Here is a 61,717-nt window from a genome sequence, read left to right on the forward strand (position 1 = left end):
TTATAGTTATTTGTTATAAATCTGAGATAAACCAGAAAGAACCTGTGGCGTCAATATGAAGAAGTGGTCGTCAAAGGCAACTTCCTGTTTTTAATCGCGTCAAACAACTAAAACCAAACTTCTCATAAAAACAGACTCTTGAACAAACATTAGTGTCAAGCAGCTGTTTTATTTAGAAAATCAGTCAGTCACAGTAAAAGAGATCTTCAGTCCTGGGGGAGAAAGAGGGGGGAGGATGGAGGAGGGGGGTGTTTGTTTCATGTCTCGGTGCGTCCCTTCAGCAGCAGGTCCATGTAAGCTCCGGTCACCAGACTCTCCTGTGTCACCCCCAGCTGCTCCATCAGACCCTCGGCCACCTGAAAGAACCAACGATCGGTTTATATCCAACAAACCCAGAGACGTCGACGTTAAACCGGATCCGTTAAAAACCGACCTGCTGTCCGTCCTCAACCGTCTGATCCGGTCTCATCACCACCTCCAGCTCCATGTAGTGTCCCAGTCCCTCCACTGTGTCCAGGTGAACTCTGGTCTGACCAATCAGAAACAGCCGTCGCTCCTTCCGCACCTCGCCTTTAACCCCGAGGGCGTCCGCCAGCACCGCCTGCACAAGCGCCATTATTACTGTTAGAACAGCTGTTAGTGGTGATTACAGTGAGGACGGAGGTGGTGGTGGTACGACCTGGAGGCTCTGTGGGTCCTTGGTGTGACTGATGGAGTAACGGGACAGTTTGGGTCCGTCTGTGTCGGGACGCTCGTAGAAGATCAGCTGACCTGACCCGTCCTGAAAAACAAACAAACATTTTATTTTTGTCTCAGATCCATCTGTAACCCGTGTATGTCTCCGTGTCCCTCAACCAGCTTTCTATTCAGTGCTGGAGTCAACAGTCCAGTCTGATGCATCCAGGACATGGGGTCCAGACCTCTAACGGGACATGGGGTCCAGACCTCTAACGGGACATGGTGTCCAGACCTCTAATGGGACATGGGGTCCAGACCTTTAACAGGACACCTGAGTCCAGACCTTTAACGGGACATGGGGTCCAGACCTTTAATGGGACATGGGGTCCAGACCTTTAACAGGACACCTGAGTCCAGACCTCTAATGGGACATGGGGTCCAGACCTTTAACAGGACACCTGAGTCCAGACCTTTAACAGGACACCTGAGTCCAGACCTTTAATGGGACATGGGGTCCAGACCTTTAATGGGACATGGGGTCCAGACCTCTAATGGGACATGGGGTCCAGACCTTTAACAGGACACCTGAGTCCAGACCTTTAACGGGACATGGGGTCCAGACCTTTAATGGGACATGGGGTCCAGACCTTTAACAGGACACCTGAGTCCAGACCTCTAACAGGACATGGGGTCCAGACCTCTAACGGGACATGGGGTCCAGACCTTTAACGGGACATGGGGTCCAGACCTCTAACGGGACATGGGGTCCAGCCCGTTTCGTACCATAAAGTCTCTGAGCTTCAGTCGTCCTTGGCCGGAGACGAAGAAGGTGTCGTGCTGCCTGATGATCGTGCCCTCTGATTGGCTGAGCTCGGCGGCCTTCTGGGCGAACTGTGCGTGGTCGCTCACTTTGGCCTTGATCTCCACGTTGGACGGCATGGCGCCACTGAGCATGTGCAGAACAGACAGAGACAACAGGTCATTAATAACAAGACGACACCAGTGATCACATTCATTCATTAAATAAACAAAGAAGATACAAAACCAGACATGACACATATTCTTTAATAAATATATTCTATATATAAATAATTATTAGAAAGGGATTCATTCTGATTTTCACAATAAACTGAAACGTTTAAGGTTTTGATGCATTTTCCAAACAAACCCAAACATGTGACTGATAATAACAGATAATATTATATGATATTATCTATCAATCAAATATAAAGATCTGAGAGCTTCCGTTATTATTATATTATTTAAACCCATAAACAGAGATAATGTAAAGCTCTTTTACACATTTATAGCTTCTTCAGTTCATAATCACCTCACATGAGGCTAACGTTAGCCTGCTAACCAGACACACACTGTAAATAATGTGTTAGCATCATTAGCATACACCCACGGAGCCGTTAGCTCTGAGAGCCGATGCTAATACAGTGAGAGAAACCAGATACAAACAAACTGCCCGACGCTAGCTAACTGTAGCTGCTAACTGTAGCTGCTAACTGTAGCTGCTAACTGTAGCTGCTAACTGTAGCTGCTAACTGTAGCTGCTAACCGGTGTATTGACCCCGGCAGATAACTCGCTCACGACACAAACGGCGATATAAACTTTATCTTTTTACATTTTAATGTGTTTATGCTGCTGGTTCACAGAGAAGACGCTTAATTTTGCCGCAAAAATCCTCCCTCGGGGGCGGAGCGATCACTCTACGTCACTTCCTGGAGCGGTTTGTAAAAAACTTTATTTAAACTGTAGAGAAACAACTTGGGATGCTGCGTTCACTGGGAGCAGGACGTCAGGGTTTCATCGTTAACATTTCATCAACACGGCGTCGTTGATCAAATGATGAATTCAATGATGCTCTGCTATCCGATTTCCCTTGAAAGTAACACAAACCACCCTTTTATATTATATTATATTATATTATATTATATTATATTATATTATATTATATTTCTAAGAGGTCAGAGACCCAACCACAGATGCAACAACTGATTGAAAGGTCTTCATTTTTCTCAGTCATTGCACCATGACACATGCTTTTTCACAGTCATTGCCAAACGAGGTAGTGTTAGAGGTAGTGTCGTTCTGACAGACAGAAAGTTTGACACCTTCTTCTGCATGACAGTAAACTGAATCTTTCACCTTCATCTTCTATAACTGCTTGTCCAGTGAAAGGTCGTGGAGGGGGGACTCTCATTGGGTGAGAGGCGGGGTACACCCCTGGACAGATCACCTAAACTGAATATTTCTTTTTTAAAGTTCTGTCTGATTAAAACATCCAAATGTGTTGAAATTCACTATTTTATGACGTTTAAAAGGAAAAAACATCTCTACATCAACTGGATGGTCCTCCAACCAATCAATCAATCTGTTACTCTTCTGTTCACCATTCTAACATCCACTCTGAGGACAAAATATTCAACTTGCTGCACGATACCTGTTAGAATGGTGAACAAATGGCGAACAGAAGAGTAACAGTAATAAATGAATGGAGCCATGGAGTGGAATTAATTTACAACAAAATGTCTCTGATTGGTTGGAGGACCATCCAGTTGATGTAGATGTTTTGTCCTTTTAAACGTCATAAAATAGTGAATTTCAACACATTTGGATGTTTTAATCAGCCAGAATTTAAAAAAAGAAAGATTCAGTTTAGGTGATCTGTCCAAGGTGTACCCCGTCTCTCACCCAATGAGAGGGTTAGGGTTAGGCACTAACTAGACAGTCAGTGGTCATAATGTTATGACTAATCAGAGTAAATCACTAATCAGACTGATTAATATAGTTGTAGTAATCAGCAGAAGTATTCAACATTAGTGGCGCAGCTTTAAATTCCAGATCTAAACATGAAGAGTCAAGTTTTTCTCTGTGCATATCATTTTTTTTACTCTGCAAACAGAAGAAGAGAGAAGTGACAGAAAGAAGTGCTTGTTCATCCTCTTCCTGTCACAGTTAACTCATTTTACTGCATCATGACCTCAATTTAAAATTGAGGTGAGAAAGGACTTTGTTGGGTCAGTCAGAGCATCAAACCCAAACCAACTTGTCAAGACATTAACATAAATTTTATATTTAGTTTTGTAGTTTATGGTACAACACACCTAATTTACAAAAAAGTACAACTCGTTTTTGAGTAAAAAAAAAAAGCTGAAATTCTGAATTATTTTCACTAAGCTTGTGATCAGAGGCATATGTGTTGATCATTATCACAGGCTGGTATATGTCAATGTTCAGGCAGGATATTGTTTTGAAACCTTTTTGATTTTTTGAATGGCAGCAAATAGTCCCACCTGTTGTCCTCCCGGGTCAATTTGACCCGGCCTTTTTCAATTGGTTTCACTGTAAATGTGTAAAATGATTCCACCATTCTGTGTTACTTATTTTTTGGCCTACTTCATGACAAGTCATTGCCAGACATTTTAAACTTCTTTTAGACATGTTTTATGAAAATAAACCTAATATAGAAGATATTATTAGTTATTTGGCATAACCACTGATTAGTTTATGTAAAGCATTAGTCAGGATACCCTAAGGTCAAAATTTACTGATGCACTTGTTTTCATATATAAGAGAGTAAAGAAATATAATTTGCAAAGTTCAGCATTTCTTTTAAAAACTCTTTCTTTGACCTTCTTCATAAAATAATAAACACAGAAATACAGTGCAATTATAGTGTATTTATAATCTCAGTTTGTTGTTTATGGTCATCTTGTCCAGAATTGGAGAAAGACAAATCACAGGTGTGAAATTAATGTTCACAAATGTTTAGCTTTGACATTTTGTGTTGTCTGGAGGCTGAATGGACATCAGAGACTGGAATATTACACTGCATGTGTGTGTGTGCATCAAACCCAAACCAACTTGTCCTTTAAATAATTTAATAGTTTATTATGGGCTAAAAGAAGTAAGTTCATGGTAAAAAGGTTAAATATGGTAAAACAAGACACCCCATACATATTTTTTTATTTCATTTTATTGTGTCTCAGAATGGGATTTCAGTGCCTACTTCATTGTACTGTTATTGTTTTTGGTGTTAGCGCAACGCTCTCAAATGTTAGAAGGGGAACACAGAACCCCTTAGAGGCAGATCCTTCAGAATAAATCAAACATGTAACCCACCAGCAGTCATACTGTTACCTCTGCACCAACTCTTAGCTCCACTACATAGTAGCTCTGTATTAACTGTGACATAATGGAATCAGCAGCGCATTAGATACCACCATCTATCCAGAACATCATCGTGGAGCTTGTGACAAAGTATTAGTTTGTATTATTTACAATTAAATTTGATTTAAGAAAGGAAGAGAGAAGTAACAGAACGCTTCACCACTCTCTTCCTGTAACAGTTAACACTTATTTCACCTCATTATGATCTGAGTCAATGTGTGATCAGGGCAACACAATCCAAACTACGCAGTTTAAAAGTTTCACAAACCAACATGTAAAAGCTTCTAAAGACAATAAAAGCTTGAAACACACGGAAAATTAATTATTGTTACATGAAAAAACTATTAACTATTATTATTGACGCTATATAAATAAAATTGAAAATTGAAATTGAAATTGAATTAAATCCCAAATAACAGACTTGACTTACCACAACAGTTACTAAATTCCTATATTTTTATATTCTTAATGTCTTATATTAAATGTACACCATTCATAATCTTATATTAAATAACGTAAATTTGACGAAAGGATTATTTAATTTAACTCTTCGCTGCCTTTACTTCAGCAGGACCTTCAGGGCGTTAACTTGTGGTTAAGGTCATATAAAAGGGTCAGAGTCTCTGGAAATTCACCAGAAGACTGAGCAGCTGTCTGATTTTCTTCTCTACAATCTTCTGTTTCGAGTCATGAAGCTTTACGGAGCTCTGGTCCTGTTCTTGATGGTGTCCTCAGGTAAAAGCAGCTTCATTCATTCATTCATTCACCTGAACGTTGTCTCAATGTTATGTGAACGTTGAGACAAGTCACTCTGACTGGATCTTCCTTCTTCTCCTTCCATTCTTCTTTTATGCAGCAGCAGATCTTTTGGTCAATAATCAGGTTTTCTCCAGCGGTAGTTGGACATTAAGACTAAACCTCTCTGTAGTTTGACCTTTCATTAGCTCATTTAGCATTTTCAGATTTTCTTATTGTGAAATCTCCTGAGCCGCAACGAGGACCAGAACATTTAAAATCACCATTTAACTGTTTTCTGTGTCAATGTTCATGTCTCAGCTCATATTTCTTTATTTCTTTACAGTGTGTGGATTAAAATGTTACTCCTGTGTGGGCTTCAACAGTGAAGACTGCACCAAGACTGAAACCTGTCCTGATGGAGTCAAGCAGTGCTTCTCCCAAGATTTGAGCGGTAGGTTGTTCGTCAGCAGCTGTTCATCAGATGAGTTGATATATGTCTCTGAACTGATTGTTGACTGTCATTGTTGCTGTAGCTGAGGTTTTTCCATCATGTCTTAAAGGTCTAATCACTAAAGGCTGTGCAAGCATTTGTGGACACCCTGTGAGATGTTGTGAGGGGAACTTGTGCAACAACGCAATACCAACTGGTTCCAGCGTCCTCCTCCTGCTGGTGTCCTCATCCATCATCACCATCTTCCTCTGAACAATAAGAAGAAGAAGATCTGATCTTATCTCGATGATTAAACCTGTAAAAGTAAAGACAACAGATTGATTTATTTTCAATAAAAGCACAATAATCTGTCAACCACTGGTTTGTTTTATTCTTTAGGTTCAGACAAGACGAGACAAGACCAGACAAAACCAGATAAGACAAGACAAGACAAGACAAGACAAGATAAGATAAGATAAGATAAGATGAGATGAGATGAGATGAGCTAAGAGAAGGCACGATAAGACAAGATAAGATAGGACAAGACAAGATAAGACAAGACGTCATGAGATGAGATGAGATGAGATGAGACACGATAAGATAAGATAAGATAAAATAAGATGAGATGAGGTGAGCTGAGCTAAGACAAGACAAGACAAGACAAGACAAGACAAGACAAGACAAGACAAGACAAGTCACGATAAGATATGATGAGATAAGATAAGATAGGACAAGATAAGCCAAGCCAAGCTAAGCTAAGCTAAGCTAAGAATAAGATAAGATAAGATAAAATGAAATGAGACCAGGCCAGACAAGACCTGACCAGATACAACAAAACAAGACAAGATTAAATCAAATGAGATGTGATATGACATGATATCCTATACAGCTACAACTGAAGGTGCATTGCACAAAACAAAATTAAAAAATTAAAAACACTTGAACAAAAACAGGATGTCAGCATGAGATGAACACCTAGCCTGTGGTTAGCTGTGAAATGTTACACGTGGTTTTGATACTTCTTGTTTTGTTTCACACAAATGCTGGCCTTAAACCCACTGATGGCCAAACGTTCTCACCACACCACAGAAAGATAAAAGTCAGAGAAGATGTGATGTGCTTTGAGTCACCTGCTGGACCTTCCAACAATATTATTCTTCTGAAAGAACAGCAGAAGACAACACAAGACCATGAGACAAGACGAGATGAGAAAACCCCGTGGCCCTTGATCTTTCAGGGTCCCACACCGTTGGCTCTATTCATCTGTGTTGAGCTCTTCCTAGCTTCCTAGCCTCACAGCTAATAGTAGCTCTTCATAGCTTCCTAGCCTCACAGCTAATAGTAGCTCCTCCTAGCTTTAAGGCTCCTAGCTAATAGCAGCTACCTAATATCGTAGCCTTTCACCTAATAATAGCTTCTTAGCCTATTAGCAATGTTGGCCTAAATCTGCTAATAGGAGACGTCGTAGCTCAACTTGCAGTTCCTCTATCGTCCACTAGATGCAGACAAACCAAACGTTGACTGAATAGAAATGAAAGAGAAAACTTCTATTTAGAAATACAAATCTTTCTTGGTCCTGTTTCTATATGATGTTTTCTACTTTGTACATTAAGTGCAACCTTAAATAAAAATGCCCGGTCACTGTTCTGACATCATGTTTCTGTTTATACATGAACTTTAATCTTTTAACCTTTTAATGTGTTTATGCTGCTGGTTCACAGAGATGACGCTTAATTTTGCAGCGAAAATCCTCCCTCCGGGGCGGAGCGATCACTCTACGTCACTTCCTGGACCGGTTTGTAAAAAACTTTATTTAAACTGTAGAGAAACAACTAGGGATGCTGCGTTCACTGGGAGCAGGACGTCAGGGTTTCATCGACAAGGCGTCGTTCATCGCTCAGCAGAGTTTAGGTTCTCTTCCTCTGATGTTCCCTGTTCCTTCCTCTTAGAGACTTTATATCTTCTAGAGGTTTCAACATAAAAGACGTGTTGTTACTGTCGTGGTGACATTTAGGATTCAAATGATGAATTCAATGATGCTCCGCTATCCGACTTCCCCTGAAAGTAACACAAACCACCCTTATATTATATTATATTATACTAGTGCAGTGCCCGTCGGAAGTATGTATTCCTATAGTGGGAGCCTACAGGTGCTGTGTATGAGGATTAGTGGAAATATTAGAGCGGAGAAAACCTATTTTACAGATATATTTTACATTTCTTATCCAAACAACGTCAAACTTAGCAGTGCACATCTTCGTGCCCGTAGCGAGACACCTGGCCAGTTTCAAATCAATCGGGCCAACGGTTCGCGAGATATGCGTGCCACAGACAGACAGACACACAGACGCTTCTTGATTTATAGATAGATTATATTATATTATATTATATTTCTAAGAGGTCAAATATGGGATTCAACTTTTTTTTTCATATTTTATCTTATTTTATTTCCTTTAATGTTCACATTTTGCACATCATTGTCTTTTATACTTCTAAGTGTGCAGGTACAGCTGTTTATCTATAGAGGCTCCCAGATTTGATATGACAGTCACTGACCCTCTTAAACCTGCCAACAGTCCATCAACAATAATCAGTAACCTCCATCCTAGGGACTATATCAGTGTGTAGCTTAGGGTGTATTCACACCTGCCTTGTTTAGTTCGATTAAAACGAACTCAAGTTCGTTTCCTTGCTTGGTTCGGACCTTTTTGACTGGTGTGAATACAATCACTCGAACTCTGGTGCGGACCAAACAGGCGGACCGAGACCCAGCTGAGGAGGTGGTCTCGGAGCGGTTCCTACCGAACCCTGGTGCGGTTCCTTTATGGTGTGAAAGCAGCCCGACCTCGATCCGACCCAAGTTGCAAAAATCTACCTTTTTGGATTTGACGAGCTCCCGTAGTTTTCGCGCATCTATCAAGAAGCGTCTGTGTGTCTGTCTGTCTGTGGCACGCATATGTCGCGAACCGTTGGCCCGATTGATTTGAAACTGGGCAGGTGTCTCGCTACGGGCACGAAGATGTGCACTGCTAAGTTTGACGTTGTTTGGATAAGAAATGTAAAATATATCGGTAAAATAGGTTTTCTCCGCTCTAATATTTCCAGTTGCCTGATGACAGTTCTAAATTATTGCGCTGGCTCAAACGCTAGATGGTAACCATGGCAACGGAGACTCAACGTTATTTTACAGTTTACAGACAAAACATGAGTGATTTGATCATCTATCTATAAATCAAGAATTTCTTTTAACTTATTTGGTGAGTTTGTGTCTGTCTGTCTGTCTGTGGCACGCTGATTTGAAACTGGGCAGGTGTCTTTGTGGGGAGGAGACATGGGTCACGACAATGGTCACAACTGAAAAATCTTCTTCAGCTCCCACTATAGGAATACATACTTCCGACGGGCACTGCACTAGTTATGGGAAATGTAGGATAGCCCAGTGACACACACAACAGAGAGAGACACGTGAAGCAAACAAACGCAGGTAGGTTAGGTAGAGATGAGCCGTGGCTTAACCGAGCTCTGAGGAGACACGCTGCCTCCTAGATATCTGGGCAGATGTCCAGATATCTCAAATGCTGGAGAAAACACATAAAAATGCAGAAGTATATAAGATTTTTAGTAAACAAATGAGAGAGAGGGGATTCCAGCGCTCAGTTTATAAACCATATTGCTAGCATAATAACAAGTAGACCTACAGTACGCAAAGTCTCCATTGTAGCCTATTTACGTGGGACATTTGGCTTCCTTCTTTACCCCGCCTATACGTTTACCAGCCAATGGCTGAACGACCTTAGCTCACATGTGTTTTTGTTTATAAATTCTGGTCCGGTTGCAATTAATCACAGTGTGAAAGCGAACCGCACTAAAAAAAAAAAAGAAAAAAAAATTGGTCCGGACCAAAGCAAGTGAACTAACGGACCTTCCTGGTGTGAATACGCCCTTAGTCTTTTGCAAAGACCCAACCACAGATGCAACAACTGATTTAAAGGTCTTCATTTTTCACAGTCATTGCAACATGACACATGCTTTTTCACAGTCATTGCCAAACGAGAGCAGAAGTAAGTAAAGTTTGACACCTTCTTCTGCATGACAGTTAACTGAATCTTTCACCTTCGTCTTCTGTAACTGCTTGTCCAGTGAAAGGTCATGTTGGGTCAGTTGATGTAGATGTTTTGTCCTTTTAAACGTCATAAAATAGTGAATTTCAACACATTTGGATGCTTTAATCAGCCAGAATTTAAAAAAAGAAAGATTCAGTTTAGGTGATCTGTCCAAGGTGTACCCCGTCTCTCACCCAATGAGAGGGTTAGGGTTAGGCACTAACTAGACAGTCAGTGGTCATAATGTTATGACTAATCAGAGTAAATCACTAATCAGACTGATTAATATAGTTGTAGTAATCAGCAGAAGTATTCAACATTAGTGGCGCAGCTTTAAATTCCAGATCTAAACATGAAGAGTCAAGTTTTTCTCTGTGCATATCATTTTTTTTACTCTGCAAACAGAAGAAGAGAGAAGTGACAGAGAGAAGTGCTTGTTCATCCTCTTCCTGTCACAGTTAACTCATTTTACTGCATCATGACCTCAATTTAAAATTGAGGTGAGAAAGGACTTTGTTGGGTCAGTCAGAGCATCAAACCCAAACCAACTTGTCCTTTAAATAATTTAATAGTTTATTATGGGCTAAAAGAAGTAAGTTCATGGTAAAAAGGTTAAATATGGTAAAACAAGACACCCCTGTACATATTTTTTTATTTCATTTTATTGTGTCTCAGAATGGGATTTCAGTGCCTACTTCATTGTACTGTTATTGTTTTTGGTGTTAGCGCAACGCTCTCAAATGTTGGAAGGGGAACACAGAACCCCTTAGAGGCAGATCCTTCAGAATAAATCAAACATGTAACCCACCAGCAGTCATACTGTTACCTCTGCACCAACTCTTAGCTCCACTACATAGTAGCTCTGTATTAACTGTGACATAATGGAATCCGCAGCGCATTAGATACCACCATCTATCCAGAACATCATCGTGGCGCTTATGACAAAGTATTAGTTTGTATTATTTACAATTAAATTTGATTTAAGAAAGGAAGAGAGAAATAACAGAACGCTTCACCACTCTCTTCCTGTAACAGTTAACACTTATTTCACCTCATCATGATCTGAGTCAGACTACGTTTACACGTGGCCGGTTATTTTCATAAACGGACATTTCACCCTCTCCGTTTTCAAAAATAACATCGTGCACACCTATCAGTTTTCAGAAAAGTTTTCGTTTACACGAACCCGTGTATATATGCCGTCAAGAGCATGCCAACCCTGTAGGTGGCAGTGTAACGAGAAGCTCAAGCCCACGTTAGCCAATTAGAATCCTGAAAATAGAAAGCAAGCGACGAATAAACATAAACATAGGTCGCACTTTTGGAGCATGCAGGTGCACATTCTGGCGCATACTGTGACGTCGGCTGCCTAAACCTTCGTTTTTGTCAGTTTCCATGCAAACGTGCAACCGAAGTTTTCCAAAATATCCACTCTGGCCGGAGTTTTTAGAAAGCATCGTTTTCAGAGGCGAATTCTCCGTTTGCGTGTAAACGAAGGGCTCAAACGAAGGTAAATGTCTCCGTTTTTCAAAATAACCATGTACGTGTAAACGGGGCCTCAATGTGTGATCAGTGCAACACATTCCTGTGGAGGGGGCGTGGTGCATCAGCTGCAGGAGAGAGGTGTGGAGAGGGCTCAGAAGAGCAGCACCAGGTGAGAGTGATTGGCACACCTGCATCCTGTTAGACTAATCACTCTCTCCTTTTAACACAGTAGCGTGTTGGACCGGGGAGGAAGTCCAGTCACAACCAAGAGACACACGCACACACGGATGTCGGCAGCGAAAGAACTTGAGAGAGGACGCCTGCGAACGACAGTGAAATGTGTGTATAGGGTTGTGACATAAAATAAAGAAAGTAAAAGTCATCGCTGTCCGAGTATCTGTTGAAAGAACCCACAGTGGCATCAGAGCATGCCACAATTCCAAACTAAGCAGTTTAAAGGTTTCATAAACCATTTTAAACATGTCAAAGCTGCCAAAGAATAAAAGCTTGAAACACACAGGGAAAATGAATTATTGTTTTTATTACATGAAAAAGCTGTTAAATCCCAAATAACAGACTTGACTTACCTCAACAGTTACAGTTTTTGCCCGTTGCTTGAACACTATAGACACATGCTTAAACCAAAGTAACGTAACTTGAAGTTGTTGTAACCATACCTTAAACAAAAGCGCTGCTTTGCACTTTAGTTGAAATTCTGTAACACACTTGCCCCTTTCTACAAGACAATTGCTGCTGTACACTACACGCTATTTCCTACATAAGACAATTAGTTCAAAAATGAAATCTCAGGGTACCATTGGGAAAACACATCTATTCAAAATACAACACACATTGGTTAACTGAAAGCACTTAGACACACACTTGAAAATACTTAGAAAACTGAACACCAATCAGCCAGCTACAAAAAGACCTCAGGTAAGCCATTTTGAGAACTTTGCAAGCATGGAGGCAGGGAGAGCTAGGCAGAGGAAGAGGAAGACAGAGACAGAGAGGAGGACGTGGTCCAAGAGGTCATGCAAGGAACATTATTTCAGATGACATACAGTTTTTCTCAATTGCTAAAACACTAAACCCTATTGTCTGAACCAAATGCTCAGTTGCCTGAACCCACTGATTGAATCAGTCACTCCTTTGGCAAAACCATAAGCACTTTTCACCTGTTTAGACACAACTTGCCAACACATTTTCATTGTGATGCACCTGTGTTGCATAATGGTGAGCGCAGGTGGCAAAAGTCAAACACAATTAAAACACTGGTGTCACTGGTTGAACACAACAACTCAAAACTGATCACACCTGTGGCTAATGATGTGAGGGAACATGTATACAGTAAGCCAGTTCAGAGAGCACTGGTTTGTGAGGCACTACAATGGATAGAAATCTGAGAGGAGTTCGTGTGAGAGGTGGTCGAGGTGGTCAGCGAAGACAAAGAACAGTAATATCTGATGAAATCAGAGCTACTTTGATTAACCATGTTCTCGTCCTTGGTATGAGCATGAGGGAGGCCGGACAAAGGGTACAACCAAACATCAGTAAATTCACTGTGTCCACCATAATCCGAAGATTTAGAGAAGAGAACAGGTAATTACCTTTTTTGACTTTATAGTAAAAATGTTGACAGCAATTACTGTATGACTATACTATATACTGTACCACAGTATACTGTAAGTAAATATATGTTTCAGTACATCACTGTGCCGATGTACTGTAGCATTGTAATGGAGGGTTAGTCTAACTGTTTGTAGGCCTTGTATTCCATGTATATTTTTGTAACTGCATGTTCTCTTTTTGTAGAATTGAAAGACTGCCACATGGGGGTGGGAGGACAGCTATGTTCTCCCCACACCAAGAGACCCTAATTGTCGATATGGTCCGTGAGAACAACGCCATTAAACTGCATGACATTCTACAGAAGATCATTGAGGACCATGTAAATTTTGAGGGTATCAACAGTGTCAGCCTCTCTACTGTTGATCGTGTCCTCAGGCGCAACGGACTATGCATGAAACAGCTGTACAGAGTGTCCTATGATCGCAACTCAGACAGAGTCAAAGAGCAAAGATTCCAGTATGTACAGGTTGGTATATATCCAGACACATTCAATGTTGATTACTGTAAGTAGTGATTTACTGTAGTGGCCTAAATCACTTTTTCTGTATTACTTACAAAACTATATCTATTTCTACAGAGAGTTTTTCAACTGGATGCAATGGAAAGACCCCTTGAATACATCTACATGGATGAAGCTGGGTTTACAGTAATCTCACCAAAAGGAGAAGGAGAGGCTGTAGCGTGATTGGCCAATGGGCCATTGTTGGTGTCCCTGGGCAGCGTGGTGGCAATGTCACATTGTGTGCTGCCATCAGCAATCATGGGGTTGTCCACCATCATGCCAATCTGGGGCCCTACAACACTCACCAACTCCTCATTTTCCTCAATCACATGCGAGATGCTCTGTTAGGGCAGCAGGATGAGCATCCCATCTATGTTGTTGTTTGGGACAATGTGAGTTTTCACGGAGCCCTCCAGGTTAGAGAGTGGTTCAATATGAACCAAGGTTTCACCAGTCTTTGCCTTCCACCGTACTCCCCTTTCCTGAAGCCCACTGAAGAATTCTTCTCCTCATGGCGATGGAAAGTATATGAATGCCAACCTTACACCAGGGTAAATCTCCTGCAAGCCATGGAACTAGCCTGCGGTGACATAGGTGTGGAGGCATGCCAAGCCTGGATACGGCATGCCAGGGGTTTTTTCCCCCGTTGCCTGGCCAGACAAAATGTGGCCTGTGATGTGGATGAGGTCCTGTGGCCTGACCCAGTACGGAGAAATGATGCTGTGGCTGAGTAATGCACTTCTCATTTGTATATTTTTGTACTTTATTTTTATGTAGGCTTACTGTATAAAAGTGCTAATGCACAGGTTTTTTGTTTTGCAACATGCATTTAGCCTACAGTGAACAATAAACATTTAATTCTACAGCTTCATGTCCTGAGCAATGTGTTTTCTATTTTTCTGTGTAGTGTTTAGTGACAGTAGTGTTTTTAATTTTGATTGACTCGGGGCACGATTTGACAACATAGTTCAGTTTTGAGCACAGATTAAACTGTTTTGAGGTGAAAGTTTGGTTTTGCAAGAAGAGTCTGAGGTTTTGTGAATGTAGCTTGAAAATTGGGTTTTGTGTTCACAGTTTAGAGAAAAGGAGAGCTGCTTTCGAGAAATGTGTCTTAGCAATCAAGAAAAATTGTATTTTGGATGACATAAGAGCAACTTTGGTGGACCATGTCATAAACCATGGCCTGACTATGAGGGATGCTGGGCAGAGAGTCCACCCTAATCTAAGCGGTTTCACAGTTTCATCCATAATAAGGACATTCTGACTGGAAAACAGGTATGGCTTCAACTCTCTACTCTACTCAGACTGTATCTAGAGTATTTACAGTACTGTACCATATCACGTTACCGTATCACATGTACTGTATATGCAGGGTGGCTAATGCTCCTTTTCGAACAAAAGTGGCAGTTTTGTGAAACACACCGTGATAATGTGTTGAGATGTTTCAGTACTGTTTATGGTCAATACTGTAAAGTACAGTATAGTACTGCAAAAAAAGAAGCAAACAATAACAATTTGTAGTTGCATTTTTCTACAGAATGGTTAGAAGACCTAATGGGGGTGGACGCAAACAGACGGCAGGATCCATGAGCCCACTTGTGCAGAATTGTGTTTTTCTGTGTTTACAGTAGTGTATTGTTTGTTTTATTTTTAATTTTATTTTTTGCTTTAACTGAATTTACTGTACTGAAAAATACACTACTGTAATGTAATGATTTTGAGTATTTCACTTTTTGGTTGTTGTGAAAACTTTCCTTCTGTGGAACTGAATAAAAACAGTGAAAACAAAAGACTGCAGTGTTTTATATAAAGCAGACTAGTGTGTTGCTGCTGATCTGACAATGTATTCATATGATGCAAGTGGGTATCATTTTGTCATCAGAGTGACAAAAAAAACAAAGGATTGTTAGGTTTTGAGTTTCAGTTTGACATAGATGTGAATGGTTTATTTCCCAGTGTTGTGTCTTATTCGCTTGTGTGAAGAGTTTTGACACAATGAGCCAAGTTTTGCAAAACGTGTTCAAGGAACAGGCAAAAACTTTATTAAATTCCTATATTATTATGTTCTTAACATCCTATATTAAATGTACATCATTCATAATCTTATATTAAATAATGTAAATTTGACGAAAGGATTATTTAATTGAATTCTTATTGCATGACTCTGCTGCCTTTACTTCAGCAGGACCTTCAGGGCGTTACCTTGTGGTTGTGGTCATATAAAAGGGTCAGAGTCTCTGGAAATTCACCAGATGACTGAGCAGCTGTCTGTTTTTTTCCTCTACAATCTTCTGTTTCGAGTCATGAAGCTTTACGGAGCTCTGGTCCTGTTCTTGATGGTGTCCTCAGGTAAAAGCAGCTTCATTCATTCATTCAGTCACCTGAACGTTGTCTCAATGTTATGTGAACGTTGGACAAGTTCAATTCAATTTTCAATTCAATTTTATTTATATAGAGTCAGTAACAATACAAATCGTCTCAAGACGCTTTACAAAAACCCGGCCTGACTCTGACTGGATCTTCCTTCTTCTCCTTCCATTCTTCTTTTATGCAGCAGCAGATCTTTTGGTCAATAATCAGGTTTTCTCCAGCGGTAGTTGGACATTAAGACTAAACCTCTCTGTAGTTTGACCTTTCATCAGCTCATTTAGCATTTTCAGGTTTTCTTATTGTGAAATCTCCTGAGCCACAATGAGGACCAGAACATTTAAAATCACCATTTAACTGTTTTCTGTGTCAATGTTCATGTCTCAGCTCATATTTCCATATTTCTTTACAGTGTGTGGATTAAAATGTTACTCCTGTGTGGGCTCCAGCCGTGAAAAGTGCACCAATACTATGACCTGTCCTGATGTTATCAACCTGTGCTTCTCCCTCAAAGAGAGCGGTAGGTTGTTCGTCAGCAGCTGTGCATCAGATGAGTTGATATGTTTCTGAACTGATTGTTGACTGTCAGTGTTGCTGTAGCTGAGGTTTTTCCATCATGTCTTATAGGTCTCGTCACTAAAGGCTGTGTAAACATTTGTGCACCCACTAAGAGTTGTTGTGCGAAGGACTTGTGCAACAACGCAATACCAACTGGTTCCAGCGTCCTCCTCCTGCTGGTGTCCTCATCCATCATCACCATCTTCCTCTGAACCATATGAAGAAGAAGATTTGATCTTATCTCAATGATTAAACCTATAAAAGTTGTCAAAGACAACAGATTGATTTATTTTCAATAAAAGCACAATAATCTGTCAACCACTGGTTTGTTTTATTCTTTAGGTTCAGGCAAGATAAGATAAGACCAGACCAAACGAGATGAGATGATATAAGACAGGGCAAGACGAGACGAGACGAGACAAGACAAGACAAGATGAGATACAACAAAATAAGACAAGATAAAATAAAATGAGATGTGATATGACATGATATCCTATACAGCTACAACTGAAGGTGCATTGCACAAAACAAAATTAAAAAATTAAAAACACTTGAACAAAAACAGGATGTCAGCATAAGATGCACACCTAGCTTGTGGTTAGCTGTGAAATGTTACACTCGGTTTTGATACTTCTTGTTTTGTTTCACATAAATGCTGGCCTTAAACCTAATGACAAATCACCAAACGTTCTCACCAGACAAAGATAAAAGTCAGAGAAGATGTGGTGTGCTTTGAGTCACCTGCTGGACCTTCCAACAATATTATTCTTCTGAAAGAACAGCAGAAGACAACACAAGACCATGAGACGAGACGAGATGAGAAAACCCCGTGGCCCTTGATCTTTCAGGGTCCCACACCGTTGGCTCTATTAATCTGTGTTGAGCTCTTCCTAGCTTCCTAGCCTCACAGCTAATAGTAGCTCTTCCTAGCTTCCTAGCTTTGCAGCTAATATTAGCTCCTCCTAGCTTTTAGGCTCCCAGCTAATAGCAGCTTCCTAATATCGTAGCCTTTCACCGGATAGTAGCTCTTCCTAGCTTCTTAGCCTATTAGCAATGTTGGCCTAAATCTGCTAATAGGAGACGTCGTAGCTCAACTTGCAGTTCTCCTATCGTCCACTAGATGCAGACAAACCAAACGTTGACTGAATAGAAATGAAAGAGAAAACTTCTATTTAGAAATACAAATCTTTCTTGGTCCTGTTTCTATATGGTCTTTTCTACTTTGTACATTAAGTGCAACCTTAAATAAAAATGCCCGGTCACTGTTCTGTCATCATGTTTCTGTTTATACATGTTTACCTCCAATGCTATCTACGCCAGCACACACACACACACACACAGCTGAAACATGACTACATTTAGCTCGCAGCCTCATCAATATAGCTCTGGACAGAGTGTGTGTGTCTGCTGCCTGGCATTACTGGGCAACTGGACAGCATCATGGTGGAGGGAAACAGGGAGAAAGAGAGGGAGAGAAACAGAGAGGGAGAGAGAGAGAGAGAGGGAGAGAGAGAGGCTGTGGTTGGATGGTTGGCATTTGGCAAAAACAAATCAGGAAAGGAGAAGCCAGATGAATCGCAGTGCTGAGGAATAAAGACGACGACGCTTGACGGCTTAGCTTCATAATGCCAAACTAGAGAGTAGAGGTGCTATCAGGTTGTACAGCAGTCAGGATGACCGTCACTTATTCCAGTAAAGTCGCCAACGCCACCTTCTTCAGTTTCCACCGGCTGCTGCTGCGATGGAGGGGCAGCATCTACAAGCTGCTGTACCGGGAGTTCATCCTGTTCGCTCTTCTTTACACCGTCCTCAGCATCGTGTACAGGTCATGCACTAACACTTCGGTCTTCTTGGGGAAACTCAGTCACACTTTACTTTATCCTAACCCTAGAACTTGTTGGACTTCCTGGGTTGCTTGAAGACGTTTTATCCAACCTGTTTTGATTGTGTTTCCAATGAATGTCCAAAGACTTTGGTCTCAAGGTGTGAATGGGGGTGAGATGTTTTTAGGCCAGATGTTCAGAACGTGTTGTAAATTGATGCTGTTTTCCAGTGGGACATATTTGACTCCTCTTTCAAATCCTTTTTTATTTTTTATTACCTGTTGTATTTCCTACATTGAGTTATCTGGATGTTGGCTTGCTAGCTGTGGGTTAGGGTTAGGGTAGCTTCTAGACGGCAGCAGTTTTGCTGTGTTCATGGGTGAATGGCGCCCTCCTGTGGCATTCACAATCTTGTAAATCGAAGGTTTCTGAGAGGTCCTTGTTCACGAGATGTATAATTTAGAATTATGTGGTCATTAGCTTGCTAACCGTTAGCTACTGTGGCTTCTATACGCCAACAGTTGCCTCGCAGACTTTGAGCTGATGTCAGCAACTTAAACGTGATTTCCAGTGTCGCAACCGCAGGTTAAATGTTTGCCAGAACACGAACAAGGTTTATGTCGTCATGACTGACAACAGATTTACATAAAGTACTCGTGGGAACAGCTGCAGAGCTACATTTAGAATCAGTTCATTCCATTAACAAGTGTACGAAATGATTTTCTCAAGTTTGTATTTTGAAAACTAACTAGACTAATAAGTGCTAATGCTAATTTTACAGCTAGCACACACATACAAGTCTTACTAACAACATCTACTGGCACATCTTCCATTTAACTCTTCATCTTTCCAATAGAACAATTCATCTAGGATGGGAGCAGCATCTAGTGGCCGTTAGAGGAACTACAGCTTAACGTTTAGACAGAATGCCTCGAAGCAGCTGAAGAGGAACTAGAGACAGAAGAAGAATTTCACAGTTGTTGGTTTGTAAAGACCGTGTCCTTTGTCCTCCAGGCTCGTCCTCTCCGACCATCAGAAGAGATTGTTTGAGAAACTTTCAATGTACTGTGACAAATACGCAGAGCAAATCCCCGTCACCTTCGTCCTGGGTAGGTTTACTGACAAGTCGAAAGCTTTAGTCTTCTCGTCTTTTACAATGTTCTGGTGATAAAAAAGAAAATAAAAATGTCGTAATTTCCTGTCTGACCTGATGGTGGTGCTGTTTCTCACTGTTACAATGAATAAATGTAATGATGAGCAGTTAATTATGAATTTATTATAAACACTTATTGCTTCAGTGACATTATGATGCAGCACCTGGGAGTCGGATTTAGGGCAGGACAGCATTTTCTTAGATTTTATATTAACATTTTTGTAAAATAAGGTGTAGCTGAGGCTGAGGCTGGATTCAGCCCTTACTCCACAGGTTCATCTTAGAATAAAAGTCTTTAATCCAGAATCAGCTCAACTGAACAACAACAGAAACAGCCACAAACATTTCTGTCTTGTTTGATTTAATGGACATTTACCTGTAAATCCAAGCTGAATCCAAGTTGAATTAACACATTAAAGATGAGTTAAAGCAAATTCTGTTCTTCTGCACATTCTGCCCAAGCTGTACTTTAGGGGGAATTTAAATATTTTAATCTATTGACAGCCTTAATAAAAAACAAATCAGTGTTTTCAGCTCATTTCCCACCAAAATCCCAAAGATTTACATTCTGAACGAGTGTAAAGTTACATAACAGGTTTCTAACAGTGGAAGTAACACTTCACATAACACCATCATTATCCGTCTCATTATCAGTCTAATTATCTTCCCCAGATTTCACTCCTGGTGGTTTACACATTAGAGACTTGTGAGATTCACGGGGGGTTAAAGAACACAATCAACGTGAGTGTGATTATTAATAATCACAGGAGGAGTCCGGTTAATAGTCGTCCTCTGGGAGCACGGCTTAATGCTCAAACCGCTGTCAGAGATGAGTGATGTGTTTGGAAACTACTGTACATGTAGGATTATCTTATCTTTCACACTAAAATATGACTAAACTCTACTTCCTGTCTGTGGAGAGAGCACACCGAGTGTTTGGTTGCGTCATTAGCAGGGCTGCTAATGGAAACAGATCATTAACCAGCAGAGAAAGCTAAAAGCAGGATGAGTGTTTGTGTTGCTGTTCAGTGTCCAGATTCACACACAGTACCAGGATGTTCCCAGGGTCCACAAATCTGTTATTTTAAAAAAGGTGCTAGTAATAATACAACAAATACCAAATACGATCTAAAATACAAGATAAGTGTACCTAGGGTGTCTGGGACAAATTAGGGGAACATCTGGAGGAACATCTCATCAGGAAGTCCTTGAACACTCTAGAGAAATTATACAGAATTATCTTATTTGGCCTGAGAACACTAAGATCCCTGAGGAGGAACTGGAACACGTTGCTGGGAAGAGGGACAAGTTTCCAATAAGGAATAATCCGAAGCTAAACATGTCCCATGACGCAACTGGACAGTGTCCTTCAGCAACCTTGTTGACATCACTACGATGTGACCAGGTTTACTTGTTTAATCTGTGAAAACCACAGACAGCGTACAATGAATGTTTGCTCATGTTGTGCAGTAAAGAAGTGATTATATCCTGAATTAGACTATTATTTTTATTTACCTGAACTAACGTCAGATGATAATTTTGTCGTTGTTTGTTCGTGTTCTAGGTTTTTATGTGACTCTGGTGGTGAATCGATGGTGGAATCAGTTCGTTAACCTGCCCTGGCCTGACAGACTCATGTTCCTCATCTCAAGGTAGGAACAAATGATCAATTCTGGCCTCTACTGACAGAGACAGGAACTACAGGCAGAGACAGGAAGTACTAACAGTGACAGGAACTATAGAAACACTGTCCTCTACAGGCAGAGACGAGAAATATGGAAAACACTGGCCTCTACAGGGAGAGACAGGAACTACAGGCAGAGACAGGAACTTCATAAATATTGTCCTTTTCCAAAAATTAAAGATGCTAAGCGAGCTACCTTTAGCTGCGGCCTTGTGAACTACTCTATGCCACCTTTGAAATCCTTTGAAAACCAGTGGTCGTCCTGTGTTTACTGTGAACACGACACTACATCATTCACGTCCTCTCGTCTTCCTCCAGCTGTGTTCAAGGTAAAGATGAATATGGCCGCTTGCTGCGACGGACGCTGATGCGCTACGTTAACCTGACGTCGCTGCTCATCTTCCGCTCCGTCAGCACCGCCGTCTGCAAACGATTCCCGACCATGGACCACGTGGTCGAGGCAGGTTAGAGCATAAATGAACAGCTCTAAGTCTGGTTTACGTGTGTTTGTTTTGTACGAGTGAAATGGTAAAGGTCAGTCAGAGTTCAGATCCTCCCCGGCTCTGTCTCTTCCTCTTGTAACTACTGGCTGATACGGCCCTAGGGATTAGCTTGTTATCAGCCAATTAGAGCAAGATGGTAGGGCAGCAGTGTGTCTGATTCTGGCGCCTGTTTACATGGTTTGTTTGGGTGAACAGGTGAAACCCAAGGCCGGGGTTTGTGTCTGAACAAGTCACAGTTCTGTCTGGTTTAGAGAACAAACCAGTCTGAGTTTGGGTTAAAATAGACCTGTTCACAACATCATCAGGTCCTAGAGAACAATAGCTGTCACTAGGGCTGCAACAAACAATTCTTACCAAAAGATTTTATTCAACAAAAGTCCAGAGTTATTAAGTGTAATTAATTGTGATGTATTTTCTCATTAATTAGCAAATACTAGTGTTGTAGTCAAGACCACCTAACCCGAGACCGAGTCAAAACCAAGACCAGAGTATACCAAGACCAAGACCAGACCAAGACTTTGAGGGGGCGAGACCGGTCTCGAGACCAAGACCGGTCTCGAGTACTACAACACTAGCAAATACTGAGTATGATTTAACTTCAATGACTTGTGCTGTAACGTTAAAGTCGCGTAGAGAGTCACCATTCATACTAACATGACCCTAACAGTCATGTTAGTATGAATGAACACGTAGAAAGACCCCAGCCGGCCAGCAGATTAGAACCAACAACCTTCATGCTGTGATGCTAACGACTGCTAAAGGTTGCTAACATCCACCTAGAGCAGAACGTTGATGCAAATCTACCTGGTTTCAGTTTTAGACGTCTATATGAGCAGAAACAACATGCAAGCTCCCATGCTAGCCATTAGCATCTACATTAGCATCTGCTCTGGAGTCTCCAGGAGGTTCTGACTACCAACCAATAATCAGACTGAACCTTGATCCAGATACTTCTTCTTCTTTTGGGATTGATGCAGATTTGAGTTACTGGTTGTATGACTGCCCTCTACTGGATAAAAGTAGTCAGGTCGTTGCAGCCCTGGGTGTCACAAAGCATTGTTGTCTACTGACACCTGGACACTTATCATCTACTATTCAACGATCTGTGCCTCTACCTGTAGGTTTCATGACTCCAGAGGAGAGGAAGGTGTTTGAGAACATCCGCTCTCCTCACCTGAAGTACTGGATTCCCGTCGTCTGGTTCTCCAACCTGGCGTCCAAAGCTCGGCAGGAAGGACGCATCCAAGACAGCATCGACCTGCAGAATATTCTCAGTGTATTTACACTTTGTATTTAATGTTGTGGCCGTTAGAGGGCGAAGAAATTCATATTCTATTACAGAGAAAATGGCTTTTAGGCTTCATAACTGAAGCTCTTGTTGATCTGTGACCACATTAACCAGACATTAGCAGTGAGTAATGTGAAACCCGGTTTATTCCCAGAACAGAGTCCCAGAGTCTTTTTCCAATCAGCCTCTTCGGTTACAGAAATCCAAAGCAGTTAGATGTTAAAACAACTTAAAAACAGCCTGTGTTTCATCCCTGTATTTAGGAGATGAACATGTTCAGGACTTGGTGTTCGACTCTTTTCGGCTACGACTGGGTCGGCATCCCGCTGGTTTATACCCAGGTCTGTCTCTGTCCTCCTTGTCTCATATCTGTCTCAGTAACATGTTTAAAGTGGATGTAATCTCATCAGTAAACATTACTGTAACCCAATCAGAGCTCTCTCTGTGTGGGAGGGAGTTACAGTTCATTTTTCTATCCATCTCTTTCTTCAGGTCGTCACTCTCGCTGTCTACACCTTTTTCTTCGCATGTCTCATTGGCCGACAGTTTCTCGACCCCACCAAGGGTTACCAGGGTCACGACCTCGACCTTTATGTCCCTGTCTTCACCCTGCTGCAGTTCTTCTTCTACTCCGGCTGGCTGAAGGTCAGACAACTTCTTCTTCTGGTGTCTTGACATCAACAAAATTGCTCATTAGTGTGTAGGTAGGTAGGTGGGTGGGTAGGCCGGTTGGTTGGTTGATTGGTTGGCTGAGTGGGTAATTAGATAGGTCGTTAGGTAGGTGGGTGGGTAGGTAGGTCGATTGGTTGGTTGGTTAGTTATTGACGAGTTAACGACTGTACAGTGAGTTATAGAAGTCTTGGAAAAAGAAATCCAGTTCAACCATCAATAAAACGCAGGATTCAACGTATAAGTTTATTTATTACATTCATTGTCAGTGAACTAGCTTTGTCTTCAGTTTCATTCACATCTTTTCTGCAGCTCGACTGAATTCCAGATGTGATCTCTTGTTGTCAGGTAGCAGAGCAGCTGATCAACCCGTTTGGAGAGGACGACGACGACTTTGAGGCTAATTGGATCATCGACAGGAACCTTCAGGTCAGCAGCAGCTGATATCTACAGGTTTTACAGTCCAGTCTCTGAGCTCAGACAAAACTAGATTATATTAAAAAACTTTCTAAGAACTATACGTTGTTTTTAGGCGTTTGTCGAACACAGTCTGGCTTGAATAATGGGAAAGGGCTGACAGCATGATTGTCACGAGCACAAGATGGACAGAAATATATCCTGGAACGTTTCCTGACACTTTATTTTTATCACACAGTGCATGAAGTCGCTTTAAGGTCAAGCTAAACATAAATTTGACAGCCAGTAGCAGCGGAGGGGGGAGCTGCTGATACAGCGGATTCATTTATTGTGGTTGTTACGACCCCGTGCTACAGGGGATGAGGGGAGTAACAAAGAAAATGTTCCCAGGATTGATCACGGAAAGATAAGACAAAGACAGGTTTCTGGGCAAACAAAAATAAGGCGTTTATTAGAAAATGGCAAAATCAGGGTGAATCCAAAACCGCTGGCCTGCAAAAGGAACTGCACGGTTAAACAAACTGAAAACGCTGGCCTTCCACAGGAACCAGGACAAAACAAACAAACCAAAAACACACTGCTAACAGTTTAGCACGTACCACACACACCTTTCCACTGAAGGGTAATCAAAAGACAGGAACAATCTCACCACCGCAGCCATGCCGCACTGTGTCGCAACCAGAGTGTGTCCCAACCGACCAGAGTGCTGTTCTCTTCTCCTTTTAAACTCTGGCTGCTGATTAGGGGATTGGAAACTACTGTGAACCGGGGGAGTGGCATCCACCTGGAGAGCGAGAGAGCGAGAGAGGCACCGCAGCAACACACAAATTAAATAAATCGGCCCACAGGCCGTAACACCCCCACCCATAAAACACAAGCCTTGACTTGTGAGAAAAAGAAAAGAGCTACCACCTATTAATATCAGGGTTACCACCATATTCACCAAATAGCCATACTACCTGTTGCTCTATGCACGAGAAAGGGCATCAGCTATGACGTTGTCAACACCACACTTGTGCCGCATTTCAATGGGGTAACTCTTCGCCGACAAGGCCCAGCGCATGAGGCGCTGGTTTTGATTCCAAGAGATTCCTGCCTGGCATCTCTAATAGCAAAGACCATAAATGGCAGCCCCTCATCCCACTCTTTACCCGTCTCATGACAGTACTTCTGTAGCATGGCTTTTAAAGTTTGATGCCAGCGCTCTACCGCCCCCTGAGACTCTGGGTGATACGCACTGCTCACCAAGTGAGATGCTCCCAGGGACTGCAGCATCTGTTTAAAAGCCTTGGACATGAAGTTCGTGCCTTGGTCCGTCTGTACCACACGAGGCAAACCAAAGGTGGTAAAGAACCTAATCAAAGCTTTACAAATGGCCGACGCAGTGATCTTCCTTAGTGGGATGGCTTCAGGAAAACGAGTTGCCACACACATCACTGTTAACAAGAACTGGTTTCCAGATTTTGTCTTTGGCAAAGGGCCAACACAATCCACAATAACATGCTCAAAGGGGGCACGACAGCTGGAATGGGATGCAGCGGGGCTGGAGGAACTTTCTGATTCGGCTTTCCAACCATCTGACAGGTATGACAGGTCCTGCAAAACCGCGCCACATCCGTTTTTAACCCCGGCCAAAAGAAATGCCTCAATATTCTGTCATAAGTTTTTGTCACCCCCAGATGACCCGACCAGGGATGGTCGTGCGCCAGTGTGAGTACTTGCTGCCTGCAACTAGCTGGAATCACCACCTGATGCACACAATCCCAGTCCTCGCCTGCAGCTCCCAGCCGCGGGACCCACCTACGCACCAATAGACCATCCCTAAGCAGATATACCGGTCTGCCATCCAGTGTCACGTCTCCCTCCGCCACCGCAGCAGAGAAACACCGTGCCAAAGAAGAGTCAGACTTCTGAGCTTGCATGAGCGCATCGCGGCTCAATGGCACCGCCACATCGGGCGCCATAGCCGCCTCCCCTGCCTCTCTAGGCTTCTCCGCCTCACACTCTGGCACACCAGCAGAGGGCAGCTTGTCCTCCGACAAGGCAGCTGCGAACACAGAGTCTGATAAATTTACCTCTTCACCCCGATCATGGGCCTGAGCTCGGGTGAGGACACTCACACTGAACACATCTTTATCCAACACATCCGGCTCAGAGTCAAAAATGGGTACGCTCACAACCTCCGGTGTGGGGTACACTTTCCCACCGGCCAGATCATTGCCCATAATAAAATCAATTCCCTCAACCGGAAAAGAGGAACACACAGCAACAGAGAAAAAAACAGTTACTAGTTTGGAACGCGCATGGACTCTATGGAGAGGAGCAGGCACGAAGCTCATGCCAATCCCCCTGACTACTGTGTAGCACCACACGCCGATGCATCCCCCAAAGGCAGAACTGAGGAGAGCAGAAGGGACTTTGAGCCTCCCATGTGACGTAAGATGGTGACGGGATGCTGGTCCTCCACCTTCCCCGTGAGTGACACAAATCCGCTTGAGACAAACGGTTTAAAACGTTCATCCAGCTCTGTTGGAACGGGACGCTGGTTACCTGGGGCCGTCACTGTCTTAATCAACGCCACCACACTTTTTGGCTGCTTCACTACAGCCCCCTGCTGACTACGCCTGAGCGCGTCACAGTCTGCCACCAGGTGGCCAGGCTTATGGCAGTAAAAACACTGCCTCTGCTCCTTTTGTTTCTGTGTTGGAAAGCACGGGATGGCGTGAGGCCCAGGTGAACTACCAGCCTTGGGAAAGGGGCTGTGGGTGGAAGGCGCATCCTGCCGGGCAAAGCTGGTTTTGTGTGTTAAAAGGAACTCATCAGCTAGAACGGCAGCCTGTTGCAATGTAGAGACCTTCTGTTCATTAAGGTAGGTGACCATGCGCTCTGGGAGGCAGGTCTTAAAGTCTTCCACTAAAACCAACTCCCGCATGGTGGCCATGTCCCTGACATCACATGCTGCACACCATCGGTCAAACAATAGCCCCTTCTCTCTGGCTAAGTCAGTGTAAGTCTGACCAGAGCTTTTCTTAAGCCCACGGAACCGTTGCCGGTACGCTTCGGGCACCAGCTCATATGCTCTCAGGACAGCAGACTTGAGCTTCTCATAAATGAGGCTGTCGGCCGCGGACAGGGAAGCACAGGCCTCCTGCGCCTTACCACTTAAACAACACTGAACTAAAATTGCCCACACCTCCGGCGGCCAGCCTAGTGCAGTGGCTATGCGCTCAAAGGCACCAAAGTATGTGTCAATCTCCGCCTCCCTAAAGATGGGGACCAAAGGTATATTCTTCCCAACATCAAACCCCACCGAAGTGGGCGGCGACACCATTTCGGCAGGCCTGGAACCAGCCTGCAGCTCCAACTGGCGCATCCTAATAGCTGTCTCTGCCTCGAGCTTCTTGAGTTTCAGCTCCCTGCGGAGCTGAAACTCCCGTTCTCGCTCCCCCCTCTCCAACTGGAGGCGGGCAAGGCGCACCCTCAACCGGGCGTCTAATCTGGAGCCAGGAGAGGACTCCACTGATAATGGGTCAAACTGCGGCAATGTGAATGTTTTTTCCTCCACCACTCGGCGCGAGCCCGGTGTGCCACCAGCCGGTTGCGCCTCCACTGGAGACGGTGGGGGGCTTACAACCCCAGCTGCAGTTGCGGCCGGTGAAAACCTGCTGAGGACCCCCTCAGCCACCAGAGCTTCCATCACCACGGCTTTCAGCTCAGCTTTTTTAAGGGAGCTAGCCACCGCAACCCCATACTATGCCGCAATTTCCAACAAATCACATTTACGACACTCATCAAGCTGCTCCCACGTTGGAGCAGCGCCAAAAGCCTCCAAGCTGAACATAATGCAAACACACTAACACCCAGCTGCACACCAATCAAACAAACAATCTATATCAAAGTCCACTCACCTGTGCACCACGCTTCCCTGGACCCTACCTACTAGAAGCTAGCTAGCCCTACCAACTAGTCTTCGGGGGCGTGCCGGGCTCGGGGCAGCTTTAAAGGCCAAAGCCTCAGCAGCAGGAGCTCTGAGAGGCCTACCCCCGACAGGGAATGGTCTCCCCACCCAGGGTTACCCCGAAAATAACAAAGGCAAAATAAAAAATGGGTGCCCGATGGAAGAGCTGCAAACAGCCCAGCTGAACACCCGCCTACACTTTCCAGGGATGCATTGACACACAGGGAGGGAGAGGGAAAAAAAACTAAAGAAACAAGGACCCACAGGCGTCTCTTTACCCTCTTCCACAGAGGTGATCGATCCCGGACGAGCCCCCACTTTGTTACGACCCCGTGCTACAGGGGATGAGGGGAGTAACAAAAGAAAACGTTCCCAGGATTGATCACGGAAAGATGAGAAAGAGACAGTTTTATGGGCAAACAAAAATAAGGCGTTTATTAGAAAATGGCAAAATCAGGGTGAATCCAAAACCGCTGGCCTGCAAAAGGAACTGCACGGTTAAACAAACTGAAAACGCTGGCCTTCCACAGGAACCAGGACAAAACAAACAAAACAAAAACACAATGCTAACAGTTTAGCACGTACCACACACACCTTTCCACTGAAGGGTAATCAAAAGACAGGAACAGCCAAAACAGGAACAATCTCACCACCGCAGCCATGCCGCACTGTGTCGCAACCAGAGTGTGTCCCAACCGACCAAGTGCTGTTCTCTTCTCCTTTTAAACTCTGGCTGCTGATTAGGGGATTGGAAACTACTGTGAACCGGGGGAGTGGCATCCACCTGGAGAGAGAGAGAACAGCACCGCAGCAACACACACTCAAATGAAAGAAATCGGCCCACAGGCCGTAACAGTCGTGTAAATACTAAAATGGAGACTACTGCCAGTTTTAAGACAATTTTACAAATTAATTCAAAATCAGATATTTTGAATTTCCAAAAGTATAAAATTTGTTAGCTCAGTGCTGCCGCTGGTGACATGAAGGTATATTATACTTAGAATTAATATGGTGGTTTATTTATCAAGAGTCAAGAACTGGACTAATACAGACTCTGATGAGTACATGGATTAAATATGAAAGTCATAATTAATAAAGCATTAATAAACAATTAATAAACACATTATTAAATATTTGTAGGAATGCCAAACCTAAATACTACTACATGTAAGCAAGTATAAACCGAATGTAGTCTCAGGGTGGTCTCTATGAAGCTTTCATTGAATCTTTCTCAAAAACAGAAGTCACACTAAACACCCTTTTCTTTTCACCACTTCCTGTTTACTTCCTGTTCACTTTCAGGTGTCTCTGCTGGCCGTAGACGAGATGCACATGAACATGCCTCATATGACCAAAGACATGTACTGGAACGACTGCGATGCTCGGCCGCCGTACACGCTGGCTGCTGCGGACTACTGCATCCCTTCGTTCCTCGGCTCCACCACCGACATGGGGTCAACATACAAACACATCTACGCATCACACAGAGACTGATTCCTTATAAGAAAGTTCACTGGTTGAACACTAGCTCTGATTGGTTGTTGTGAGACTCTTGGATAGGGAGGTAGAAATGAAACCGCTGCACTACAGCTATAAACCGCCAGAGGGCGCTCTCCTCCTCAACATTATTACACTGTTTTTTCAGTAGTTATGTACTTTCATTACCAAAATTAAAAACTGTTTCCTACGACTCTCTTCCAGACTCTCGGACATCCTGCAGTTTGATGATGTTGAAGTTGTCGACAGTCGTCAACGTCAACAGGACTGTACATTGACTCGGCGCCAAGAGTCGGTATAGCAACAGTTTTTATAACCTCTGCCAAAGTGTTGAGGTTAGATACCAAATCATTCATTAGACCTTTTACCAACCTGGGAAGACACAAGTACTTTTGGGTGTGAACACACTGTAGACACTAAACTGTTAATTTGTCATCCAGCAACGTTGATTTATGCTATAACAAAATTAGTTCAATAACAACGCAGATCTTTACTGATAAACCATCAGACTTTAACTGGAGATGAATCATTTGCAGGTCCTGGGTCGAGTCCGCCGGCTGCTTAGTGTTCAGGAGCCTCCTGACCTCCGACCTCCTCGGCCCATCTTCAAACGACACAGCAGTGACGCAACTGGCAGCTTCTTCCCAGACTTAAGGTTTTAAAGTGTTACCTGTACGACTGATCCGTCATGTTTTATGTCAGTTGTTTCAGAAACTTTTTTATTTTTAAATCTATGCAGGGTCAATCTAGGTCCAGAGCACATGGCTCAACCTTCTTCCTTGGCCATGCCCCCGCCTTCTGTGGACACCCTGTCCACCTTAAGGGAGGTCAGCAGCAACCCAGCCTCCCCTGAAAGCTCGCCTGTTTTCCCCCGGCTTGTCATCAGTCCACCGTTGTTTGGTGATGTCTGTCACAATCTGGACTCTTGCTGCAAACCTCAGAATGGCTTCGATCTCTCGCCCACTGAGGAGGCTCCTGGCTCAGAAACCCCGCGGTGATTAGTCAACTTCCAGCCCTTTATATTTCTACTGCCCATAATGAAATGTTATAAGATATGAATTTTACCGTTAACTTTCCATTCTGGTGTGATCCTCTTTTTTAATTCCTAGGACTGGCTACGCAGTTTGTTATTCCCCAACTCAACTGGGACCCAAAGAATTTCGTTGGACGACATGCAACATCCAGGGTCAACGCCCAACCCGACCACGGGGACGGCAGTTCTCACTCCAGTTCTCCAGACAGAACTCCAAGGCTTCGGTGCGCAGCCTGCCGAGTCCCAAGGCCCTGGGCCGGCGGAGGCGAGGCCTGGCCCGGTTCCACTCCCGGCGATCGCCAGGACCAACCCCAGACACTCTGCAGATCCCCGAGCCAGATTACAATCATGACTTCCAGGGAACAGCAGGAACTGAGGGCAATGAGAAGGAAGGAACTGACAACAGAGAAGAGATCAAAAACACCAACACCCAGCAACAGTGTTTGGAAAAGAAATGATAACAAGTCACAGTCAGACCAAACAGAACCGACCTCGAAGCTGACAACAACATCTGGGCTAAACTTCAGTGACTGAATGTTTGAAATGAATCACATAAAGAGCTGCACTGCCGCTGTTCTGTAACACCTTGTTTACCAGAATTGGTACAACAGGGTCATAGAGAGCCACGTTAGTATGACCCGATCATACATTAACAGGAAATACCGTACATCAGGACATACAGCTTTCTTATACTTTAACCCTAAAATGTCTTTAAAATGGGAAGAACAACAGCCACCGTTCAGGAATCTCAACGCACATTAGGACATGTGAAACACGCTACTGGTGCTGTATTTGTTGCAAAAATAATCTGTGTTTACTTTCTGGAGGACAGTTGTAGGATTTCCATCAGTACTTCAGTAAAATCAGGTTATTCTCCAACGCCATCTACTGGCCATCGCAGGATCTGCAGCATTCACCAAGGAACTGGTTCTCGGGGTTTGTTAAAAACAAAATCTTATGTCTTCATGTGATTTCTGTTTGTTTTTGTGAATGTAACTGAAGACATGAATGTACACTATCTGTTGCTGCTGCTGAACCTACTTTTTCAAATAAAAGGTTGACTTGGATTTGTTGCTGGGTCACAAACAATGACAAATGTTTTTACTCTGTTTAGCAGAATTTATCAGTTAGCGACGGTAGTTTAAGATCACAGACCAACACTGCTAACAAGTACTATTAGTTATCTCATCAAGAATTTAAACAAATTGCGTTTTAATTTTACATTATTTATTGACCATGCAGCTGTCAGCTAATAATAACCGATGGGTTATTGTTTAGACTGGTGTCTAGCAGGAGCAAAGCCGACCCGGTCCTGTCCTTTGTCGAACACGGTGTAGTACTCTGTCAGAAATACATCTCCCAGAATCCACAGAGGGCCTTCTGGAGAAAGGATGTCCACTGCCTGGAAACCACTGAAACACAACTCCTGGTTTCCAAGCATCTCCTGATGGCGACAAACAGAAAAAGAGGTGGCTAGTTTTTTTAAAAAAAGATCGAGACAAATCAGTATTCTTCCAAATATTTTACCACAGACACTTGCTAGTGACAAGCCAAAGAAAACAGAGCTCACCTTCCTAATGTAGTGCTCAGAAGTGAGTGTGTATTCTTTTCCACCCAGGATGAAAGTCACTTGAGGCAAACTGGACAACCTGACACAGTCGATAAGAAACTGAAACACACACCAGTAAGATTGGATGTCAACACATGAAAAAATTTCAACAAAAGTCGTAGCTGTAGAGTCAACAGAGTTGCCCCAAAAAAAGTTTGTGTTGAATCCAGCATCTAATTTGTCTGCTGGTAAAACAACGGGTGACTCAAAGATGCTAACGTGATCTCTTACTCGCTAACTGAGCCTAATTATTGTTTCACATGGTCATCTCAGTAGCCCACTGGATATGCAATCATTAATCAGCTAGTATGTGAATTATTAGATTGTGTCCAACCTCTCCGATGTTTGTGGGTGTTGCTCCAATCAGTTGCTGGAGACTAAGGATGTCACTTGTTGGACCAGCGATGAGGGACGTTCCAGTATCAATGATGGCCTGGCATCCACGAGGACAAAATGAGCTCACACCCTGCACTGCCACACTGAAACAAACCTCAACACTATTTATTAACCGCACACAACAAAGGTGTTTCACGTGGTTGCCAAAGACCACCAAAGAAATAATTACCCGTCCATCTTAATCTGCCAGTATCCCTTAGCAGAGACGGGCAACCAGTTGAGTGGTCCGGTGTACAATGCCTCGTTGCTTCCGCCTAGCGTCAGTTCTCCTTCCGGGTCGGCACTACTTGTTCTCCTGCAGGGACAAAGATTACACTCCAGTCAAGTTTGCAATCTGTTTTTTTAAGTAAATGATTCCAAACATTCCTTCACATCACTTAGGTTTCTGAATCCATCTCTGACTGGTGACATCTGGTTCGCTTGCCTGCCATTTTGAGCAACTTTGGTTTCAGTGTCTTGCCCAAGAACACTTTGAAAAGTGGAGGGGCTGGGTATTAAACAGCTAACCCTGTGATTGCTTAATGGATAACTTCCTCTACGACCTCAATCGCAGCCACGTGAAATGCCCGGAGTCAAACATTTAGACAATAAAACACTTTTGAAAACCAAAGCACAGAAGGGTCTCAAAGACAGCTCCTTCTGGATACTCTCGCCATTGACGCTTAGTGGACACCCCTAGATCCACAGAAGAAAAGCTTAAAATTTAATTCAGTATAATTGTACCTCAAAGGCTTAGGGAAAATCCGAAGCACCCTGAGAACTCAAAAGTACTCCTTCTGGACCCTTGAAATTGAAAGACACCAGGAAGACCTTTAATTGTCCTGGACACTCATGAAACATGGGGAAACCCTTTGAGACGCCCCAGGACTTGCCTCAAACCCCCTAAACTCTCATAACTCTGTCAATCTTCATAATTCATAAAGGTCTAATGGAGGATCTGGAGGATAATGTTTGGGAATAGTCCTTTGTCCAAAAGTATGAAACCGGGTCGTAACACATAATGCTCCTCCTTCCACTGCACCCCTAAGCACCTGCTCAGCACCTGCTGAGGTAGAAGGAGAACACCGGCTCGTCCACAATCTTCTGCGCCACCATGTTGTCAAACACAGGGTTCCCGAGGATCTCGGCAAGGGATCGGTAACCCATTCCCAGAACGCCGTCAAACTTGGCCATTACGAATGCTGCACCGGGTTCGTACACAGACTCCCCAAACTCTTGGTTCAAGGTGGTCAGACCCCCAATCTGGAACAAACAGTGACACTCTATTAGGACACAGAGTTCATCTTCTCTAATCACCTCTTCAACCTATAATGACACTCGTTGGACGGCATGAATGAATTTAAAACACTTTGTTGTTGAAATCTTTATCAGAATCTGGTAAAACAGTTTCAGGATTAACTCAGAATAACCCAGAATGTTGATCTTTTTAAAGATGTTGGACCTTTAATGTGTCTCTTGCCATCACTCCCAGCAGGTGTCCTGATCCATAGTGAATCCCAAACATTCGACCATCGTGATGGAACGAGCTCGACTCAAACGCCTTGAAACGCCTGTGAAGTGCTGTCAACACACACAGTCTTTAGAAGACAACACTTGGACTAACAGTCATTTTCTGGAGATTGAATCTCACCTCAAGCCTAAAGCTCATCTTATATGAACCTTAAACCAAGTCTTTATCCTAAATTTTAATTATTTACAAATGTTTTTAAGTGTGTGAACAGATTTCAGTCCAGAGACCTTGAGGTTCTTATCATTACTCGGAACAAACTAAACTAGAGTCATGCTGTCCTGACCCCACAAACACAACCCTCAAACATACACTTGTGTTGTGTAGTGTTGTGCGGTGCTGTGTGTATTGTGTGTTGGGGTACCACAGGCCTCGCTGACGCAGTAGGACGACGGCACCCAGAGGTCGGCCGATCCAGTGTCAAAAACCACCGAGAAGTTCTGCTCCGGAGACCCCAAACTGATTTCACCATAATACTGAGCCTGACACACAAAGCGTTTCAATTTATAAAAAACAACAACACGGGGTACGTCACATATTTCATGGCCACTAGCATTTAGCATGCTATAACAAAACTATAAGACTTTTGGTTGGTTTGTTTTTCACTTTTCTTGGCATATTTAGTCCAGCTGGTGTAAAATAAAAATTTAGAATTTTTGAATTTGGCGCCACCCAGTGGTGATATCATGAATTCCTACAAATGCAGTGGCACAAAACATGAATTAAAAAAAACGTAAAATAATTCCTGTTAATTAGGAAATGGTCAAAACAGCAGGTGGAACTAAATTAATAGATTAAACCTTTCAAGCAAATCTAAATGTTTGTCATCATCAAACCCTCTTATGCTAAGCTCATTTTTATTTTAGTGCCTATAAATGTTGGAATAAAAAATATTATATGTTGTCGCCATCTAGCGGTGATATCTAGTATGACACTTGATGGGTTTTTCCCCAAATGTCGCACAAATCTCTGGAAAATCTGCAAAAGAAACATTCACTACTATTTAGAGAACAGTAGGAGATAATTAGATAAGAGTTAGAGATTAAAAATGTCTTGTGTTGGCGCCATCTAGTGGTGATATGAAGAATAACAGCACCAGTGATTTTACCTCAACCCTGTGGCATGATACTTCCTTAAAATCAAATGATTATTTAACAATAACAAATTCTCCATCTGTTTATGAAGTGAGTAGAGGTCTGTTTGAGGTTGTGGTTTTTGTTTTTTTAGATGAAGCATGAACCTTCCCGAGCATCTGTGGGATTTGAGCCAGCAGCCTCTAACTCTTGCTTTTCTTACGTCCATGAAGTTGTAGATCTTCTCGCTGGTGCGTCCGAGCCTCAGCGATGGCGTGCCGGGCGGGAAGCACTGAGCGTAGCGGCGGTTGAACATGTCGGGCCGATGCACCTTCAGGAACTCCTCGAGCAGGCCGTCGGCTCGCAGCCTGGCGCGAATCGAGCGCGCCCGCCTGAGAGGGACCCTAGGGTTGTGACATTTCAGTAGCTTTGGTGACATTTAAAACACGATTACATCTGAACACTTTGAGAAATTCAGCCGTTTGATGTGTAGCTTAGCAAAGACTAGGCTAGCCTAGCGAAACAAAATACCTCTGAACAAGATTGGTTAGTCCTCCAACCAATCACAGCATGTGATGTTCTAAACAAAAACTTTAATCGTTGTTCTTAAAATTTATTTCCTATCAAGATATGTTACAACAAACAGTAGAGTACTCTAAACATCTCGATTCCTTAACAGCAGATATTTTATTGTTTACTGCTACTCCTTTGTCCATCTTCACATTAAGCTCCGCCCACAAACGATCTAATTGGTCCGTCAGATCTTTGCAGGAGCAGAATCAGTTACCAACAGAGAGACTCCAGAGCAGCTTGGTCTTGGTCTGGCGAGGAACCATAGACTGTATATAAATATGGACTATTTTCGATGCCCCGCCCACACTTCCTCCAGACTCACTCACGTTTTCATTAATTAATACTACGCTCTGTTCTACCTCCGCCAGTTACAAGGAGATGTTGGATTATACACTGGAATGATATATATTTTTTTTTCTCACAGTCTCACGGGACCACTTTATGGAGCAGTTGGCATGGCAACTGGTCGTCGCCATTATGTCACATCCCGTTTCTATAGCGTCAAATAACTAAAACAAAACTCAAAACAATTGAACATTCATCAACATTATATTACTATCTATCTATATTACTACCTAAAATGATCCTAAACACCACTAACATGGAGGGGGAGGAGCCTATGACCTATACTGCAGCCAACCACCAGGGGGAGCGTCCATCTTTATATACAGTCTATGCCTCATTAAAGTAAAAACAAATCCATATATCATGTCTTCTAAAACTTACTGACAAATAATAAAAAGTTTGAAACAAGCCCTCATTTTGGAGCCCTCTAGTGGCTGCAGCTGTAATAGATATAATTAAAGTTAATTTAACTAAGAGGTATTGATTTGTTTGTCCTACCTGACCAGTGCCGAGCTGGTCCACGCCAGAAACAACAGAAACAGGAGCCTGAACATGTCGGTACCTGGATCAAGAGCAGGACTCTGCTGGTTGGCAGGAGCTGAGGAAGTTTATTTATCAGAGTGAACTACGACTCTGATTGGACGGGTTTAAACCAAGAGTAAGTCCACCCCAACATAACAAAACTAAAATACCACAGGAAAAGATTATTTTAATCAACCGAGGGCGACGCATTAAATCCATTTTATTTCAAAGGTTAAAAGAAAATAATTTGCACCATTGTACGCAGTGTCTGGGGAATAAATGTTTGGTACTGTAAATCTTTCTTGTAGCTTTAATATAATCTTTTTATTTTAACTTGTCCTCTAGATTTCTTCTCAGGGATCAATTAAGTCTTTATTATAATAAAGTCTATTCAGGTTTTGCCACTTTGAGTTTCTGAATTCTCAACATCATCATATATTTAGAAGAAAATGTCACGATTTTAAACTAATAATTATTAGAAAACAGTTTCCTGTTTGGCGACAGCTCAGTGTGTTTGGACTCTGGTTGACAAACGTCCGTCTGTTGACTCTCTCAGGTCTCGGTCACTTTGACCCGACGGAGTAAAAACATGAATCACAACCAGACGACGGAATAAATAAAAATAAATCCTGCTTCTAATCATTATTTAGAGTTTATTGTGAGGTTTGTAAAAAAGGACAATAAACGAATCAGCTGATCAGGATTGGTTCATTTATTTCAGTAAACAAAACAAACAACGTCCAGACTTTCTTGCGTTGTCGGCGCTAACCGGCTAACGTTAGCATTCACCAGCCACCACCTCATATTTCAGCTTCTAGCATTAGCGGAGCCACTTGTTTGGGCTGTTAGCTAGCGTTAGCCAGCTAGCCTGTGCGGCACAGTCAGAGTTTAACAGAGAAAAACAAAAAGGACTTTAATTTGAACTACACAGAGGTGATAAATAACAAAACTGATCCCTCCCATGTTCGTCTCCTCATCCTCTTCCTCGTCCTCTAGCAGGGGTGATGGTCGGGAACTCTCTTCCTACAAACAAACAACAAACATCAGTTAACATTTTCTGCTCGTGTCCAGTTGCTAATTATGCTAATGAAGTCCGGACAGACCTGGGTGCAGCCTTGATGATGTTGTCGACTCTCAGGATCATCTCAGCCGCCTCGGAGGCGCTCAGCAGCACCTGGCGCTTCACCTGGAAGGACTCTGTGATGCCGAGCTCGGCCATGTTTCCCACCGTGCCTTCAGACATGTCTGCAGGGAACCACAGGCGCCGTTAGAACTCATTAATGAACCGACCAGGGCAGAAACAGACAGAATTAACAACATATCTGCATAAAAATGACTCCAAACATCAGATTTTCACCCAAGTCATGAAACTAGAAACAGATCAAACGGATGAAACCGAAATATTAAACTTGTGTTTGTTTCTTCAGCAAAGTCAGCCAATATTACATATCTGTGAGGTGTAAAACTAAATGCACCTCTAGAAGACTGATCAGCAGTTACCGGAAACATTTAGTCTCCGTTATTGCTGCACAAGGGTTCAAGCATTTGACTGGATTCTCTTCGTCTACCTTCAGCACTTCTGTGAACATCCGTTGATGTTTTTTTTCAGTAATTTTTTTAAAAAGACTGCTGAGCTAGCTAGCTAGCGTTAGCAGGAGCCGACTCACTCAGTCCATACGTGGTCTTGTTCTCCTGATGTGCAGCCCTCAGCTGAGCCACCAGGTCGGCGCTGTCGTAGCCGGCGTTGTCAGCGATGATGGTCGGAAGCTGGAGACGACGACGACGAGATCAGAGAAATGTTTCACGTCGTTCACGAGTTTAATCAAAGAAAACAAATCTGAAAAAACCCTCGGTACGTACCATCATCAGAGCCTTGGCAAACGACTCCATGGCAACCGCCTCCTTTCCTGGCGTCCTATTGGCCAGATCGGTCACCACCTTGGCCATCAGCATCTCAGAGCAACCTGATGTGGAGCAGAGACGAGTACAGGTGTGGAGGAGGATTAGTGACACCTGTAGAAGCTCCTCAGTCTTATTTGAGGTTAATCCAGATAAAAACTAAATGTTGGATGTTATCCAGACGTTTACCTCCGCCGTAGACGGTGCGTGGCTCCTTCACCGTCTGAGCCAAAACACACAGGGCGTCGTGCAGCGAGCGCTCGGCCTCGTCCAGGATCTGCTGAGTCGCTCCTCGCAGGACGACGGTGCACGCCTCACCTGAGAGGGGGGGAGGGGTCAGAGGTCAGACGTCAAAGCTTCAACGATGGGACAAAAGCTGGACTCAACGGTCGGACTCAAATTTAATCCCTTATAAACCTGTTGTCAACCATTTAAATACTCGTCATCTGCCCCCTGGTGGATTTATCCAGGCTCTGCACTCAGTAGCTTTTGGCAGCCGTTTCCAAAATGGCCGACTTTGATGGATTTTAAGAAAATTCTTATGTTTTTACTAATATTTTACAAATATGAGCATTTACTTAACTGAAGCGACCCACACTTTAAAATCTAATATGACACGGCAGCTATTATATTGATCTTATTTCATCAAACTGATTATTTAAAAGATTAAATTACCCATGTCGACTCCAGAGAAGTGGATGAGGGTGTCCTCTCCGATCATCACCTCCTCGATCAGCTTGCAGTGGCCGAGCTTCACCATCTCAGGGTGATCAAAGGTGGAGGCGATCTCTCCGCCTGCTCCGACACAAGTCACATTTCAGACTCAATCAGCGCTCGAGACGCTACGTTAGCATCACTTTTGCGTTAGCTCGTTTCAAGCCTTAACATTTACGCACCGGTGACGAGGGCGAGGCGCTCCACTCCGGCGAAGTCGGCGTGTTCGATGGCCATGACGCCGGCCTGAGCAAACAGCTGCTCTGGATAATTATAGATCAACTGTCTGTGAAGAGAGACGGAAAAATACATCAATAAAATCAACCATTAGTTTATGTTTGTTCCATAGACTGTATATAAACATGGACACCACGTCTCCTCTTCCTCTCATTGGTCAAACTGACTCTATTTTCCCGGGGATACGGGCGGCGCCATCTTGTGAGTTTTCAGTACGGTCCGAGGGTGTATTTTAGTGTTTTAGTCTCAAGCCCCGCCCACTAACACGGAGGGGGTGGAGCTTATGACCTATACTGCAGCCAGACACCAGGGGGAGCTCTACTTGCTTTGGCTTCACTTTAGAGGAGCTGTTCCTCCGTCTATGGTTTGTACCTGTTGATGAAGCAGTTGATGCCGTGTTTCAGGATCCGGTCGACCTTCTCCTTCATCTTCTCCTTCTCGGCCAGTTCGATCTCTGCGACCTTCGCCGTGGAGTCGACTCGAACCCGGGAACCGAAGATCTGACGGACGCACGAACATGACGATGAACAAACAGGAAGTAAAAGCTCCCCATGACTGCTCTGAGTTCACCAGACTGTACACCAGGTAAACGGGGACAGAAGTGGTCTCCAGGACATGAATCCTTGTAGGTGAGGATTATCTGTACCTTGATCTTGTCGGTGTCCATGCCGGTGTTGGCGATAAGGATCTTGACGTTCTCCAGCCTCTTCGGTTGGTTCACTCCGATCTTCTTGTCCAACAGGAAACCTGGACGGAGGATGAAAACACAATTAGAGCACAACAGAAACAAGACATCCGCCCTGCAGGAGGGAAGAAGGGCGGGGGGGGGGGGCGGGGCTCACCTTCGTCCAGGTAGGAGTCGGTGAGGTTGCCCCCGAGCTTCTTGATGACGTGGATGGCCTCCAGGTTCCCGGAGCCCTTCAGCCTCATGACGGCGTCCACGGCCAGCTGAGAGAAGTGGGCTTTGTGGTGGGTCAGCAGCTTGGAGGACAGCGTGGTGCGGGCGATGTTCAGCAGGTCCTCCTGGAAACGGGCCGGGTCGTTGCTATGGAGACGATAGGTGACGAGCAGCTGTTACAACGTTCTACCTACCACATGATGGCGCTGTTCATTTATTTACAGACAAATTTTATTTCCTCTTTCTTTTCTATACTCCAATCATCTTTCTCACCTGTGGTCGACGGCGGCCTCCCTCAGAGCGTCTCTGGCGGTCTGGGTCGCCTTCCTCCAGCCGGCAATGATGGTCTGTGGGTGGATCTTCTTGGCGATCAGAAGCTCCGCCTCCTGTGGGAGCGACAGAGACGGTTACTAACGAGAATAAAACTGTTTATCTGAACCAGTCGATCTTTTAAAGAATGACTTAAAGCCAATAATCTGGCGTTTACCCGGAGCAGCTCTGCGGCGAGAACGGTGACGGAGGTCGTCCCGTCTCCGACTTCATCGTCCTGAGTCTTTGACATGTCTGGAAACAGAAATATTAATATTTTAAAGCTTCCTGTTTCACGACATTTCTAATAAAACATTTGATCGTTAGTCTGGAGTTTAACGTCTTCACTCACCAACGAGAACTTTGGCCGCTGGGTTGTCGACTCCGATGGCTTTCAGGATGGTCGCGCCGTCATTGGTCACCGTTACCGTACCTTCCTTCCCTCCACCCAGCAAGATCTTATCCTGAAGACAAAGAGGAGGTTTATTCACTGGCCAATTCATTAGGTACACTAGTGACAACAGCTCCTGCTCCAAATCTAGTCTCCGTGAAGGCTCTGTTGTTCAGCTTTAGTTTCTAATAACAGAAAGATGTTGATTCAACTGTGTTTTCATTTTGCAGAATTACTGACTCGAAGCTTGTTCCAAAATATGGATCATCTCCCCAAATCAATCCAGTTTAACATCACTAAAACGATCTTCCAGTTGAATTAGCACCTTTCTGACACTCAACATTATTTAGATAAAATAATCCTTTACAACAAGATTCTATCCAGTTCACTAAAGTTTTAAAATGACCCACCATGCCCTTAGGCCCCAGGGTGCTCTTCACCAGATCTCCGATAGCGATGGCGCCAATAAAAGACGACTGTGGGAGGAAAATAAAAACAACGGTAAAGCAGCATTTGAGACATTTACCTCTTTAAATGTGTAATTTAAAAACACTGACATATATCTACGAGGATGAAACACGGATAAATAGACTCACCAGTCGAGCAGTCTCAGCTTTTTCTTCATCAGCTCCATGTCTGAAGATGTTGACCGGGGCCATTGATAAGGACGCCTACAAATCAGCAGAGGCAAACAACTTGTGACTACAATATATAACGTTAAGGTTTAAGGAAGTAGAGCGTCACTAAATGTCCCTTTTAAGATTTTTTCTTGCCTTTGAATTTACAATATTCATTCCATGAAACATACTACAATTTGAACATATGGAATTAGCCTGACACCAACAATTTAAAGGTTATCTCCTCTGAAATGTCTTCAAATATCACATTTTATCTGACCAGTAGCACAAATATTTAGTTTATAGTTGTAGGAGACGAGGGCACAAGAATATTTAAATTTTAACAAGCAGCAACTGGAGACTTTTGACATTTTTCTATTTAATAATTAAATACAACAACATCTTGTATTTAAGGAACAGGAACAAGCTAGCAGTAGCTGATGGATTCTAGGCGTGGGCCATGTATTTATTCCGAGCATCATTGAAGGCAGCATCCGCGAAGCCCCGCCCCTTTCATCCTAGAAACCGCTAGAAGCTTTTTGACAAAGTATTACAACAAAAATAATGTAAAATGTAAATAAAAAAAACTACTAAACGGCTACTGATCGAGTAAACTTAAATTATCCACCATCTGTCCCTTCCGTCTTATTACTCGATCTTTATTTATCCGCTAATTATTCATTCATACCCAGAATTGTTCATTTGTTCCTCTCTGACAACCACAAAGCCCAAGTGACAAGCTAGCCTAGCATGCTAACGAGCTAACTACGAGCCAGAACAATGAGCAGACTTTAGTAAACACACAATTAAACACAAGAATGAATATAAAGGCAGCTGCTTCAGACAGGACAGCTTCTTTACATCTTATTAAAAGTCATACAACTGTAATAAGCCGTTAGCTTAGCCGCTAGCGCATTTATAACGCCCATGTGCTTTCTCGCCGGTTAGCACCGCTAGCTAAGACAAAGACACACTGATGCTAAACCAACGCAGTTTAGACGCTGTGACACAGAGTCTGTGTGCGCGTGACTGCTGTTAGAAGTGAAGCGTTGTGTTTTAATCGTCTCAGTCGCTTCAATAAAAGAGTAAAATATGAGAAGAAACTCACCATGATGACTGTGATTCTGGGCTGAAGCCGTGCACGCACACAGAAGAAGGGCTGGACGGGGCAGTGACGCAATTACGTAAAAACGTACTGCTGCGTTCAGGGCAGATCATGTAAAACACAATGCTACCACCACCAGGCTACAAACAGCCTGAGTGTTGGTGGTTTTTTGACCATATACGGTTTGGATCACAAACAGCTGGAGCCAGAAGAATAAAGAATGATTTAATATAACTGTGCTCTCTATTAAAAGCTGTTTTAAGTGATTTGTTCTGTTTCTATTTGTGTTTCTATATTTTAAATGTATAAATGTTTTACACATGCATGCCATCTGTAAGAACGTAGACATACTTAAAATTACGTGTGTTTGTATTATAAAGAGAAGGGACAATCAAACACAAACGATAAACATTATGAACAGTCACCAAAAAATTAAAAAGATCATTTATTTATTTGCACAGTTTCCCAACAGAGCTCATACATTTAATTTGATATTTTAATTGAGTGTTTAGTTTCTTGACAAATAAAACTTTGCAAAACTGAAAAATGCAATGAAGTTAGTAAAGTGACACTTTTGGAGGATTTTAAATTGCTATTCATGATCTTTTTGTCTGTTCTGAATTTTTTTTTTTTTTACAAATTTTTTGACTGGTGTTACTCTTCTGTCCATCACCACATTAGGCCCCACCCCAAACAATATGATTGGCTCATCAGATCTTTGCTGGAGCAGAATCAGTTCCCATTGGAGAGACTCCAGAACAACTTGTCCCCCGCTAAAATGTTGTAGGCGGCAGAAGTTCGGGCTAGCTTCCAGGCTAGTAGCATCTCAGAATTTTAATAACTGAATGATTTTAGTGCCCAATTCATTTTCACAATAAACACAGCAAAGTGCAATCACATGCATGTTTCAGGCTAATAAACCGACTTTATGTATCTATACAATATGTACAGTATATTTTCAGCGTATTTGTCCGTCATCGCCTCTTCTTTAGGCTCCGCCTCCTGCCCTTGTGATTGACAGCCTGGACAGGAAGGCAGTAGATGTGCATGGGGAACTTCCTGAAGTAGCTGCTGACCCACGGTCTGCAGGAGGTAACAACAGAGTTAAAACATAGTCAACCTCAGAGTTTATTTTAAGTATATCTATCTATCTATCTATCTATCTATCCTTAAAAGGAAGTAATAACGCTCCTGGACACCAGGGATAAAATCCTGGATCAGGCGTATGTTTGTGGGTGTTTGCGTACTTGGCTACTCGCTGGCTGAGGCTCAGGTAACACAGGTTTTGCTGCAGCAACTTGTTTTCCTGCTGACGGAGGAATTCGACTTCTTGCTGTCGCTCCACATCCAGACGCAGAGACTCGCGAAGCTCGGCCTCGATGTGAGTGAGCTGAAACAAACGCAGCATAAAGTTATTATTATTATTATTGTGATTATATATGATGTGGTAGTATGGAAAAACTGATAGACGTTGCAATAAAATCTGTAATTCCATGCTTTGCCACAAGGGGGTGCAACATTTTCTTTCCATTAACTGCACCATACAATCTCCTAAGTACTTTTAAACATCAAAAGAATATTGTTAATTATCTTCATCTTTAACATTTAGCCCTTTAATCCATCAATTCCTGAAATGCAGCAGATATGGTTTGTTATTTTCTTGTCTTTTAAAATCTTTTGTAAACGTAAGGTCTTACATTTAACACCTCAAACGTGCAGATCTCTTGCATTTAAGGTGAATGAATGAAGTGAAGAAGACATGTTTATTTATCATTTCTCATGAACATTACCTCCTCCAGGAGACTCCTGTCGGCCTCCATCTTCCTCTGCCGGTCGTACAGAGCCAGAGACGCCGGCTCAGACGCTCGCCTCACTTCCTGTCTCTTTGCCTGGGCTACGCCTGGTGTACCTGCTCCACCTGTCTGCTGCTGTTGGACGATCGGAGGCAGGAAACAGGTGCTGATGGAGAGATGAGTTCATATTTCACTTCATCGTGTTGTAATCTTGTCGAGCGGTCGATTGACTGAACTAATGAACACACACACAAACATGGCTGTAATCCTATCTTTGTGAGGACCTGACACCCTCAGAACCAAACCTGCTCATTGAGGGTCCGTCCAAAACAATGTCCACAGTGTCCAGACAAACAGACACATACTGGTCCATGTAAACTGGTTTCCATTCAGATTTGTTTACAGTAACGTATCCCTCTGCTAAGGTCACGCTTCGGTGGAGAGTATCTCTAACAACACACTCTTATCAGCTTGATCAGACCTGAACGAGTTTCCATTTCTTCTGCAGGAAGAATGTTTCCATCAGAGTTTTAATTTGGAAAAATACATAATTTGTTATCGTATACAGTGTCGCTTAAAAGTTTTTGCGCATTTCTGCATAAAGGTAACTCAAAACATCAACAGAGTCCTGAAAGTAGACAAAGAGATCAAACACATGAAACAGAAATATTACACTTGTGTATTTGTTTTGTCTGGAAAATAAGCCAATATTACATATCAGACAACCAGACTAGATAGATGTATCATAGTGATTTGAGTGTTCCTCCCAGCTGACTATGTATTGCTTTTAGCTATTTACCTTTAGCTTACTATGCTTTACTTTTAGTTAACTTTTTACTACAAGTTAAGAATTTATTGCTTTTAGCTTGTAGCAATGTATTGCATTTGGCTAACTTTTTAATATGCTACTACTAGCTATTTGTTACTTTTAGCTAAGTACTTAATTTGTTATTACTAGTGTTGTTTTGTTTGTTTATATTTACTTTTAGCTATTTATTATTAGCTATTCATTGCTTTTAGCTTGCAATTTCTTTTGTTATTACGAGCTTTGTTTTGTTTGTTATTACCTACTTTTAGCTAAAACTTTGCTAACTGTTATTTGTTGCTAACTGACTAATTCATCAGTATTTATACAATACTTTCATGCCCCCACCATCACCACAGTAACAATAACTTAGTTAAGCTAATCCCTCATCAGACTAATGTGTAAATAATTTGGGAATCACCGGTCATTTGTCCCGTTACCTTTGCTCTCTGCTGTCTGACTCCTCCTGAATCTGAGAGAGGAGTCGGGCTCCGATCCTGACCTGAAACAAACGCTCGCGCAGAGGATAGAGTGTCAGTTAATTACAGAAGCCTGGAAGAGGAGGAGAGAGACAGTTCCCCGCGGCAACAGTTACCGTGGTGACAGGAGACATCTGTCTGTCAGTCAGTCAGTCTCTGGGGCTGACAGACGACACCGCGGCGCACACACTGATAGCTGAGTGGAGATTAGTTACCTGTATCAGCTTAGGAACGCTACACCTGGTCATTGTCTTCTTTTGTTTTGTTTGGATTTTCCTCGTTGGTCCAATCTAATTAACCTGCAGGGGTCTGTCCCGTCATCAGTGACCCCAAAAGCACTCAGCTGATACTTCTGTTACCTGAGCTACAGGTCTGAAGAAACCAAATTCACAAGATGCAGTTTTATTGAACGTTCAAAATGAATAAAATGTCTAGAATTCAAATTCTGTTCTAGTTTATAAATATATATTTTATCACATTGTAGCCGCGGTGCCTACCTGCTAACAATAGCTCTTCCTAACCTCCAAGCTCACAGTAGCTCCTTCCTAGCTTCCTAGCCTCCCAGCTAATCAGTGCAAACAATCACTAAAACATCTCCCTGTTAATAACATTTCTATTGGTTTATAGTCACCACAGTCACATTTATATCCTTCAGTATAACGTTGTTAATCTGTACAAATAATAAAGTAGAATTACCTTGCCAGTTTATTAGGTACACTTGTGAAATCATTCTAATAAAACAGTCAACAGTCAAAATATAAATAGGGACTTCCTAAATCTACTGTCCCCGTATGACTGCGTACAGTCACATACATGGGTCCAGGACAGGTTGAATGATTAATTATTATTTCATATTTAAAGTAATAGTGGGACATATTGACGAAAACGTAATTATAAATGTCAATAAATTCATGAAAAAAAGAAAAATTACATGAAATGCATATATGAAATATCAATAACACGCTAACATGCTAACAATTACTCTCATTGTTTTACAACTTAATTACATTTCTATTTAGAAACCTTTAGGCCGTTAGCTGGTTTCCGTTTTATTTAGCCAGGTTGTAACAAGGTGGTAAATGTTGCTCATTAGCAAACTGAAACTCCTGCAGCAGGTCAGAGCTGAAAGGAATTTTGGATTTCGGAGCCGATTGTTTTTTAATTCTTAATTTATTATATTTCAAACTGCATGTCTAATGTCAAAAACCATTTAACATTCAAGCGTCTTCCTCTCACCGTCTGCTGAGTGTCCATCTCTGTCCTCCTGATCTGTGTGTTTGGTTTCCGTCCTGCAACTTTACCTTCGTCCCTGCAGCCAATTGACTCAGACACCTAATTAGTTTGGTGTTTCTGCTGGACCTCCTCCACTTGAATTAGTCATCAGCGTGTCTGTGATCAGCTGAAGGAGTTACACCTGTTCAGGACAAACCTAAAAAGAAAAAACGAAAGTGATTACACTCTCAGGGAAAATGACTTGAAACACAATCTCTACATAACTCAGTGTTCAAGATGTTTTTGTTTGTTGGTCCGGTGTCAAAATAACAATGAAAATAGTTGAGTAATCCATACGTATCTGTACTATCTCCAAAACCATTCTCCTTCTTCTTCTGTCTATACAGAATTATGTATTTTATAACTTATATATCTTACAAATTAAATATCTTATATATTTGATTGTTTCATACAGTATTGTATATTATGTTTCATGCATACACTCATATACAAAGACAAGGACACAGCTCAGTTTTAACACATTTTATTAAAGCAGTCAGAGATCGGTCAGTTTTGCTCTTAGAAAAAAGATTCATTTTAACATTTTAACGTTCAGAAATGACTCAAACTACATCAGTGTTTGTTTTTGTAAGTAACTTGACACTCTTGTTTTATTTTTAAATTTCATCTTTCACAAAAACTGTTTCGCATATTTGAGTTCCACATTTCATCATTTATAAAAAACAAAATTGTTAGGATTAAATTACCCACAATCCCTTGTCACATATTAAATATGTGTTTGTCTGTGACATTATTTTAATAGTTTTATAGGCATAATGAGGTAATATTACACAAACACACACGCAAACAAGAAAAAGAATTAATAATTTTCAACAGCAGAAATGTTTTTCTTTTCAGTCTTGATAATCATCTGTGTGAATCAAAGTCTCAATGACTCCCATATTGGCATTGTATTGAATGATAATTATTATTGTTTGTTGGTTGTTGAAGTGAATTATGGGACATATGTTCAGTTTAATCTCATGATGGTCTGTGTGAAACTTCATGAAGCAGAAAAGAAATAAATGTAAAACATATTAAATAGCATACAGTGAAATATTATGGATCTGATCTGAGCAACATTCACAATAATAAAATAATAATAAAAAAAAAATAATAACATGACGGCAGAAATGACAACAGTCTGCTTTGATTCCTCTAACTGTAATCTTGGTGTAGGGACAGGAAAATGTATAAAATGTAAATTTCAATGTCTGTCTATGACTTTGTGCAGCGTCTGTAGAAGTGGAAGTAGTAATCTGTGAATAGCGCCCCCGCATAGTGGTGGTCAGTACTGCAGTCTGCTTGACCCTGTAGAAAGACATGGAAAAACATCTATTAATTATTTCAAAATGGTAAATATGCTCTGGAATAATAAATAATAAATAAATAAATAATAAATAATAAATTAACAATAATTCCTAAATACATTTAAGCTGCGGAATCTAAGCCTTGATATATTTTAAACTGGCGAGTTCTGTAAAAATTCTCATCTGCACAGTTGTAACGAATGAAGAAATTAGTTATAGAGAAAAAAAACATGTTGGACATTTTAACATGGACATTTTTTTAACCTTGGAAGTTTTTTAATCCCATAAATAAATAGTCTAATCTTATCAAGACCTCATAGTGTAATGGAAATGTAGAAAACAGGAAACCAAGAGTTCCTGGAACTACAAGAAATTAAGCTTCATATGGCGATAATACAGTAAATGTTAATCTTTCTCTACGCTCATAAAGACCCATAACTTGAGAAATGCCTGTGTTTTATGTCATTTAAAATGAATAAATGAAGATTCTTACAGCCACAGCAGAGCGGAAGTGATACGAGCTGCGATAGAGACGAGCCACGTGAAGAGGCCATTCGTGCTCCCCCTGCAGAAACAGATACGAGACGAAATGAAACAAATATAAGAGGCTGAAAATGTTCAAAAGCTATTTATTTTTCAGTCAAATTACATTTAGTTTAATCTATAATATAAGTTTTTAAAAACAGATATTTCTAAGCTGCTTTGTTTCGGTCCTAGAATATTTCTATCTAACACAGAAGTGAGTGACACTATGTGCTTTATAAATAATCAAATCAGACTGGGACAGTTGTGACCCAGGAGGACAAGTGTTATCATGTGACCATTAAAACATTTAGATGGTTTCAATCCTGACTGAACTTTGACAAATATCAGTCTATAATAATCCCTGTACATACAGACTAGAGTTTAAAAGTCTGAATTTTCTACATCAAAAAATGTCTCAAAACATCAGCAGATTTTCACACAAGTCCTGAAAGTAGACAAAGAGAACCCAATCAATCACATAGAACAGAAATATTATAGTTTTGTGTTTGTTTGTTCAAAAGAATTAATAATATGTTCACATGAGTGAGTTGTAAAAGCCTTGTATAAACTCCTGGCCCAGTTCTAGTCAAGGGGTTGCTGAATGAGTTCAGAATGATATCATTGCTATGAGGGTGTTTTCTACTATCTAATCTAGAAGACATTTTAGTTTATCACTAATTAATCAGACACAATGTTATTGACACTGAAGTCTGACCTATCCATAAAGAGAAGTGAGAGTCATCTGCCATCACTCTTTCCTACTGTTTTTGAAAACAGGAAATTGCCACAGCTGCAGTTTAAGGTTTGTCAGCCTCGACTTTGCCTCTGATTTCCAATAGAACAGGTGAAGGAAGCTGTTTACCTGAGTGTTTAATGGGTATATGTTCTCAGTGACGGTGTTGACATCCAGCAGAGCAGAGCAGGACACCGACTCATCAAAACTGCATAGATGGACGACCAGCAACTCTGTGGAGCTAGGTACAAACAAATAAATCAACACTGATGAAGGAAATGTGGATTATTTAAACAACAGGAGATGTAAAAATGTCATTGTTGGACAAATGAGACATAAAAAAAATTACTAACTTTAGAGTCATGTTCTCTGATTCGTCTGTTTTTTGGATCTGTTTTTTTTTCTATTTTATAACATTTCATAGCTCCATACAATAAAGTCTTATTCCTAGAAAGATTATTTGAGTTAGAGGCATCGTTCAGAGCTCACATTATGAGTGATCTGATCACAAGTGTCAAGAAATAGAGAGTCTTTCCATCTTGTTCCAAAACCTGTTTCATGTCTTCAAGTCAACAACCAGCTGTTCTTGGTTCTGATCCAGCGGTAGGTAGAGATCCATTAGAGACAGCAGCTGGTACAATATTCTACTGACCACATGATGGCGCTGCTTATTTACAGACACACAAACTGAGATCAGATCTCAAGTGCTGGCTGGGGACGCATGTGGAGACACATTTATATTAAGACCAGGTAGATGGACAGGTGAGACCAGGTGAGACCAGGTGGATGGACAGGTGAGATCAGGTGTTAATTTAAGGTTTGATTCAGTTTGTACTCACTTCATCAGCAGCGTGACTCTCATGTTGACTGGAACAAACTGGCTGATGGGAATTCTGAAGATGTATCTCCCTGGACTAAACACATTAAAATCATTGTTATCAACACATTTCCAATTCTAACATTTTATTTCTGCTCAACAGCTTCATGTAAACTTCACAGCAACATGGTAATGTCTTCAACTAAAAATGAACCCTTAAATGTATATGCTTAAGTTAAATAGTTCAATATAGATCGTATGTTTGTGGATGAAAAACACACTTAAAGCATAATTTAATGAAATATTTTGTCTGTTTTTCTCTACTTACCCACATTCGTCTCTCATGCAGTATTTGCTGTCAATCACCTGCTGGTTCTCTTTGATTATAAAAGACTGGATGGTGGTGTTGGTCCCTGGAAAGATAAAAACGGATATAACAACATTTACAGACTGTTTAATTTTATTCAGATCAGTCTTTATCCTGGAAACAACACAAACCCTTTCTCTAAAACTCGACTGTTTAAACCGACGGTGTCTTTAACATTAATGTTGGAACATTAACAGGACACATTTTTATTTGTAGTTAAGCACAATAAATAAATAACATTCTATGATAGTCATTTGTGTTATTTGTCAAAACTAAAGATGACAAAAGACAATAATTACCAAGTGAACAATTTCAAAATGAACAAAGAACATTTTGCTTCCTTTAAGTTTTTAACATTTTTAACACAAGGGGGCGTCAGTGAGTTGCTCAGAGACTTTTATCAACTATTAGATCAACTATTTCAGATTGAATCTACTGTGAACCACTAAAAATGGACAGATGTGTGCGAGACAGTTGCTTGTTTTTCAGAGGAATGTGCATTCTTTAAGAAAACATTTTGCAGAACAAAATTAAAACTTAATTCACTACAGACATTTTGACACATCACAGCAGGTGGAAGGGAAGCCAACAGTAATTCAGCTGTGACGGGTCACAATGCCTGTAGTGAAAAAATTCCAATCACAATAAAATGTAAAAATAAAAAAGTTGTAGAAAGACTCACAGTCTCTGGCACTTTTTAACGAGTAATAAAGTGCTTCTCTTCTTTTTTCTATTGAAAAAAAAAAAACAGTAAATATTAGCTGTTAAAGTTCAGGCGTGTAACCAGAAGTCTCCTATATATGTATATATACATATATATATATGAAGCAGCAGCAACCTTTAACATCTGGGGTATCTGTTTCAGCTGATTCGGTGGCGTTAGAGTCAGTGCTGCCCTCTGTTGACAAAGGGCAGCAGTACACCTGGTCGCAGTACAGCAGGTCACAGAAGTCCACCTCAGGGGGCCAGGGACCCGGTGGACGGGTCGGCAGGACTGGAGGACAGACAGACTTATTTTTATTAAAAAATGACCTGTTTAAATCTTTTATTTTACTTTAGTTTAACTGTTAATATAAAGTAATGTGACATAGATGTGTAATTTCTAAAAAAATCTTTCTGGATGTGTGTAACATTTGTATTTGTAAATCTGTACGTCGATGAATCTGATATGAGGCTACCTGTGCTGGTCCAGGCTGTGGTCTGCAGAGGCATAATGGTGCCATTACTAAACAGGAAGAAACAAAAGGTCAGTTACAGTTACTAAATAATAGTTGTACACTGTAAAATCTCAACTTGAAAAACAGAAAATATAGTTTTAAAAAATTTCTTCATTAAAATAAACAAAGTGAACATTTGACATGACCAAGGTGTCTACTTGGTAAGTCTGCTCAAATCTGTTTGTTTCTGTATAAACGTGAGTTTACAGTGTACTAGGATTTTGCTCCAGACCTTTAAGTGGATGCTGGTAGATATTTGATGACTAACAAGATTTAATAAGTGGATCACAATAAAAATATTTTTTTTTTACCTGTTGTTGGGAAAAACCTCAAAGTCTTCTGATTTCAGATTCAGCAGGTACACAGTGGTGAAGGAGATCATACTGCACACACAGCATCATTGTCTCTAGTTAATATATTTGTTCTTTGTGAATTTAAAACATTAGAGCGTATCATGATGCCCTCACCACAGAGCTATGGTGACCAGCAGGGCGGCAACAGTGGCCTGGAAGATCCGATGCTGCAGACAGCGACTGTATATGTGACTCCGATCCTTCTCCTGAATCTGAACTCTCGCGGTTTTACAGGCGTCAGGACTCGATGTCGCTGATACAGTGCTGTTTTTCTTCGACCTCCTGTTGGAAAAAACACAAGAGCTCGAGCTTTTGTTAAAAAATCCCTGTCTTTTATGCTGTAGTCTGTAATTAATCCCATAATTCAGATAAATGAGGCACAGTTTGAAACCACATTAACTGACCAGTGAACTGCATTGATCTCTTATCATTCACACCCACAGTAGTCTCCATAAACCGGATTGTCCTTGAACTGTGACTCACACTGATTCACTGATAACACAGCGATGCCACTATTATGCAACAGACAATTTATTCAGTACTTTTCCATGACGACTACATGTAAGTACAAAACAACTTTAACGAGTTTTTGATAAGTCTGAGGATATAACATGTAAAGTCAAGACTATTCTACTGACAGCAGTCTAAAACTCATCTTATTGTAATTTGAATAATCACAATAGCTACAAATTATGTAAAATTTAAGAAGCTGTGATAATTCATCAAAGATTAACTTCTCTTTTTAGTAATTGATTGTTTTTATACTATGTTTTGGATATGCATTACTTATTTATTTATTTTTACAACTATATTTCTGAAACTGAAAAGTTTTTTAATTGCTGATGCAGTGCTACATCCCATTTATGGTCACCCTGTTGTATTCTGTTGTGTAATAACATTTAGAGAAATGCTCCTTTCAGCCTCCGAGCCTCTAGGGGGCAGCACGACTGTACTTGAAAGACTAAAGATTGTCAGTTTCCTGTGGTATTGAAGTAAATGTGAGGAATAAAATGAATAAAAGCATGTAAACTGAGTGATCTCTACATTTCCAGGTTCATCTAAGATCATCTAACGCTAGCTAGCTGACAAAATACAGATTGCAGTTTTCCCTGGTGAATGTTAGCAATATGGAAGCACTGGTTAGCACCATCTATGACTTGTGTCAATGGAAAGAGAAGATTATGTAGTTTGAGATGACACCTAGCAAATCAGACTGTAAAAGAAAAATGTACATTATAGGTGAAAATAATGCTACAAAGACAAAGCATAGTGGACCTAAAACTGAACCCTGTGGAACCCCAGTAAGACAGGCAGCAGAGGGAAAGACTGCTACTGCACTCATTAATTGAAAATAATATAATCTATAATAACAAATGACTGACCTGACAGACTGATTGATTGATTTAATTATGTAATTGGTTGAATGATAAACTAAAGGTACCCAGTGGAGCGCAGGCTTCCCGTCAGACTCTTCAGTTTGGCCACTCGGCGGTTCCAGCCCTCCAGCTCTTGGATTCGAGTCTCCAGATTATCAGTGAGCTTCGACAGTTGCTGCACCGCCCCCACGTTCTCCATGAAGATCTGCTCCTGGAGGAGGATGAGGAGGAGGAAGAGGAGGGCATCAGCACTGCTTTATAAGATAGTTAAAAGATGTTAACATGAGACTTTTAAAATTGTTCCTGCATGATCCAAGTGGTCAGCTCTAAGAACAAGTGTTCATGCCTGGTACTGAAATAAATTTCAAGTAACAGACTGTCAGTTCTGCACTCTCTCTTTACATATGTAGAAATAAACACAGAAATTATTTAAGAGAAAATTGCACAAACAATGTTTTATCCAAAAACAAAATTGAAACCGAGAGAACCAGACTTGTCGGGTTTTTTGAAGACGTTTCATCCAAGACTTCGCTTCTTCTTTTAAGATTTTTTCAGGGACATCTGTGGGCGGTGTCCTAGTTGTTACTGATGCTAGTGATGTGAGGTTCAGGTGTTCACAGATGTTCATATTTAAATCCAAACCTCCCACCAGTGTTTTAGAACTGAAGACTTGGATGAAACATCTTCAAGATACTCTACTTGCTCTTGTTTCAGCTTTGTTTCTTGGATGTACCATGAACCTGGTTGAACCTTGTCCTACCTTATCTACCATGAGGAAGTTGTGAATCTTCTCTCCATCAGAACAGATGACGTCTCCGACCTCCTTCACTGCTGTTGGTAGCAGCTCCTTCACCTCCTGAGCTATTATACCTGTGACATCACCACACATGTGCAAACACCATGTTGCCATCATGAAACATCCGAGACTCAAACACAGTATTTACAGACGTTCTGGTGACTGCAGCACCTGTTTGGTGGGTGTGGTCTATTCCCATGGTGGAGGCAAAGTCTGGTTTATAATCAAACTCGACTATCCTCATCTGGGTGATCCTTTTCAGCTGCTGCTCAGAGTCGACCTGAAACACAAACAGAGGAACAGAATCATCAATAAAGAAAGTGAAGTTGGCAAAGTAGTGTGTGAAAGTCCGACCCTAATCAAACAAATCTAACATGAACCATTAGATGAGTGATAAATTCCAGTAGATTACAGATGTTGTAAACGTATTGGCTTGTTCTTTTGTTTTCCATCATCTCTTCACCTCCTGTATATTCCGCTTGGCGCGGCAGTCCGACGGCTGCATGATGGAGCCCATCACCTTGGCGTTACCGCAGACGACCAACGCCTCATCAGGTGAGTCCGTGTTGATGCCCACCCGACCCTGGAGGACGACGGCATCCTGCGCCGCCCCACGCTGCCACAAGGTGTCACCATCGGTCTCAAACTGACCGGGGTTAGACGCCTGGCGGAGGAAGACGTAACTTAGATTTTATTTCTTGATCTGAGCTTTAATTTGCACTTTGTTTTTACAAAACCAACATTTTTACCCTGACGATGATTCTTTCTGACACCAGCGCAGTCAGGAGGAAAGTCTCCTCTCCGACAGCTGCATACAGACCAACCACCATTTGAAAATACCTGCACAAACAAAAGCACACATAGTTAGCATATAGCTTTGGTTGATGTTCATTCATTCATGCATGCATTCAATTAGTCACATACCTCTGGTCAGGGTTGGGTTTGCCTTTCTTCCTCATGTTGTTGGCCGTCGTCTCGCTGAAATGCAGGCGTCCAAGCGTCACCTTGGTAATTTTACCCCCAGGCAGACTGACTCTGGAAAAATAAATGTTTACTTAAACTTAAACCAGTGACTGCAGTGAATAAATATATCTTTGTGTCCAATTGTTGAGCGCTCTTTGCTTCCTGTAGGGTTGAGAATGCTCAGCTAACCTATTGTTAGCGTAATAAGCTAGGTCAGAACAGTTCTGCTATTATATAACTGCATAATTTACACAAACTGAGTAGAGATCAGAATCCTTAACATGCCACAAACATTATGTTGTAATATATAATATAAATACTGAATAGGAAAACCAAAACATACGTTACAGGTCGATGATAGCTAGCCTTAAGTAAAGCTAACTTACCCACAAACAAATCATTGTCTCTCGTGTTTGAAAAATTGCTTCTGATGGTTCGATTTCTGTAATTAAATTTGTTATTTCAGTAACTGGATCTACATAATCTCGTTTTTTTTTTTAGTTCATTAGACTAATGAAGCCAAATTTTCACACCAATAGCACACGACTGCTTTTCTAACTTCAAACTGGAGTAGGTCACATTGGTACCGGTAATGTAATTTAATGTAATACTAAGTTATAACCTCAGACACTTGGTGGATCCAGTTCCTGCCTACCTGACCGGGTGGAAGGGCTTCTTGCTGCGGTCGGGCTGAGACTGTTCAATGGTCACCAAGTGGCTGGGAGTTTCCAGCTGAGAGGAGGTGAAGACATATGATTGTCACAAACAGAAATACTGTGTTGAAGGATGCTAAAGGCTGCCTGGTAGGGCATTAGCATTGACCAATGGGAGGAAGTGGAAAAGAGTTGTCCATTTTTTCTGCAGTCTATGGCGTGTACCTTAAAGACACACCGATTGACTAAATAGAAGATCAAATAATCCTGTACACACCTTAATCCCAAACACTTTTATCTGGAAGTGGTCAACTTCCTTCGGTCCATTCGGCGTCCCGACATACTGCGGCTCTGCGGCCACGCCGATGTGAATGGTAACCTGAAAGTGGTTCTTTTTCTGACAAACAAAGGCCTCGTCAGTGGAAGAATAGTTGAAGCCTTTATCTGTATCGACATGGTAGGCGGGAGGGGACCTGAAACACAAAAGGAATCCCTGTTAAAAACGATGCTTGTTGCAGGTGGAGCATATTTCAGTGACATCCTCCCAACAACTGACCGGAATCAAAACATTAATTTATTCACTCACAGTGTCTGGAAGCTGTTGTCATACAAAGTGCTCCATTGTCCCGGACTGTACTGTTCCCAGGTCAACAGTTGGAAGGATCCCAGTCCACCAACACCTACACAGTTCCCTGTACTGCAACCATGAGTCCCATCAGCTATAGAGCAGTAGCCATCGACTCCTGACAACGGTTCCTCAGACTTAGACCTCCTCCTCTTTTTACTCTCTGGGGAGCTGAAGTCAGGACAAGACAGAATCAAAATCCACAAGGATGATTTTGATGACGATACCTAAGTTAAAAGCAAACCTTTATTTATATCTAATACTAAAGACTACTATCGGCCCACATCTCAATCATATTAAGATGATTAACCGTCATGCTGATGGTTTCGTCTTGCCCTCTGCTGCCCATCTTACTGGGGTTACACATTGTTCAATTTTAGGTCCATTGCGCTTTTTTTACAATGTTTTTGCAGTCTGATTTGCTGGGTGTCATCTAAAACTACATAACATACTCTTTCCATTGACACAAGTCATCACATAGATAGAGTTAACCAGCTAACTTCAGCTAACATAGGAAACATGCAGCTTCATGTCTCAATATTTCACCAAATCCAAAGATAATTGACCACAAAAGCAACTGATATTGTTTCCACTACCCTTTTGAGCGTACATTTTGAGCCTGTCCACATGATTGTTCATCAACTATGCACCACATGGTGACTTGCCTGAAAGAATATGATTCCATGTGCCTCAACTTCCTACATGATTCTATTCCTTCATATAGTGGGCTATATTACATTTAACATGCCTTGGTTACTGGTTTCCCTGGAGAGTTACTTGTGTGTACAAAAGCAACATGTAGGAAATCTCAATCTTCTTCTGGATTGTATAATGTGCACAATGGTAGAATGTGATGATGTCCAGGCTAAATAAAATGTCCAAAGGTTGAATTGTGTGTACATTGCCTCCTGTAGTGGAATCAGTAGTATTTTGTTGCCAGATTCCCTTTCAAGAGGTAAAAACCCAATGTGGAACACTTTGGTTCTCCAAATGTCCAAATGGAGAATGGGCCTGGTTCTATTTTTACTAGAACCTTTGTGGTATTTCTCTAAACTCTTGGTCCAGTTCTAGTCAAGGGGTTGCTGAATGAGTTCAGTTGATTCTCTGATGGCATTTTAGACTATTCAAAATGACAGATGTTAGCTTACCAGGAGTGTAGCGAGGATGTGGATCCCTGAAGACAGGTTGAAGTGGCTGTCGATGTATTCGGGATCATGCCAGCACTTGATGCGCTGTAGCTGTGGGAGGGGGGTAAGGGCGGAGAAGGAGGTGTGGGCGGGGTGTAAACCTGCGAGCAACTCTCAGGACTCAGGTGCTGTGGGTTTTCAGGTGAGTAGTGTGTGTTTTGGGGCAGTTGGACAGGTGGAGCAAGTGGGGCAGGTGGAGTCCCAGACTTAATATAAGTGTTTGTGAGGCTCAAATGATGATGCTGGTCGTGGGACAGAAGGTTGGGATAGGTGGGGACAGAGACTCGGTCCTTAAAGTGAGGGGACGAGGAGGTGCTGGGATGGGTTGCCGGTTGAAACACTTCCTGGTTGGGCTGCTGGTTGGACCAATAGGACGACTCACAGGGGAAGTCTGCCAAAGAGAAAAGAGCAACGTGTAGTTTGAATATCCTCAAGTACTGATAGGTTTATGATTAAAAGAATCAGGTCTCTGCATTTCCATCAGCGCCACCTATAGTACAGGCTGAAAACTATAACTTGGCAACAACAAGTCTATTTGTTTTTCAGAGGTTATGGATGATACCTGGTATCTGAGGAGGTGAACAAGCCTCAGAGCTCGAATCAGGGGGAGACTCAGGGAGCATGCTGGAAAATAAAAACAACACATTATGAGTAGATTTTAATTTTTAACGCAGTATATTGGTGTATTTACAGCCATCTCTGAGCTGATAACCAACTGGGTCAGTGATGTTTTTATGTACAGTATGTTATGTAACAGTTGTAGATTTCTCAAGTTCCTGCTACTTTTCCGTTACCAACATACTAGAAGTGTTTGAAGAGAGACTTTAATGTTAATATCTTAAATTTTTGCCTTAATAAATATATAATTTACTCATATGTTATGATTAAATGCACATTTAAGTTTAAGAAGTTTAAGAATTGATTTAAATGTATATTAACTTACCTAAAACCATGACCATATTTAGTACCTTAAAAATATATTAATGCAGTTGTAAAGTCATGGCTTCATACATTGATATGAATAAGATGATTTAAATTGGCCAAAAGAATCGCATAAGTCTTTTTGAAATCCTTCATTTTCTAACTAAGCTAAAAAACTGCATTAAAATGACATAATTTCGTTAAAATTCATTAATTATCTCTTTGTCTGATGGGAATTGAAGGTGCAAATGAATTCAAAAGAATTCTAAAGTTTGAGTTATAAATAAAGTTTTTCTGGATGATGTAACAGAGAAATCATCTTACAAGCTGATGGGGTCCATGTCGTTGCTCAGGTATTGCTCCAGGATGCTCGTATCCACGGCAACATCCTGACCTGCGCACAAACACGATTCATTCATTCATTCATTCATTTTCTGTAACCGCTTGTCCTGTGAAGGGTCTCTAGGACCATAAGGGCATCTCTAAGAATCTCTGGGACCTTCTCATGACCAACTACAGCTACAGTTTCATGTCCTGTAGGTCAAGCTGATCTCCCTCAAGGACCACTTTTACTAGTTCTAGGACCTTCTCAAAAACTATAAGAACCCTTTATAGGACCACTTGCTTGGAGACGACTATTCAGACTCCCCTGCATCTTCTCCAGGAACCATCTGAAGGACAACTCCTAAGGAGACATCTCTAAGACTCTTTAGGACCCTCTCATGACCAACTACAGCTGAAGGACATTTTCATCTCTTTGAGGACAAGCTGGTTACTTTACTTTTGACAAAGCCCTTCCTCAAGGACAATGAAACTCTACTGAACCTTCTCAAAAACCATAAGAACTTTTGCAAAGACCACCAACTTGTTGATGACTATTCAAGCACCCCCTACATCTTCTCCAACCACTGAAACCATCTGAAGGACAACTATCCTCCTCAAGAACCTGGGAACCTCATTGGAACTGATTACATTCACTTCAAGAAACACTGAATCTTCCACCATGAGGTCCTCTTGGACCTTCTCATGACCAACTGCATCTGAAGGACAATTTAATTTCCAAGAGGACATTCTTTCTCTAAGAACCTTCTTCAACGATCATGAAACTCTTCGGCACCTTCTCAAAATTCCCAAGAACCCTTTCAAGGACCACAATTCAAGCACCTCTGCACCTTCTCCAGGAAACACTGGAACCATCTGAAGGACATCTTTATCCTCCTCAGGGACCTTAGAACCTCTAGAGACAACAAAACATTTTCAAGGACCACCAGGAGATCCTCAATGATCCTGGAACGTCCTCTCAGTCTTGTCCTTGATCAGACTCTCCAGAACTTTCCAGACAACGAGGTTTAATCATCTCACCGCTGAAGAACTGCTGCAGCGCCTCGTTTTCTCCCAGGACCTGGATTGGCAGCCGGTCGGCTCCAGGCTCCATGCTGCTCAACAGGAGGCGCTGCTTCAGGGCCAGCAGGGAGGAATCGGGATTCCTGTCTGGAGAACATAAAAAATAAATAAATAATTAAAATTTAATCACAGTTTTTAGTCATTCCACAGCTACTCGTTGGCTAATCAGTGGCTCACGATGCTCAGACGCTTTAATAACGTTCAGTTTTTGTCCATTTTGTAAACATTACTTTATTCACATTTATTGAATTGTTCATGTTTATAATTTATTTATGTAGACGATCTGCAGGACATCTGACGTGAAAGATAAACTGGTCGGACGTTCAAAGTTCCCTCCTGAGAACCAGAATATTTCAGTTTCTATTGAGCTCAGACGTTTTTCTCAAACTACGTCCAGGTTTCAGTTTTCTGTGTCAAGTCATCAGTTTTTCTAATAATTAACAAAGAAAGCCTGGAGCGAGATAGAAGCACTGTAAGAATGAGACCAACTATCTGTCCGGTAATTATTGACTATTGATCGATTGTTTGGGAGAATAAATAGCTGGAACTGTCCTTCTGATATAGTTTAGACCCAGAAACAAATGTTGGTCTGGAGTCTGTCTGTTGGGAATTGATTCAGTCAAAACACGAGAGCGAAGTTTAACCTCTTAAACTCCAGCAACTAAATCATCTTCATCTTGTTATCAGTCCTTTTACTTTCCAGAATATTAAAAACCAAAATATGTCATTATTTTGAAACATATTTAAGGAAGAAAAATAGACTTTAAATCTGCTTATGATGAAATTGAAGGAGAAGTTAGATTCAGGAAACTGTGGCAAAACAAAAACAAATATTTTAAAGACAGTTTGAATTTAATTGATTCTATTCAGTATGAATTATTTCTTGAATCTTGTGGCGACCCCAAATGATTCAAGTCAGAATATTTGAAAGAAAAGAAGCACATTTTACGATGCTGATTAAAAAAAAATAAACTGCAGCAAAATAACAACTGCTAAAACTTTAAAAGAGTCACTTAAATTGGACAAAAAAGTTCATAGGATCTTCTCTAAGCTAAACTGAAGTTTTCAGGTTTTGTTCAGTTAGACAAAAATGGCTGCCGCCTTTAAAACAGAAAAAACAAACACATGCTTAAATGGATTTAACCAGAAGCTGAATCCTTCCTGAACCTTAACTGAATTGCATTTTCCCACCAAAATGACATTTCTGACACTTTATCTGCCCGCCCAT

The 61,717-nt window shown here is 41.8% G+C and overlaps 6 protein-coding genes across 6 annotated transcripts in view; 1 reads left to right on the forward strand and 5 right to left on the reverse strand.

The window, feature by feature from the left end:
- The window catches only part of LOC311508457 (uncharacterized protein), a 2,482-nt gene extending 102 nt beyond the window's left edge, over nt 1-2,380 (reverse strand). Inside the window, exons 1-5 of the mRNA XM_084573220.1 lie at nt 2,310-2,380; nt 1,462-1,624; nt 680-781; nt 434-601; nt 1-356 (exon numbers count right to left, since the gene is read on the reverse strand). The exon at nt 1-356 is cut by the window's left edge and continues 102 nt beyond it. Of these exons, the coding sequence (XP_084429346.1) occupies nt 258-356; nt 434-601; nt 680-781; nt 1,462-1,617 (525 nt within the window). The 5' untranslated portion in view covers nt 1,618-1,624; nt 2,310-2,380 and the 3' untranslated portion in view covers nt 1-257. The remainder of the gene's footprint in view (nt 357-433; nt 602-679; nt 782-1,461; nt 1,625-2,309) is intronic.
- A 15,002-nt stretch (nt 2,381-17,382) lies between these two features.
- LOC311508672 (bestrophin-3-like) lies at nt 17,383-31,586 on the forward strand. The gene is made up of 13 exons (XM_084573575.1): nt 17,383-18,498; nt 19,511-19,605; nt 21,214-21,301; nt 21,652-21,797; nt 22,958-23,112; nt 23,388-23,465; nt 23,617-23,769; nt 24,142-24,222; nt 29,471-29,622; nt 29,870-29,960; nt 30,202-30,320; nt 30,405-30,659; nt 30,775-31,586. Exons 1-13 carry the CDS (start codon nt 18,347-18,349, stop codon nt 31,154-31,156), a joined length of 1,947 nt encoding a protein of 648 aa, XP_084429701.1. The 5' UTR covers nt 17,383-18,346; the 3' UTR covers nt 31,157-31,586.
- Nucleotides 31,587-31,871: 285 nt separating this feature from the next.
- Nucleotides 31,872-36,755, reverse strand: nots (nothepsin; the record flags this gene model as incomplete). Its single annotated transcript, XM_084573107.1, has 9 exons — nt 31,872-32,142; nt 32,269-32,367; nt 32,642-32,786; nt 32,873-32,998; nt 33,746-33,945; nt 34,145-34,263; nt 34,575-34,692; nt 35,507-35,687; nt 36,700-36,755. The coding sequence occupies 9 exons, from the start codon at nt 36,753-36,755 to the stop codon at nt 31,966-31,968; spliced, it is 1,221 nt and encodes a 406-aa protein (XP_084429233.1). The 3' UTR covers nt 31,872-31,965.
- Nucleotides 36,756-37,412: 657 nt separating this feature from the next.
- Nucleotides 37,413-42,978, reverse strand: cct2 (chaperonin containing TCP1, subunit 2 (beta)). The gene is made up of 16 exons (XM_084573960.1): nt 42,897-42,978; nt 41,768-41,842; nt 41,582-41,647; nt 41,133-41,244; nt 40,959-41,035; nt 40,745-40,857; nt 40,416-40,618; nt 40,220-40,320; nt 39,946-40,073; nt 39,519-39,622; nt 39,298-39,417; nt 38,812-38,940; nt 38,584-38,687; nt 38,391-38,490; nt 37,827-37,968; nt 37,413-37,746 (listed from the first exon to the last, which is right to left on the reverse strand). Exons 1-16 carry the CDS (start codon nt 42,897-42,899, stop codon nt 37,716-37,718), a joined length of 1,608 nt encoding a protein of 535 aa, XP_084430086.1. The 5' UTR covers nt 42,900-42,978; the 3' UTR covers nt 37,413-37,715.
- A 572-nt stretch (nt 42,979-43,550) lies between these two features.
- Nucleotides 43,551-45,059, reverse strand: LOC311508901 (uncharacterized protein; the record flags this gene model as incomplete). Its single annotated transcript, XM_084573891.1, has 4 exons — nt 43,551-43,976; nt 44,141-44,283; nt 44,684-44,852; nt 44,992-45,059. The coding sequence occupies 4 exons, from the start codon at nt 45,057-45,059 to the stop codon at nt 43,868-43,870; spliced, it is 489 nt and encodes a 162-aa protein (XP_084430017.1). The 3' UTR covers nt 43,551-43,867.
- Nucleotides 45,060-48,340: 3,281 nt separating this feature from the next.
- Nucleotides 48,341-60,520, reverse strand: myrfl (myelin regulatory factor like; the record flags this gene model as incomplete). Its single annotated transcript, XM_084573963.1, has 23 exons — nt 48,341-48,553; nt 49,046-49,117; nt 49,940-50,051; nt 50,650-50,724; nt 50,956-51,040; nt 51,677-51,724; nt 51,833-51,988; nt 52,173-52,219; nt 52,523-52,594; nt 52,679-52,846; nt 54,006-54,151; nt 54,701-54,810; nt 54,908-55,016; nt 55,200-55,400; nt 55,486-55,576; nt 55,661-55,771; nt 56,355-56,431; nt 56,630-56,825; nt 56,939-57,148; nt 58,126-58,555; nt 58,727-58,788; nt 59,410-59,479; nt 60,448-60,520. The coding sequence occupies 23 exons, from the start codon at nt 60,518-60,520 to the stop codon at nt 48,461-48,463; spliced, it is 2,814 nt and encodes a 937-aa protein (XP_084430089.1). The 3' UTR covers nt 48,341-48,460.
- Nucleotides 60,521-61,717: the final 1,197 nt, after the last annotated feature.

The sequence above is a fragment of the Chelon labrosus genome (genome assembly GCF_963514085.1).
Source record: "Chelon labrosus genome assembly, chromosome: 23".
Lineage (NCBI taxonomy): Eukaryota > Metazoa > Chordata > Actinopteri > Mugiliformes > Mugilidae > Chelon > Chelon labrosus.

Bases quoted from the DNA above. Each gene is read 5' to 3' on its own strand.
- LOC311508672 (XM_084573575.1), top strand. From the start codon at position 18,347: ATGACCGTCACTTATTCCAGTAAAGTCGCCAACGCCACCTTCTTCAGT. The intron at 19,606-21,213 runs GTAGGTTTACTG...TTCGTGTTCTAG, and splicing joins CCCCGTCACCTTCGTCCTGG to GTTTTTATGTGACTCTGGTG. The intron at 29,623-29,869 runs GTCAACATACAA...ACTCTCTTCCAG, and splicing joins GGCTCCACCACCGACATGGG to ACTCTCGGACATCCTGCAGT.
- cct2 (XM_084573960.1), bottom strand. The intron at 38,941-39,297 runs GTAATTTAATCT...CCCCCCTCTCAG, and splicing joins CTTCTCTGGAGTCGACATGG to GTGAGGCGTGCACCGTCGTC. The intron at 37,747-37,826 runs GTCTGTCCGGAC...GTTTGTTTGTAG, and splicing joins ATCATCAAGGCTGCACCCAG to GAAGAGAGTTCCCGACCATC.